The 72,089-nt window shown below is 42.6% G+C and overlaps 1 protein-coding gene across 1 annotated transcript; it reads right to left on the reverse strand.

The window, feature by feature from the left end:
• Positions 1–4,350: 4,350 nt before the first annotated feature.
• Positions 4,351–54,867, reverse strand: zfat.L (zinc finger and AT-hook domain containing L homeolog). Its single transcript, XM_018268279.2, has 16 exons — positions 54,640–54,867; positions 54,048–54,209; positions 51,462–51,710; positions 49,092–49,268; positions 47,051–47,204; positions 42,069–43,387; positions 41,742–41,974; positions 35,650–35,737; positions 33,486–33,635; positions 32,058–32,231; positions 30,896–30,984; positions 27,065–27,203; positions 15,732–15,850; positions 11,441–11,564; positions 10,595–10,725; positions 4,351–4,954 (listed from the first exon to the last, which is right to left on the reverse strand). The coding sequence occupies exons 1-16, from the start codon at positions 54,662–54,664 to the stop codon at positions 4,715–4,717; spliced, it is 3,573 nt and encodes a 1,190-aa protein (XP_018123768.1). The 5' UTR covers positions 54,665–54,867; the 3' UTR covers positions 4,351–4,714.
• Between the last annotated feature and the right edge of the window lie 17,222 nt (positions 54,868–72,089).

The following is a 72,089-nucleotide window of genomic DNA, read 5'->3' on the forward strand; positions in this document are numbered from 1 at the left end:
GAAATCTGTTTCAAAAGTGCAAACTGAATTTTTTATATTTAATTTTAAAACTGGATATAGGGCTAGACATGTTGTTAGTTTCCCAGGTGCCCCCAGTCATGTGACTTGTGCTCTGATAAACTCCAGTCACTCTTTACAGCAAGTCGGAATGATATCACCCCCCACCTTCCCCCAGCAGCCTATCAACAGAACAATGGGAAGGTAACCAGTTAGCAGCCTATGAGTAAGTGCCCACACAGGCACTAAATGCTTTATTCCTATGCATGTCCTAATAAAGCCTTTATAAATTTATCAAGACTTGAGCTACTGCTTTACATGGAAATGGGCCTCACTCTTCCTGGATTTTTTGCATATTGGACAAATTGATCGGCAACCTTTGGACGTTGTCTTGGTGAGAAACCATTTCATTAGTTCTACTATTTTTTCAGTTTATTTATCTTTGGACTATTTATTTATTGATTTTGCTTCTAGATAAAGCCACACACAGTCTTTGTGTGTTCAACCCTGACATCTGCAATGCTAAAAATATTCTCCACCTAGTGGTAGATATGAGAACAACACTCATTAGCAAAAATCCAAGTCCGACTAAGCCAAGTCTCAACTTCTACAGTTACATTGAGTGGGAGAAACAATAGCTTATCTGAGAGTATTTCCATTGTGAAGTTCTGGCTCTTTCTGAAAGCACAAGATCAGGCACAATGACCTGAGACAACTGCCTACACACCAATTATTTGGTTTAAAAACAAAATTTAGAATGAATAACTTGCAATGTACATTAGGGATTCATTATCTGGAAAATGTCAGGTCCCAAGCATTCTGGATACCTTGTAGCGTTCCTTTATTCCAACATTTCTATAGTCTTCTTCTACATTCCTTAGGTCATATAATAGATAAAATTGTGCTGAGCTTTCACAGGCAGAACACACAAGCCCATGTAATGTAGGTTTCTATAGAAATGGTGGAGGAAAGGAATGCTGTACAAGGTAAAAAAGCAGCAACACTTTAATGGTGTTCAAAGCACAACTATCTAGTAGCCCCCCTTGATTCCATGCCCAAGAAAATCTATTTTTTCCCCCAAGTTCACACTAATTATATTTTATACCGTTGAGTGCTGCAAAACCATACGGCACTTACGTGACTGCTGGGCAATTGCTTGAGCGATCAGTAAGAATTGCAAAGGGAGATATGTAATAAAATGCAGTCATGCCTCAAATTACTGTAGGAATGTACGACATTGATCTATGAGACTTCAGCCTTTAACCATGTCTTCCATAGGACGGGATTCAATTCAGTGGTTGGGTGGTTGCAGGAACAGTGAAGGAGTTCAGCTCTAAACTGTCATCAATATACTCGGCTGTGGCTCCCAAGTGGGTACGGCACATCACTTTAGTTATTATTATTATATTATTATATAACAACAGCGGAGATTAGTGACTGGGCTTAAAAGAATAAGAAATGGTTTGATGTTAAAGGGGTGGTTCACATTTAAAGGAGAACTAAACTCTAAAGGTAAAAACCCCCTATCCCCATACCGTAGATAGACCCCCCTCCCTCCTGCCTAAGGGTTACCCGGGGCAAATGCACCTAAAGTTTTACTTACCCATCGGTGCAGATTCAGGTATCGGAGTTCGAGGGCACCAGCTTCAGTCGCTTTGGTGATCTCCATAATCAGACCAGCGATTCAGCAATTTTCGTGAGTTTCGGTGCATGCGCAGTTGTTGCAAGACAGAAAATTGCTCCTCCTGTTCAAATCAGTGCATGTTGCTAGGTTAATTAGGACCCTAGCAACCAGACTGCTGAAATTGCAAACTGGAGAGCTGCTGAATAAAAAGCTAAATAACTCAAAAACCACAAATAATAACCAATTGCACATTGTTGAACATCAAACGAATGGGTTATTTAACAAAGGTCGAATGTTAGAGTCTTTCATACCTCGAATGAACTCAAATGAACTCACAACTCAAATGGTTTCCTAAGAAAAACTTAAATGGAAAAAACTTTATTCTGTGAGTTCGAGTTGCGGAATCAATTAAACTCAAGTAAAGGGAAAAACTTGTATTGCTTAAATTATTCACGTTTTCAGGCAAACCCCACCAAAAACCGATCATGAAGGCTATTAACATCTTCAAATGGTTCAAGGGACCTCTGTCATTGACTCCTACATGACCTCGACAGGTTTTAGATGGTGTATTTTAGGGTTCAAGCTATTTCTAGGGTCGAGGTATAAAACCTTGAAAAATGTACGTTTTTTTAAAAAAAAAAAAAATTGAGTTTTGACCCAAAAAATTAACTCAAAAACTCACATTTTAGTGGAAAACACAACTGGAACCTTAATAAATATGCCCCTAAAAGTGAACTCAAAGGTGAATAATCCCTTTTATGATCATCTAAATATAACTGGTGTTATCGATCAAGGCTTGGGAGTAGTTGAAGCAAGGAATTACACTATCCTAGTTTATTAAACATCCTTCATAGCAAATTTCTACTCAATTTTTTATTACATTTTTCTTTGATTTTGAATCCATTTTTTCATAAAATGTTTAATTCATTTTGTATAATTTAATTTTAATTTTTAAATATAAACTTAACATTTAAAAAAATTGAATTAGATTAAATTTAACACATTTCTACATAATCTATGCTCAAGGTACAAAAAGCAGAATTAAAAACGGCAGTTCACCTTCATGAAACTCGAATACTGTAGAAATCGTGAATTTTATTTGTTTGCATTTTATAGGATGACCAATTCAAAAAAAAAAAAGTTTCGATTGATCTCAAAAAGTCTGATCAATTTTGTTGCAATTTAATACATTAGTTGATACATTTCCAGTAATGAAAGTCCGTCACTGCTACAGTTGATTCATTAGCTGCCGACAAGTCTCTGATACTGAGAAATGTATCAATAAAAATAATATCATGGAGAAAGATGGCAACCTTACTGAGGTGACTTGAGAGGGAGGAAAATGAAACAAATTCATTTTTAGAACCCGAACGGCAGAAAATACAAAGGAGAAAGCAATGGAAAAATTCATTATGTGCCGTATACTGTTTGATAATGATGTATTTTTGTTAAAGCGAAGTGTTCCTTTAAGTGGCCATTGCATCATCAAAGTCAGTGAATGTCACCGACTGTATCTGGCACCTGCTATTGACATAGACACAATGTCTACCTTAAAGGGGTGGTTTACCTTTAAGCTAAATTTAATATGTTATAAAATGGTCCATTCTAAGCAACTTTTTAATTGACTTTAATTTTTTTCTTTTTTATAATTTTTAAATTATTTGCCTTCTTCTTCTGACTTTTTCCAGCGTTCAAACAGGGGTCACTGACCTCATCTAACAAACAAATGCTTTGTAAGGCTATACATATTGTAATTGTTGCTTTTTATTACTCATGTTTCTATTAAGGCCCTACCCTATTCACATTCCTGTCTCTTATTGAACCTATGCATGGTTGCTAGGGTTATTAGGACCCTAGCAAACAGATGGCTGCAATTGCAAACTGGAGAGCTACTGAATAAAAGACTAAATAACTCAAAAAACACAAATAATAAAAGAAGAAAACCAATTGCACATTGTCTCAGAATATCCCTCTCTACATCATACTAAAAGTTGATCAAAAGGTGAGCAACCCCTTTAAGTCTTCTGTCAATCAGTGGGGGCGGGCTTAAACGCCCAAGAGTGGTCAATGAACCTGCCAGCTTTGCATTCAGTCATGGGGCCTTTCTTGAGACCAGTCAATTTCTTTCTTATATAATAAGTGTTGAGGTAGTATTTTTCCTTATTACATTGCTCAATGCTAATTCTAAAGTCCATTTTTTTAATAATCTAATTTATGTAGAGGTTTTTTTCTACATCAAATAAACTCACCATTTAAAAACACACAAATGTGATCTAATTTATTAAAAAAATCAGAATATAAAAAAATTTCAAACAAAATTCTTGAAAAAATCTTGAATACCCGAGTTTGTGCTCAAGAAAAAAAACCCTTCAAAAACTCAAATGTAATAGTTTACATTTTGCCCCCATTGACTTTTACATGACCTTGCAAGCTTTTAAATGCTAAAAGTGTTAGATTTGAGAATTTTTAGCTCAATAAATACTTGATTTGAAGTTATAATTTGAGTTTTTAACTGGTTGTCTCCAATCAGTACAATGATTTATGTGCTCTATAGACTGAAGTAAGTCATCATCTACTTGTTGCTCTCCTGTGGCTTCAGAACATCATACGGCACACTGTGGTTGGTGCTGTGGCTGCTGGAAGATGTTATTACACAACAGTTGCTGAACCCCAAGTAGCCTATCCCCAAGTCCCTAGTGATGAACCAGGACAGTGACTCCTAGCCTTACTCACATCAAAGCTGAGCTGTTTTTATTGTAATGTTATTATGAGAACAAAGTCACATGACCTGGTGATGAGTGATTGATTGGCTGGACGCAGTGGGGAGACAGGTGGAGGTTTGAACAGTTTTGTGTGAATTAAGAATAAAATGATGTTCTGCATTTATTGCTGGAAATAAGGACATTTTATATGAAAAAAAGAGTCCTTCAAGGGCAGGTATATAATATGTGGCAAATTCTTCTTGGGAAAAAAAAAGTTTTTTGTTTTTTTTTTTCTTAAGAAAAAAAAAAAAAAAAGGTGGGGAGGGACTTTACAAGTAAGTATACAAAATTTGTAACAAATGTAGCATCATTCAGTGTTAGGGTAAGTCCTTCAGATCTCTTGCAAGATGTGTTCCATGGTCCCGTCTCCCACTGGCTGCATAGCCTCCTGGACATACACAATGAACTCCGAGGCCTCTTCCCCTTGAGTATAGACTGTAACAGTCTCGATCCCTTCAACGTCATCTGCTGAAACCACCAAGTGATGCTGTTCACTTAAGCCCACAGACGCTTGCTGCAAGGCCTCCTGGATCATTACTGTGTGATTGGTCGTGCGCTCCTCCTCCGTCACCTAAAACAAATATGTAGGAAGGGATTATACAAGGTAACCCGTCTGTTCTGCTAAACAATCCAAGGCAAAAGAAAATTCTTGACCTGGGTATCAGTCTTGGAAGGGAATATCTGTGACTTCTCATTATAGATAAACCATTTACCATAACTCTGTCTACAGGGTAGATGTGTAGTAACAACTACAAATACAACTCAACTCCATCTTTGTCTGCCTCATTCTGTATGTACCACACACCCCTCTAGCCCTCTTTTTGGGCAGGTACATATTTTATTCATCATTCTGCATGTACCACTTACTGAGCCCTCACAGAATATCTGTGGTTCCTCATTCTGTACAGGGCTGATTCTCTGCCACTGCCCAGCTCCCTTGATGCCGCCCCCCAGCTCACTTACCGTTCTTGCACAATTGCACTCCCGGCACTAGAAGAACTGAATTTCCATTTTAATAACCTGGAAATTCAGCTCTTATAGTTGCCAGGAACAGGTTTTTGCCGCGACTTGGGGGCTGCTGCCGTCTGAGGCAAATTTCCCAACTCTCCTCATGGGAGTAGAACCCCTGATTCTGTACATTCAGATGTTGTGGTACTGTGCTTCTGCTCATTCAACACACCTTGCCCTCTATACGTTTAGGATGATTGTGTAGTTAACCATTCTATATTATTTATTGACTGCAATGGTAGCAATCCCAGGGTTTAAAGTAAAGACCACCATAGTATAAGACCAGGTCGGCAGCAGAAGCCAATTCAACAGGAGGTGCGACAAGGCGATACTGTGTGTCAAAATCAAGCCCAGACTAGCCATCAGTAGACTTTAGCCATAGGTATTAAGTAAATGTTGGCCTTACGGGGCCTGTTTGGGCCTTTGTCCAGCAGAAATGTCATGTCCTATTTTGAATCTCAGTCTGGACCTGGTTATAGCCCAAAGAGCAGAAAACAAACTGATTTTCTTCAAACCAAGACTGACCAGCACTAGATAAATGTTAAGGAACAAAGAGCGCTTGATCATAGAATTGCATGAAGAGTAGACCAACAAGCGCTGTGCTTCACACTAGGCATGTCCAAAACTGATATACCCACATTTTTGAATGCCCAAAATAGTTAAGTGGGCACATGGACACATTTCCTTGTTATTGGAAAACCTAGTGTCCAACTGACTTTTACACACTTTTGGTAATTACTACCAAGGGATGACAAAGAATTTTTCATGATTAATGACTCAACCAAAGGATGACTGAAGGAATCCTGCATGATCAACGACCCAACCAAGGGATGACTAAAGGAATCCTGCATGTTCAATGACCCAACCAAGAGATGACTGAAGGAATCCTGCATGATCAATGACCCAACCAAGAGATGACTGAAGGAATCCTGCATGTTCAATGACCCAACCAAGAGATGACTGAAGGAATCCTGCATGATCAATGACCCAACCAAAGGATGACTGAAGGGATCCTGCATGATCAATGACCCAACCAAGGGATGACTGAAGGAATCCTGCATGTTCAATGACCCAACCAAGGGATGACTGAAGGAATCCTGCATGATCAATGATCCCCAAAACAGACTGACCCTCTTGGAGTATGTGTTCTCTCTTTACAATCATTTGCAAATAATGTTATTCCTTTTTTGTTTTATTTAAAAAAAAAAGCCACTTATTAATCCTTCAGCTCTTGTTGTTTTCTTCTGCCCTTTCATGGAAATATAAATGATTAACACAATTTCCTATGAGAATTATGTTTCCAAATGTCAGCTTTGAGACAGTTATCTTTATTCCTTTGCTTTTCTTGTCAGATAAATGACAGTTATGTATGAGCATTTGCATTTCAAAAGTTGACGTTTACACGACGATGCCTCAGAAAAATTTCCATTTCCGTTCTTATATAAAAGCCTCTGGCACAGTCCCCTCTGCTGGAGAATAGAAAGGGGAAAGGCTCCACTCAGCTTCCATTCGACTATTTGGCATCTCCATTCAGCTTAATACAAGGAATATGTTTAAAAGAAAAGAAAGCCACAGCTCAAGTTCATACTCGGGGGGGGGGGGGAATGAAACAAGTTTGACATTTTATTGAAACATCACTCGGCAAAATCAAACACTCACATTTCTTTCAACTACTGAAGCTGCGGATCTGCTTGTGTTGGAACGAGTACACTGAATTATTGCCCTTAGCCATGCACTGCTGTCACAATAACAGTTTGTAAACAAACAGAATGACTAATTTTCATGCACATAGACATTTGCCAAGTTTTAAGCCAATAAATAATGTATAATGAGATCTTTTTCTACAGGGCTTGATTAATAAAACACCACTATACTGTAGTACAAAAGCCAGAGCATTCATAAAAGTATCCCAGATATCCAGGCCGGAATTTGAAGACTGAAAGTAGTTCCTTCCATCCTGCTAGGCTCTGTTTTTAACGATGATTCTAGAGTTGTTCAAACTTTTGCCAAAGAATATCCCAATATATATAAAACAATTTTTATAAATGACGTTTCTTCAGGAAGCCATCAAGCTATTGAGTGGTGACCAGTGATCTGAAGACCAGGGACATCAGCCTGTTTTGCTTGAAGGTCTCCAAGAATGAGTAATCAGCATTTAGAGTTGCCCACACTACTGGGCACTGATGTTAAAGGGATACTGTCATGGGAAAAAAACATTTTTTCAAAATGAATCAGTTAACAGTGCTGCTCCAGCAGAATTCTGCACTGGAATCCATTTTTCAAAAGAGCAAACAGATTTTTTTATATTCAATTTTGAAATTTGACATGGGGCTAGACATTTTGTCAATTTCCCAGCTGCCCCAAGTCATGTGACTTGTGTTCTGATAAACTTCAATCACTCTTTACTGCTGTACTGCAAGTTGGAGTGATATCACCCCCCTCCCTTTTCCCCCCAGCAGCCAAACAAAAGAACAATGGGAAGGTAACCAGGTAACAGCTCCCTAACACAAGATAACAGCTGCCTGGTAGATCTAAGAACAACACTCAATAGTAAAAACCCATGTCCCACTGAGACACATTCAGTTACATTGAGAAGGAAAAACAGCAGCATGCCAGAAAGCATTTCTCTCCTGAAGTGCAGGCACATGTCACATGACATAGGGCAGCTGGGTAATTGACAAAATGTCTAGCCCCATGTCAGATTTCAAAATTGAATATAAAAAAAACTGTTTGCTCTTTTGAGAAATGGATTTCAGTGCAGAATTCTGCTGGAGCAGCACTATTAACGGATTCATTTTGAAAAAATTTTTTTTTCCCATGACAGTATCCCTTTAAGGATCACGCTTGGCTTATAGTCTGCATTAAAATCCATCCCTGAGATGTTCAGTTGGGTTTGCCAAACTACGTTCTGGATTTTGTTATATTATGCTATATACTGCCAAAAGTATGCAAAGGCTTGCCTGTCCAACATTTCATTACAAATACAAGAGTATGAATATGAAGTTGGACATCTCATTGCTGCTTTAACAGCCTTTACCTTCTACATTTCTGTAGGTGTTAGCTCCGGCCCGTCTGTACTTTCCTAGGCAATCGGATAGTGAGCCATCGTGATCCATGGCCCCTTGAATCCAGCTCTATTCAACTATTTCAGAAATCCCTGGGTCAGCTGACCAATAACATTAATACCCCACCTGACAGGGGCGGGCATGAGGGCAATTAAGTGTATGGGGATGTGCCTAGGTTGCTAGCATCATTTGGTTCAGCAATGCTCTTCTGAGAAACCTTCTAAAAGATGGTGGATGTGGTTTGCCTCAATTTGGCACTGATGTTGGGTCAGACCTGGTTTGCACCAGCCTTTCAATATATCCTACTCAGTTGGGCTGAGGTCAGGGCACTGTGCAGGCCAATCAAGTTCTTCCACTCCTTGCTTAGAAACCCCATTCAAGACCTTGTTTTGTACTTATGAACATTATAGTGCTAAAACATGAAAAACTCTTCCCCAAACTCTTGCCACAAATTAGAAAGCACAGCATTGAGTGACGCAGTTGCACCTATGTTTGCAAAGATGTATGTGGCTAAAAGCCCTCATTCACCACCCTCCACTGCTCCACTATTATTAGAAAAAGTGATCCGGGCAGCCATTCTGACCTATATACGCAGAGTAGTGCAGCGGAGCTTAGGGGCGCCATGTTCGGTAGCTTCAGATTTCCTCGTGATATGAGCACCAATACTTAAGCTTTTGGTGCATGCACAGTTGGAGCCAGAAAGCTCCGTAAATTACCAAACAGAAAGAAGAGGAATCCTCTGCCTCGCCATTCTGTCAATCCCTGCACTGCCTTCCGCTACCTATCAGAATCAAATTAATGACCCTGACATTCAAAGCACTTCATAACTCTGCCCCACCCTACATCTCGCATCTCCAAATACTCACCCAAACGCTTACTATGCTCCTCTACTGACCTGCTACTCAACTCTTCTCTCATTACCTCCTCACATTCAAGACTTTGCAAGAGCTGCCTCCCTCCTCTGGAACTCTCTCCCACGGTCTGTCTGACTTTCTCCCAACCTTTCTGCTTTCAAGAAATCTCTTAAAACGCACTTCTTCTGAGAAGCCTACCCTCACTCTGCTTAACTACCACATTCAGTACCACATTTCTCACCCACTTAATTCGATCTTGCCCACTCCCACACCTTGTGTATTACTCCCTTCCCTTTAGAGTGGAAGCTCTTTCTGCATAGGGCCTTGCTCACCTTTTGTACCGGTATTGATTGTGATGTATGTAACTCCATATGTTCTATGTATATACTGTAATTCATGTGATTTAGTTGTATAATCACAGTTACTTTACAGTGCTACGCAATATGTTGGCGATATATAAATACATGTTAATAATAATAATAATAAGATACTGAAGCTAACGAACATGGTGCCCCTGAATCCGCTACTAGGTCAGTTACATAGTTACATAGGGTTGAAAAAAGACAAAGTCCATCAAGTTCAACCCCTCCAAATGAAAACCCAGCCCCATACACACACCCCTCCCTACTTTTAATTAAATTCTATATACCTATACCTATACAAACTATAGAGCTTAGTATCACAATAGCCTTTGATATTATGTCTGTCCAATAAATAATCCAAGCCATTCTTAAAGGCAGTGTTGCTGCCCGGGTCACTTTTCCTAATAGAACACTATGTGGGAGGAAACAGGGAGTGGGGCCAGTGGAGGGTGGCAAATGGGGGCTTTTAGCAGTGGGGGGGGGGGGTTTACTTTTCTATTATCAATTCCAATGAGTTGAAGAGGCGTCAACATACTTTTGGCCACGTAATGTATTTCTGTACAATAGTTAGAAGGCTACAAGTTGGGCATCCTTGGGCTATATCCACATTTAAAAATGGTTGTAGAAATAAAAATGTGGGTGATAGCTAAAAGAAGATGAGAACTTATTTGTATATGAGGAATAAAAGTAGATCATGTAAAAAGTAGAACGTTCGATATGAAAGAAGACCATGAAACCTTGTCGGATGTGACACTGAGCATGAAGGTGGTGGGAAAGTAGAGTTAAACTGGCAGAAGGTAAATAAAACTGTTTTCCAATTCTGAATAAGAAATAACCCTGGAGTGCACACACACACGTCAGAGAACCTTTATTAGGCAATAACGCACAATGTTCCCAGGAGCCGGCACTGTAATGATCTCACCTGTTCAACCACTGTAACGGTTCCGGGTGCCATGGCAACTACGGAGGCGACAGCTGCTGCGTCGTGGGTCTCCGCGCCCAGCTCGATGATTTGCTGGAGTATGTTTACAGCCGCGGGGTCAAGTTTTTCACCTACCCAGGAAAAACAATAAAAAATATTCAGGCAACGTCAGCAAAAGCCGCGTCTAATTGCCCTCGTGGATTTCGTACAGTCATTATATTTTTTTTTAAGGGAGGACGTAAAGGGAAATGACTGCTTCTTTTATGAGTTTATTAGCAACTTCATAATTAATGAAAATAAAATTAAAAAGAAAAGTTTTTTTTGCTAGGACTGTGCTAGTAAGTTTATAATGCCACTCTCCCCCCCCTACTATTCTCCATAGTCGCCATCTGCGATGCCATCTGCGGCTCTACCGACATGCAAAACAACTGTTTTTTGACAGCAGTTTGCTAACGGGGAAAACAAATAACATTCAGAATTCGGGCTTGATCTCTCTTTATCTTTTAATTCCGGAAATTGTAACGGACTCGTAGGATACGACTTTATTTGTTCTGCTTCGTATTATGATTTGGCAGATTCGTTATTGAAGAGGTGCATTGGCATATGAGGGAGGCCATACTGATTATAAGGGGCAGAAGAAACTTTGATAGAGCAACTTGTACGTTTGGTGGTGCTGGTTCTTCTAGAAGCTCTGCTGCCTGTGCACTCAAACAAAACATTCGCCAAAAATGGCCATTTTTTTCTGCTAAAAAATGTTTTCTAAACTGCTGAACAAAGCAGTAAGCATTGCTTTTTTTACTTGTTATCTCTTCAGTACTAATTAAGGAGGCAGGACTCGTCACTTACTGGTATCTGAGGTATATCGGAGGTCTTGGAGAGCTGCCACCGCCGCTTCTGTACCTTGAACATCGGCTTCTGTATCCGTGATATGAAGGTACTGGGTGCAGGTCTCCTCTGTCATTTCAAGGGACTGTAATATTAAACACACTCGGCAAATAAAATATTCCATTGACTTTGACTATTCATATTAGGGATGCACCGAATCCAGGATTCTGTTCGTGATTTTGCCTTTTTTAGCACAATTTGGATTCGCTGAATCTTTGTGCCCGGCCAAACGAAATACTAATCGCGCAACTTTTTGTCACAAAACAAGGAAGTAAAAAAATGTGTTGCCCCTTTTTCTTTTCCTGGCCCTAATTTGCATATGCAAATTAGGATGTGGTTCGCTGTTCAACCAAATCTTTCATGAAGGGTTCAGGGATTCGGCTGAATCTAAAAGTGGATTTGGTGCATCCTGAATTCATATAACAAGGGCATATTACTTTTCAATTTCCTAAGACAAGAGCAAGCCAACTGTAACAGTTCTGGAGTAAATACAGAACAAGGAGGGAAAGAATATGCCGATCAATATTCATTGCTATGGTCGCGCAGATGTTCTTTTATTCCAACCAAGAGCTTGGGCCCTCTGCCAGGTGCATTAATGCCTCCGTCTGTACATAGAAAGATTGGTGGGTGCAGCTTCATGAATTGCTATAGGCACGTTTGCACCTTGATGGATAATTGATTTTTTGGGGGAATTTCAGACTGCTATGTTGAAATCTTTTTAAAGCTCCCGTTGCCTTTTCCTCCTCCAAGTGAGGGAATACAGGGATATGGAAGATAACTCATAGTACAAGTTGATCCAGGGACTGGTCCCATTGCATCTTGGAGTCAGGAAGGAATTTTTCCCCCTCTGAGGCAAATTGGAGAGGCTTTAAATGGGGTTTGCCTTCCTCTGGATCAACTGGCAGTTAGGCAGGTTATATATAGACTTAAAAAGGTTGAACTTGATGGACGGGTGTCTTTTTTCAACCTAATTTACTATGTTACTATGTAGTTCCCTTTGGGTGCAGTCTGCTGTCTCCCCAGTGTCCCAGTTATGGGGTGGCCCAGTAAAGCTTGGGCAGTGTCGGACTGGAATGCCAGGGAGCCACCAGAAAACTTTAGATGAGGGTCCCACTGGTAAACTGTGACCATGGGCCCATTTTCCAAACTATTATTCCTCCTCTATGAAGTCAACCTCTTTATTCTCCTAGTCTTTTAGATCTACTTACTATAATTTATTATTATTATTATTATACTATCCTTCCATTATTGAGCCATTTTACCATAAAGAAATATGGAAAGACCATGATATTTGCCAAATGTTTAGATGCAAGGGGGCCCACTGACACCTGGGCCCACCGGGAGTTTTCTTGGTATTCCGGTGGGCCAGTCCGACACTGGTCTTGGGATTCACTTTTTGAGAGAAGGTTGACTGTACAAAAGGAAAAAATATAGGACAGTTGCCATAGACTAATTCCTAGCTCTGAATGAATACAAATAACTTTATATTACTCCTCGGACACAAACTCTTGCTGACGTCCAATGTAGAGCCAAGATAATTCTCCTATTAATCTTTGTTATTTCATTCTGCCTACTACAGGAGCTTCCGCATCTCATGCGACAAGAACGTGACAGCACACACATTTATCAAACCTCTCTGGTCATTTGGCTGCGCCCCCACCAGCTTTATCTGTCAAATTCCGAGACTGCATTGGAGGCTGCCTCTCAAAGTGGGTAAGTTAAGGAACCTGACAAAGGAATCCTAATGAATTTAGAATACGCCACTTAAACTGCCAAATGACTTCTCTCCGTTTGTGCAGCACAACAGTGGCACATAGCTGAATATTCAAGAAATACAACGGCTGAAAACAGAAATGATATTATTACAATATAAAAGCTGGTGCCATTATTAAATGAATATTTAGAAATTATAAGGCAACAAGTAAGAATATTCTAGAGAATGTCTCTATGCCCCATATTAGTAAAGAAAAAGAGACTCGGCCACTATAGGCTGCTAGTTTAGGGCAAAAGTCTTCATGGGAAATTTTAATTATCCAGATATTAACTGGAACAGCAGTTCTGCCAGCACATACAATGGGAACAAAATAATTACAAATTAAAAAGCCAAGATGCGTCTTTTAGAAATATTAAGGGGCAGAATTATCAAGGGTCGAATAGTCAATTTGGATTTAAAAATTCACACATTCAAATTTTAATCCCGCTATTTGAATGTAAATTGTAATGTGAGATTTATCACACCTCGACCATGGAAACAGTCCTAATTCGAATATTCGCCACCGAAAACCTGACGAGTTTGTTACAAATCAATGGTCCGTTGAGCCATTTGAAGATGTTAATAGCCTTCCTGACCTTCAAGTTTTTTTGGGGGAGAAAAATTTGATTTGAAACAAATCAAATACGATTCAAATTTTCGGGTCGGAACCATTTGATCGAATATTAGCCGTTCGAATTTTTTCTTAAATAACCTCCCGATGGAATTGTGCATATATTCGAATTTCAAAAAATTCACATGAATTCGAAATTCGACCTTTGATAAATGGGCCTCCCTGTGTTGTAACGAAGGAATAAAGAAGAAAAAAAAAATTAAAATGAGGAACAGATTGCTTCACGTGCAAAATATAATAACCACAGTATATCTCTAAAAAAGGTGAGTGTGTTTTGTCATTTAAAAATTCTGATATTTTGTTTACAGGGGAACAAGGTGTTTAATTGGTCCTTTTCTTCGGTGTATAGAACAGAGGAGTCGGATTTTATGACCCACTTGGTAGAACCCAAATAGCTAGAACAAGTCAGGGGCAGACACTGGATATGGTACTTGAATGTTTAAGCAAAGCTATGTGAGCAAAACCACAGGCCCTGATGAAATACATTCTAGTGCACTTAAAGGGCAACTGTTGGGCAAAACATTTTATCCCCAAATATTTAACTACTGTTACCCCCAACCAAGAAAGATTAGCTTAATGTTAGCCAGGCCTCTTTTTTCACTAATTAACTAGAGGAAAATATTGAATATTGCAAAATTATGATCTCAACATGGCAATTATAGACCCAATATGGTGGGCAAATTATTTGGGGACCACATCAAAGATTATGTTCTGGAACATGGCATTTCAAGTAGGAATTAGCATGGCTTTATGAAGGACAGATCATTATTAAACTGACTTGATTTTTATGATGAATTAAGTAGGCAGTTGGACAGTGGGGCTGAAACTACTGATTCACTTTGATTTTGCCAAAGCTTGTAATATAGTGCCACATAAATTACTGCTTTCTAAACAAAGGTCTGTTGGTCTTGGTTATGTTGCTTGTACATGGATAGGAAACTTGCTAATGGAGTCCCCAACCTATTTTACTCATGAGCCACATTTAAGTAGCAAAAGAGTTGGGGAGCAACACAAGCATTAACAGGGTTCCTGGAGGTACCCAATAAAAGCTCTGATTGGCTGTTTTATAGCTCCTATGTGGACTGGCAGCCGATTTGGCAGTACAACCAAAACTTACCTCCAAGCCTGGAATTCAAAAATAATCATCTGCTTTTAGGCCACTGGGAGCAACATCCAACGGGTTAGTGAGGAACATGTTGCTCATGAGCCACTGGTTGGGGATGACTGAGCTAAAGAATCCTGTAATGAGGGTGATTGCCAATGGCACATTCTCTGTTTGTAGAAGAGTTGGGTTCTATACTGGGTCTACTTCTACTTCTTATTTGTTCATTAATGATTGGAGAAGGTTATTGTAAGCAATGTATATTTGCTGACAGATGACACGAAACTATGCAGGCAATTAACTCCATCCAAGAAGTGTCATCATTGAGAAGGGAATGGGACAAGATGGCCAATCTGGGTGGCTCAGAGGGAGATCAAACAAATGGAAAACTGTGCTCACCACTAATTTTTAAAACTTTAAGCAGGGGTGCAATGAGGCGGTGACCAAAAAATGTATACAGACAAATAGAAGAGTCCTCTGCACACATTATCAATATATTTAGGAAATTGAGACATTTTGTGCATTAAGCTACTAAAATATGACAGGGATTGTTTGTCCATATATTGCAATATAATTAAGCTGGACAACTACGTCAAAGTCATCCCATATCTGACCAGTCCTATGCTCAACTTTCAATAAGAATCCTGCTACTTCTACTAAAAGCAAGCTGCAGGTAAACCTTAGTCCTGTGTAAAATGTCTAATAAAGCAGTGTTCAAGACTACACGCCAGATGAAACTGCAATAAAAATAAGAAAATCTCAGTACCTCCCATTTGGAGTCTCCTTCATTTTCCACCAGCTTAAGGCCATGTTTGTTCTTCAGATGTCTGTTGAACTCCCACTTGGTTCCATACACAAAACTACAAACTGGACACTTCATGCCCCCTAAAATAAAGTAGGAAAGATGTATTATCCTGATTTATTAATTTGTGGGTGTGAGGATTAAATCGGAAAGTCGATGGATAGAGAACCAGGAAGAGAGTAATTTGAACAGATGGATGTCAGGGTGCAATAAATGTATATGAAGCAAAATAATGGGTAAGAAGAAAGGGATGCCAGTGAGAATTAAATGACTACAAAAAGTAATAAGTAAAGAATCAGTGAAAATAGGGGGTATGGGAAAACGAGGGTGGGATTGCAGCTACAGGAATGACAGTGGAAGAGGTTGCACAGGAGGAAATAATTTGGAAAGCAAATTAGAATGTACACAAGATTGTGCAGTAATACTCTAACCACCTTCAATATACTAATTGTACATTCAACGTGATGTCACAATGGGTCTGAATCTCTCGGTCCTCTTTCTTGTCGATGTCTTTGATCAGCTTACAAGGATGTTCATTTTCAGCTACACAACACGCACATACAGTTAGGCCCATGAATCTTTGGACAGAGACGTTTTTCTAATTTTGGTTCTGTACATGACCACAATGCATTTTAAATGAAACAACTCAGATGCAGTTCAACTGCAGACTTTCAGCTTTAATTCAGTGGGTTGAACAAAACAATTGCATAAAAATGTGAGGAACTAAAGCCTTTTTTTTAACACAATCACTTCATTTCAGGAGCTCAAAAGTAATTGGACAATTGACTCAAAGGCTATTTCATGGGCAGGTGGGGCAATTCCTTTGTTATGTCATTATCAATGAAGCAGATAAAAACCCAGGAGTTGATTTGAGTGGAGGGGTTCTTGTATGTGGAACAGACAACATCAAAGCAGCTCTCCATGCAGGTGAAACAAGTCATCCTTAAGCTGCAAAAACAGAAAAAAAACCAATCCGAGAAATTGCTACAATATTCGAGTGGCAAAATCTCCAGTTTGGTACATCGCGAGAAAGAAAAAAATCACTGGTGAACTCAGCAACGCAAAAAGACCTGGACGTCCACGGAAGACAACAGTGGTGGATGATCTCAGAATCATTTCCATGGTGAAGAGAAACCCCTTCACAACAGCCAAACAAGTGAACAACACTCTCCAGGAGGTAGAGTCTCCATATCCAAGTCTACCATAAAGAGAAGACTGCATGAAAGTAAATACAGAGGGGGCACTGCAAGGTACAAGCCACTCATGAGCATCAAGAATAGAAAGGCTACATTGGAATTTGCTAAAAAAACATCTAAAAAAGGCAGCACAGTTCTGGAAAAACATTCTTTGGACAGATGAAACCAAGATCAACATCTACTACAATGATGGCAAGAAAAAAGTCTGGTGAAGATGTGGAAGAGCTGAAGATCCAAAGCATTGCACATGATGTATAAAAGATTTGGGAGGCAGTGTGATGGCTTGGGTGTGCATGGCTGCCAGTGGGACACTAGTGTTTATCCATCATGTGACTCAGGACAGAAGCACAAGAATGAATTCTGAGCTGTTCAGAGACACTGTCTGCTCAAATCCAGCTAAATGCAGTCACATTGATTGGGAGGTGTTTCATAATGACCCAAAACATAGAGCCAAAGCAACCCAGGAGTTTATTAAAGCAAAGAAGTGGAATATTGTTGAATGGCCAAGTCAGTCACCTGATCTCAACCCAATTGAACTGCATTTCATTTGTTGAAGACTAAAGGCCACAAACAAACAGCAAGTGAAAGTCTGCAGTAAAGGCCTGGCAGAGCATTAAACAGGAGCAAACCCAGACTCTGGTGATGTCCGTGAGTTCAACACTTCAGCCTGTCATTGCCAGCAAAGGGGTTTTAACCAAGTATTAGAAATGAACATTTTATTTTCAGTTTTTTCATTTGTCCAATTACTTTTGAGCCCCTGAAATGAAGTGATTGTGTTAAAAAAAGGCTTTAGTTCCTCACATTTTGATGCAATCTTTTTGTTCAACCCACTGGATTAAAGCTGAAAGTCTGCAGTTCAACTGCATCTGAGTTGTTTCATTTAAAATACATTGTGGTCATGTACAGAACCAAAATTAGAAAAAGTTGTCTCTGTCCAAAGATTAATGGACCTAACTGTACATTTTATGGCTGTTTTGCATTATGGGGGTTGATTCAGATGACCAAGATTTTTTTTCTAATCAAACAAAAAACTGTGTTTCCAGTCATCACATCGCGACGTCAACACATTTTCCGCCATCACTTTGGATATTGCTTTTGAATTGAAATGATGGAAACAATGCAGCCCGTTAATTACAGATCCAACCTTTGTAAGGAGGGTTTTAATTAAGGAGCAAACAAATGGCCGCACGCCATCAGGCCTGAGATATAACTGTGCGCCGTTTAATTGAAATTAAAGTCCAGGGGAAATTCATTTCCTTGTAGCTCATACGGTTGGAAGGTAACGCGCAGAGAGGAGGTTATTGAAGATGCCGTCAGCAGTCGCCGCACTTCTATTCTGCTTAAACAGGGATCCATTAGTGAATTGAAGTAGTTGGGCATAAAACCAAACTAAACATCAGCACGACTAACCAGCATTACACACACATCCAATTAGCAGGCCCATTTTGAGGCCAATTTTAAGTTTGCCGACCCTGCATTCAGTCAAAACAAATGACAAATATATTGGAACTGTTGGGAGCCTCTTTATAATTTGTTCCATTGGGTAATCACATCTAATTAGATGATTGAGTGATGGCTACTTCCAGTAAAGATGACACGAGCAGCTCTAAGTGATGTCATATGGCAGATGTTCTTTGAAGCTCAATTTAAGTCTTTGAAATCTACAGAACTTGTACTGAGCAGCTCAGGAGAGCCAAGCTATGGAGCAATGTCCCAACAATGAAAGGCTAGGGATCAGGGCCACCATAAGGGGGGCACTGGGGGTTACAATTATCCCGGGCCAGATGGCTTCTATGTGTTAAGGGTGGCCTGTCCGTTCTGCGTTTCCTGGATTAGCCGGGCCCCACTTGAACTGCCGAAGTAGGAGCCGAGTTGGGAGGGAGGGGTCTGTTCGCTGATGTTTTTTTTTTAAACTTGGGGGCCCTGACCGCTGGTTTTTTATCCACTTTGGGTTCCCTGACCATTTTTTTGTTTTTTTTTTAACTCGGGGGTCCCTGGCCGCTGATGTTTTTATTAAACTTGGGGGGCCCCTGGCCACAACTGATTTTTTTTTTTTAACTTGGTAGGGTGGCTGCCAATGATTTTTTCTTTTTTTTTTTTTTACTTGGTAGGGGGGCCCATAAAAATCGCGGCCCCGCGAATTCTGACGGCAGCCCTGCTAGGGATAGGTGCCTACAATTAAACTACCAAGAGAAATGGTGCACCCAGCCCATATAAGCAGTACTGAAATGCAGAGAATGCAAAAAATAGAATATAAACAGGAGGGCATACTCACAGTTCACCCCCAGTCCAAGGGTGCATATACATAGGAGCAAAACTAAAAATGCGAGTTCCTCCAAAAAATAAAGCAACAAGTAAAAAAAATACAAAAAGTTTATTAGGACATATTAGGACATGGTCTTATATGTCCTAATAAACTTGGTACAACGAATGGAAGCAAAACTATTACGGTTGGGTTCTCTGGAGAGAAAAAAAAAAAAGCTTCTCGAAGAACAATCATTAACGGCATTATCCTTTGGTGGACAATTTAGGGGACGGGTAATAGCTCAAGGCTCATCAGTTGTGTAATGAACTTGCACGTCTTTTTGTCCCTTTGTAACTCATCACTAGAGGCATCATGCTGAGGAGGATGGAGGCTCCACACAAAATGCTGTTCCCACAAAAGATTATAATGAAACTAAAACAATTCTAGAAATCGTGCCATTACTTTTTTTAGAAGTGAGAATGGCCTTTTTTGCCTCCAAATTGTGTCATACTCATCTTCTCGGTCCAAAGACTGTGCTTTGAACTTGATTGGGTGGAGGCTCCAGGGAGGCTGAAGATACAGTTAACATTAGTACTCCAGCCTAAGAAAGTCTTGCACTGGTGTCCACTATAGAGGAATACTGGCCAATGGCACCACAAGGATAAGATTGGCTTGAGGGTGTGAATATAAATGTGTAGAGAATCCTGATAATTCCTCTACAACTCACAAAGATTTTATTTTTATACATTTAAAACAACTGATTTTAATTCTTTTTTTGTATACATGATTCCGGTACATTCTTTCAAAACAGATTTAAGTTTGTATATTTTAGTGTGCGATTAAACCATCAAACTCTGCACAAGTAAAGCAAATGAAGGAGTCATCAGCGAAGAACTGTGATGACCGACTAATCAGAAACTCATCATTATCTGTGGGGACAATGGAGAGAAGGTCATATGAGAAGTGTCCACCCTAGAGTGAGGTGTCTGGAATGTCGACATGTATAATGAGCTTGAAGAATCCCAGACATAAATAAAATAAAGAGACTGTTGCCTAATGAAACTCAGAGGAAACAAGTATCTCACTGCATTCGGTTTAGGTCAAAGGGCTTTGATTAATATTGCATAAATTAATCCTCTACAAACCCCATTACATTCGATTGGGCAGTGTTGAAAAAAATAAAAGTTAAAGGAGAAGGAAAGGCTAAAAGTAAGTAAGCTTTATCAGAAAGGTCTATATAAATACACCAGTAAACCCTCAAAGTAATGCTGAGTCCTCTGTCAAAAGAAACAGCACATTTCTTTCCTTCTATTGTGTACTCATGGGCTTCTGTATCAGACTTCCTGTTTTCAGCTTAAACCTCCAGGGCTTGGGCTTGAGCATGCTCAGTTTGCTCCTCTCTCCCCCTCCCTCCTCCCCGCCCTGATGTAATCTGAGCCCAGAGCTAGGGGAGAACAGAAAAGACTCAGGCAGGAAGTGATGTCACAACAAGCTAATATGGCAGCTGCTATCATAAACAAACAGAGAGCTTCTAGAGCTGTTTACTCAGGTATGGTAAAGCATTCTGCAGAATAAATATAGTCTTATAGCTTGTACTAATGTGGCTATTTTATTGGCAATAAACTGCCTTGGTAGCTTTCCTTCTCCTTTAAAGGACAAGATCATCATAGCAAAAAATTTAGTTTTGTGTGATTTAGGGGTCTATTTATTAAACCTCTATTTTTTTTCTCGTCGAGTGTTTCCAAAAAGTAGTTTGTAGAATATAGTAGAATTCACTGCAAACCTGTCATTTATCTTTATACTGCACTGGTGGGGCACGGTGTCCAAGGTCAGGAATTTGTAGTGAAGTACAAGACAGAGGGAGGGCTGTATGCCCCCGAAACTTTGATACCTTGGAGACTCAATAAATGGGGTAAGCTCCCCAACTGCAAATTATTGTGAGCGTGTGTCTCCATCATAGTACTCCAAAAAGCTCTAATACCACTAAAATTCAACCTTTAATAAATGGGCCTCCCCATCTCAATTTCTGCTGCTGTTTCCAGGTCCATTGTTCCCGATTCCTGCTTCCCTTTTCCTGTCCTTGTGTTGATTCCTGGTTTTTGAACGGCCTGTTCCTGTTCACAAGTTTGCCTCACTATTGTAAGGGTTGGTTCTGACCCTGCCTGTCTTACTACCTGTCTTTACTACCTTCTTACAACCTGTCTTTACTACCCGTCTTTACTACCCGTCTTTACTACCCGTCTTTACTACCCGTCTTTACTACCCGTCTTTACTACCCGTCTTTACTACCCGTCTTTACTACCCGTCTTTACTACCCGTCTTTACTACCCGTCTTTACTACCCGTCTTTACTACCCGTCTTTACTACCCGTCTTTACTACCCTCTTACTAACTGTCTTTACTACCTTCTTACTACCCGTCTTTACTACCTTTCTTACTATCTTCTTACTACCCGTCTTTACTACCCGTCTTTACTACCCTTCTTACTATCTTCTTACTACCCGTCTTTACTACCTTTCTTACTATCTTCTTACTACCCGTCTTGACTACCCGTCTTTACTACCTTTCTTACTATCTTCTTACTACCCGTCTTTACTACCCGACTTTACTACCTTTCTTACTATCTTCTTACTACCTGTCTTTACTGCCTTCATCTCTGTCCTTACCAGATGGGGATTGGTAAATCCAGTTAGTCTACACAGCAAAGCAGTAAGGTTATTTATAGTTCAGTAAAAGATTTGCATGGCCAGTACCATTTGTGACAAAGTTTGGCACTTGCCTATCTAGCCATGATTTATAGGACAATGCAGGGGGAGCAGTGGAATGATGAAGGAGGCAGATATTAGGTAGTAATCACTTGGGGCCCATTTATTACACCTCAAATTTATCTGGTCGAGATTTTAAAGGGAAGAAAAAAAAAAAGAGATTTTAGAGATTTATTGTACCCCAACGCTGCTAAAAATCTGATTCCAAAAACACTCATGTAGAAGTCAATGGCAATTGTCCCTTTTACAATTTAAGGATGTTTCTTGATATTGTGATCTGCACAGGTTTTTGCACAACAATCGGAAAAAGTCGAGGTTTTCGTGCACCGTCTCGAAAAAGTTGTACGTTAAGAGCATCAGACTCGGAAAAGTCGTACGATTCAAATTCTTGCACAATTTTGTTGAGACTTTTCTTGCACTGACTTTTTCGACCTGATCTTTTGATAAATGAGTGGATTGGAATTTGGATAGACTTGGTTTTCATAAATTTCTAGTAAATATCCTCCTTAATGGTGACTAGGGTTTACTTTGACTTAGAAACTCTTGGGTCACTTAAAGTGCCCATAGATGTAGAGATACGCTCGTTTGGAGACCTCTCCCAGATCAGGAACATAATGCATCCGATAATGGCGGGATGGCACTCAGAGCTCTTTGTTTTTCTAAGTCGCCCAAAGTTTCCTCGTGAGGCAACTTCGGAAAACGAAATGTTACTAGTACCATCCCGCTGATTGGTTACGACTGGGGCAAAAACTTTGAGGGTGGAGGTTTACAAAACTGGTTCAGTTTTTAGGGATGCACCAAATCCAGGGATTCAGCCTTTTTCAGCAGGATTCGGCCGAAACCTTCTGCCAGGCTGAACCGAATCCTGATTTGCATATGCAAATTAGGGACAGGGAAGGGAAATCTTTTTGTCACAAAACAAGGAAGTAAAAAATGTTTCCCCCTTCCCACCCCTTACTTGCATATGCAAATTAGTATTCGGATTCTGTTCGGGATTTGGCAGAATCTTTCACAAAGGTTTCAGAGGTTCGGCCGAATGCAAAGTAGTGGATTGGGGGCATCCCTATCGGTTTTACTGCAGAGCTAGAACACTAGTTAGAAATGGACCAAAGGAGCACAGTAAAATTCTGTAAAGCATTGAAATGCAGAAAGCACCGAATTCACCATTTGGGATTCAGCCGAATCCTGTGAGAAAGATTCTGAATGCTGAACCGAATCCGAATCATAATTTCCATAAGTAAATTAGGGGAGGGAAAGGAAAAAGTGGGAAAAACATTTCTACTACCTTGTTTTGTGACGAAAAGTCAAGCGATTTCCCTTCCCTCCCCCTAATTTACATATGCAAATTAGGATGTTTTGATCGTATGAGTTCATTATGGAGGGGCAATATAATTATCTACCTCGAGAAAGCTCAAGGAATAACAAAACTCATAATAGAATAGGCAAGAACTATGCTTAGGACAATCTCTACTCATTGCCCTCATGTTAAACTCGGGGGCAAGCTGCCCCTTTAAAGGAAACTCTCACACTGATTTGGTTCCGCGCGGAGTCGGAGGGACGGAAAGCGACAAAAGTTTAGCAAACTAAGATTTTATTTGCCGTGTTCCTTTTGTGGAAAACAAGTCAGGCCTTCGTACAGAGCTGCCACTAAAAAAAAAAGCGAACACAAAGTACAAGAACGTACTGTGGCAGGTCAGCACTAAATACCAAATATACACAATTCATTGGGATGTGCACAGTCAGCTCTTTGCCGCGTCGCTTTAAGAAAGTAGCGGCAGCAATTTTACAATGCATTGGTATTGGCATTTAACTTAACTTTTCGCTTACTTCAGATTTTGCTGAAGGAATTCTATACAGATTGCAGACACTGAATAATAGATGCACTATAGTGCCAACACAAAGCTCTGTATAAACACTCACACAAACGCTACTGACTTCTTTCTACATGAGGGATGGGACCTACTAAAGGGCAACTACATTATTTTTTTTTTTCTTTTATTATTTCTTATTATTTGCTTTACTTTCCCTTGGTTTCTTGTAACAGTACTGGCGGCAGATTATGAAGTGCACACAATAGGGGTCATTTACAAATGCACAAGCCCTTGGACACAATTGCACAATAATGGAAAAGGTATTTGCTAACCATCACACTCTGAGCCATTCTTATATATAGGCACCCGGGGGCCTGGGCCTAGGGCGTTGGCTTTTGGGGGTGGTCCTTGGGTGCCTATATAATTGAAGAATATACTCACTGCTTAAATCCAGTGTCGGAGCTGGGCGAGTGAGGCGTACACGGCCCATTTTCGTGAAATCCAGACGTTGTGGAAGTGATGTCATGGACACTATGCACGTGACATCATTCCAAAGATTGGGGGCAATATAAGATCCTATGCCTGGGGTTGACTCCGGACCTACATACAGCACTGAACACCCTACGGAATGTTTGACAGTGATTTAATCCTTGATAAACGGCGCAAAACTGCACCTACTGACACTGGGGAACCTTGGAGCTGCCGCCATCTTGGACCTGGAGTTAATCCCAGGGTTCCAACAGCAAACGCATCAACAGGTGCACCAGGCTCGCGCCTAGTGAATCTAATACATTTGGTGCTTTAAAGGAGAGCTTCAGAATTTAGACAACTGCATTCCTGCTGGATGAAACTTGAACACAATTTGTATCCTTAGGCAAACCCAACTGTGTTTGGAGACATTGGACACAACTGCGATGGACATTGGAATTATGGAGAGAAATGCTGCATTTTGGGTAAAAAAAAAAAAAATCACACACTGCACTTGCCTTTTGTAAATAATCCTTAATGTGTCAACTGGATAAACCCAAATCAATAAAGGGCAACAAGAAGCAGAAAGCAGGGTGGGTGGAAGAAATAATGTTTAGCACCAAAGAATAGAGGGGTGCAAGGCATGTGCCGGGGGGGGAGGAGAAGTGGTGAGGGCAGTTGGTAAAGGGGGATTGGAGGAAGGCACCGGAGCAGAGGGTGAGACAATGGTGTTTGTAGCGATGGAGGTATTTGTACAGATTTATGGTAAGAGTTTGGAACCACTGCAAATAATACGGCTTGGAAGCAGAGAGAGGCAGATACATGTACCAAATGAGCAAGCTTGGCATGGCATTGGTAGTGACTGGTTGTATGGTCAATAGGTATGTTTGGATAGGAGAAGTACTGAATGGCCTTCCATAGGATGGGGGACATAAGATTAACAGCCGTTTCCTCTCAGTACAATGACATGGAGAGTAGTGATGTGCGGGCAAGCCCGATAGCCGCGGGTCGGGCAGGTTTGGGCAGACCTCGCACCCCCATTTGCGGGTGACCGGTGGGTTCGAGTTGAGCTCTTCTTCCTGCTCTCCCCACCCCCCACTGCCGGCTTCCGACTTATACTATACTTACTATAGACATACACCAGCTTGCCCCACCCCTTTTGTGACATCATCGGCAGCGCGGGTCTATAAAAGGAACCGGAAGTCGGGCGCGGTGAAGGAAGGGCGGCTTGCGTTTTACCCAACCCACAAATCACTAATGGAGTAGTTTTCAGACTCTTGAGTTCAAACCCCACTCTGCGGCTCAAGATTATCATCCTAAACCTCACCTTAAATGACCTTCAGGCCAAGATGGTATTATGCATCTTTTTGGACTAAATAATAGCCGAGCTTTAAGTATGAGAAACCCACATTAACTTAGTATAAGAAAAGAGAGTTTGGGTAAATAAAGGACGATAGAGAGTTTTGCATGATGAGTAGAGGCGGCTGGAGATGCAGTCGACTACATCTAATAACTTGTCACAGGGATGGGCCAAATTTTTACACGGATGAACGAATCAGAAGACAGAATCGGAGGCGCGGCACATAAACCAGTTCATCACAATTAATGGTCGACATTAGGATCTGCTGAACAATGTGCTTTATTGGCAGAGGGGAGGAAAACACTTCTCTCTATGTGACATGTTCCCAACAGTATATTATTTGTACGTCACTTACTCCATGTTCCGGCCAAAATAAAGTCAAGATCGTCAGGTTCCTACTCATTTTCAGATCGTTGCCTCAAAACGACTATGTTAAGTTTTAATAATAAGCCATCAGTGTTTAAAGGGCATGTAAAGTCTAAAATAGAATAAGGCTAGAAATGCTGTATTTTGTATAATAAACAAACATGAACTTACTGCACCACAAGCCTAATCAAACAAATGATTTATGCTTTCAAAGTTGGCCACAGGGGGTCACCATCTTGTAACTTTGTTATACATCTTTGCAAGACCAAAAATCTGGCTAAATCTGGCTCCATGATCTCTGTCCCTGCAGCTGGAGTAGGACACAGTAAAGGGGATGTAAAGGCAAAAATAAAATCCAATACAAATCTCTACACAGTCGCCGACTGCTCTACAGGGAAACAAACAAAGCTGCTTGAGTTCTGCATGGCTGGGAAGTAAGGTTGGGGCTCCCCCTGCTGTTCATAAGTATGATTGTTTCCCTGCAGAGCAGTAAGGGACTGTCTGACAATTCCTATCCACAGAAGTAAATGAAGGGAGAATTTCACTGAATACAGTCAGGTTTCTTATAAATACAGTACACATTTTTTAATTCAAGTATATTGGAGATAGGTTTCTTTTTCATTAAAGAAAGTAAAAATGGGATTTTATTTTTTTGCCTTTACATGCCCTTTAAGAGAAGGGTTTTTTTTCTAGTTTTCCAAATCTAAAAAAAAAATCTTCTCGGATCATTTAGATTTTGTGTCTACAATGATTTATCTGATCTGCTTGGACTGGGCTTGGAAGGAGATCAATCTCAATCATGGTGCTCTGGATATGCCTGGAACTAGAGCTCAGCGACTGTCTCATTTGGAAGTACATATAAGATAATGGAGAGCTGGTACAAATGTATACGGATGATGTGCACAAAAGAATATATAATCGGCTGTGGGCTGCAAAATGTGCAATAATTGTCTTGTGTAAGAACTGTGCCGCTACAAACCCTCCTTGTTATGCTGGAAGGGGTCACAGCAGAGTCAAAACCCCACAATTAAGGGAGAAATACAACGGTTTTCATATAAATAGTTAAACAATGAAAAGGGGGCGTTACCTTGGAGGAGCAGGGCTTCGTGGGAAACATCGCCGGTCCCAACATTTACACATTGCTTATCCGGATGTTTTTTGTTGTAATGTCTTTTTAAGGATCCAGGGATGTTGCAGGAATAGTGACATAAGGCACAACCAAACGGCTACAGGAGGGGGAATAACACACACATTAGGATTTTATTTTCAGTCATAGGAACATTCAAAAGGAAATACTACTTTTGGAATTGCCAACTCCTAGGAATACCCCAAAATGATTCTTAAAGGGATATTGGCATCGGAGAACATTTTTTTTTCAAAATGAATCAGTTAATAGTGCTGCTCCAGCAGAATTCTGCACTTAAATCCATTTCTCAAAAGAGCAAACAGATTTTTTTATATTCAATTTTGAAATCTGACATGGGGCTAGACATATTGTCAGTTGCACTTTAGGATGGAACTGCTTTCTGGCAGGCTGTTGTTTCTCCTACTTAATGTAACTGAATGTGTCTCAGTGGGACCTGGATTTTACTATTAAGTGCTGTTCTTAGATCTACCAGGCAGCTGTTATCTTGTGTTAGGGAGCTGTTATCTGGTTACCTTCCCATTGTTCTGTTGTTTGGCTGCTGGGGGGGGGGGGAGGGGGTGATATCACTCCAACTTGCAGTACAGCAGTAACTGAAGTTTATCAAAACACAAGTCACATGACTGGGGGCAGCTGGGAAACTGACAATATGTCTAGCCCCATGTCAGATTTCAAAATTGAATATAAAAAAATCTGTTTGCTCTTTTGAAAAATTGATTTTCAGTGCAGAATTCTGCTGGAGCAGCACTATTAACTGATGCATTTAAAAAAAACAACAAAAAAAACAACATGTTTTCCCATGACAGTATCCCTTTAAGCGGGATAACAACAGAACAATAGGAAGGTAACCAGATTACCGCTCCAAAACACAAGATAACAGCTGCCTGGTAGATCTAAGAACAGCACTCAATAGTAAAATCCAGGTCCCACTGAGACACATTCAGTTACATTGAGTAGGAGAAACAACAGCCTGCCAGAAAGCAGTTCCATCCTAAAGTGCTGGCTCTTTCTGAAATCACATGACCAGGCAAAATGACCTGAGATGCACCTACACACCAATATTACAACTAAACACACTTGCTGGTTCGGGAATGAAATTTTATATTGTAGAGTGAATTATTTGCTGTGCAAAAAGTGTAACTTAGAAATAAAAACTACATCATGCAAATCATGACAGAATCCCTGTTAATAAGCCCCTGCTAACAAAACAGTCACAACAAAGGGTAACAGGATAAGGTTATATATTGGATATCTTTTGTTGCTCTATTTCACTCTCAAAATAACAAAAAAAAAATATATTTTTAGTGATCCAAACAGTGTGTTCAAGACAAGTCCTACTCAATGCACAATTGACTGAACAAGGTGGTATACTCAATTAAATGGGGGTTTTCCCACCCAAATAACAATGTTTCTCCATCTTGATAGTAAATGTTATTACAAGCAACATTACAATACACATTCATTACAAAACATCCAATTATTTTAAAGGACAAAGTTAAACAAAAAATGATTCCCACAGTGTAGCCCTCCTCTATAAATGAGGGTTATAACTGAGGGGGTATAACTGAGGGGTACAGCTGAGGGGTACAACTGAGGGGTACAACTGAGGGATACAACTGAGGGGTATAACTGAGGGGTATAACTGAGGGGTATAACTGAGGGGTATAAATGAGGGGTATAACTGAGGGGTATAACTGAGGGGTATAACTGAGGGGTATAACTGAGGGGTATAACTGAGGGGTATAACTGAGGGGTATAACTGAGGGGTATAACTGAGGGGTATAACTGAGGGGTATAACTGAGGGGTACCCATGTAGAGTGAGATGGAGAAGGGGCAGGGGCAGGAGGGAGAGATGTGAGAGAAGAGCACAGGAGAGGAAAACTGGACTCCTTAAAGGAGAACTAAACCTTAACTAAAGAAGTAGCTAGAAATATTGTACATGATGTTTTGTGCTTCTGTACCAGCCCAAGGCCCTTTAGCAGTAAAGATCTGTGTCTCCAAAGATGCCCCAGTAGCTCCCCATCTTCTTTTCTGCTGATTCACTGCACATGCTCTGTGCTGCTGTCACTTTATTTCATGAACTGTAGTTTGGTGATTCTATAAGGTTATTAATGTTGCCATTAAATTGATAAATTAATTAATTGATTAGAATCTGATTTAAATCACTAATTTAATTTTAAATCCTTGTATTTAATTATGACGTACCTGTAGTATAAAATAGACGGTTACCCGGGTGGGGTCTTAATTAATCATTACCAATCGCACTATTAGAAAAATTTAGAAGGTAAGAGGAAACTTAGATCTAGTTTTGTGACCAACGGTTTAGTAATTATCTTATGCGGGTACTTTCTTCTTTCTATGAGGATCTCATACTTGTACTTGATCCCAACTAAGATATAATTAATCCTTTTTGGAGGCAAAACCAGCCTATTGGGTTTATTTAATGTTTACATGATTTTCTAGTAGACTTAAGGTATGAAGATCCAAAATAAGGAACGATCCATTACTGGAAAACCTCAGCATTCTGGATAGCAGGTCCCATACTTGTTCTTACTCAGTTACTTAGAGAGTGCAATATATTTACTGGGATGGAGGCATTAGTATACTCGGCAGGCAGGTGCTCCACCTTTTCGGCTGGGAAGTGATTTAGGGACTTGCTTCGGAACTTGCTGGTTTCCATGGCAACGCTGCAAATTGGGCCGACGTGCCAATGGAAACTTAAGCGGCGAGTGAAATTGTAAAATTCCTTTTAAACAAAATAAAAACGTGATTTCTATAAACGGGAGGGCAACGCTTGACTGTTCAAAAACACTGACTGACAAGCGGCGGGCGAGGGGCGAGGAATTACGGCGAGAGTTAATATTAGAGAGTAAACATTAAATAAACCCAATAGGCTGGTTTTGCCTCCAATAAGGATTAATTATATCTTAGTTGGGATCAAGTACAAGTTACTGTTTTATTATTACAGGTATGGATCTGTTATCTGGAAACCCGTTTTCTAGAAAGCTCCAAATACAGAAAGACGTCTCCCATAGACTCCATTTTATCCAAATAATCCAAATGTTAAAAAATTATTTCCTTTTTCTGTGTAATTATAAAACAGTAGCTTGTACTTGATCCCAACTTAGATATAATTAATCCTTACTGGAGGGAAACCGTACATTATATTGTAATTTCTTTAAAACACTTTCCTTTTTTGGGGTTTCTGTTCCTTTAAAGGGGTTGTTCACCTTTAAATAAACTCTTGTGTACAATGTAGAGATCAATATTCTGAGACAATTTGCATTCTATATTTTTGTGGTTATTTAGCTTTTTATTCAGCAGTTTTCCAGTTTTAAGCAGTCTGGTTGCTAGGGTCCAAATTCCCCTAGCAACAGGCATTGATTTGAATAAGAGACTGGAATATGAATAGGAGAGGCCTGAATAGAAAGATGAGGAATAAAAAGTAGCAATAACAATACATTTGTAGCCTTACAGAGCATTTGTTTTTAGATGGGGAAAGAGTCAGAGAAGTCAAATAATTAAAAAAACTATAAAAATAAATAAATAAAAATAAATACCAAGTGGAAAGTAGCTTTGAACTGGCCATTCTGTAGTATGTAGTAAAAGTTAACTTGAAGGTGAACTAGCCCTTTAAACGAATGCCTAATTTCTGCAGTCCGTGTCATGGCCAGATGGACAATGAACAGCAAAGGGGGAAGGACTGTATTTAAAGCAACAGAACATGTGACAGTTGTGGAATATTGTCAGTCGATTGCCTTTAGGAGTCTTACCTTAAAGGAGGTATGTTGTTCCATGTGACGTACAAGGTGTCGCTTCTGAACGGCAGTGAACTCACACACTGTGCACTTGAATTGCTTTCCTAAAATAAAACTGACAGTTAGTTTGTTTTCTCCATTCCTTGCAGAGTGTAGAGAACAATGAGGCCCAGGGACACTGCACATACGTCAGTCTGCAACTGCTGCAAAATAACCGACTCCTGATGTGCTACCTGGTCCATTAGTCATAAAAGGGGTAGTTCCCCTTTAAATTAACTTTTAGGGGTAGATTTATCACAGAGTGAAGTTAGAGATTAGGGATGGATGAATTCGACCCGTTTCGTTAAAATTTTTTTGAAGCACAGTTTTTTTTTTTGACGTACACCGCCATACAAGTCTATGGGCGTCATTTCCACCACAGTCCGCAGAGTGAAATTCCGCCTCTCTCCATTTATTTCTATGGGATTTTTAAAGACGTATTTAACAAATGGTGAACTTTCACTATCACCCTTTGATTAAAAATCCCATAGAAATAAAAGAGAGAGAGGCGGAATTTCACTCTGCGGACTGTGGAGAGATCTCTAACTTCACTCTGTGATAAATCTACCCCTTAGTAGGATGTAGAGAGGGATATTCTGAGACAATTTGCATTTGGTTTTCATTTTTTATTATTTGTGGTTTTTGAGTTATTTAGCTTTTTATTCAGCAGCTCTCCAGTTTGCAATTTCAGTAATATGGTTGCTAGGGTCCAAATTCCCCTAGCAACCATGCAATGATTTGAATAAGAGACTGGAATATGAATAGGAGAGGCCTGAATAGAAAGATGAGGAATAAAAAGTAACAATAACAATATATGTGTAGCCTTACAGAGCATTTGTTTTTAGATGGGGTCAGTGACCCCCATTTGAATGCTGGAAAGAGTCAGAAGAAAAAGGCAAATAATTATTAAAAATGAAGACCAATTGAAAATTTGCATAGAACTGGCCAGTCTATAACATATTAAAAAGGTAACATAAAGGTGAACCACCCCTTTAACTATTCCACCATGAGCCTACATGGAGGGAGAGGTTGGTACTCACAGGTTGGTACTCACAGGTTGGTACTCACAGGTTGGTACTCACAGGTTGGTACTCACAGGTTGGTACTCACAGGTTGGTACTCACAGGTTGGTACTCACCATCAGACGTGTGAAGGAGTTTGTGGCTCTTTAGTGTTCCTTTTGATTTGAACTTCTTTCCGCACATATCGCACAAATGTGTTTTCTCGGTGCTGTGTCGGTTCATATGAGCCTTCAGGTTACTCTTACTGCGAGTTGCGTATTCACACACGGAACACTTAAACGGTTTCAGCCCTAAAAAGGAAAGGGGCAACAAGTACGTTCCAACCTCAGTATAGACTAACCCTGAGCATCTGCCGGATAAAAGATTCCAAGAATGTGGGAAAAGATTGCACAGGAAAACTGGACTCCTTAAAGGAGAACTAAAGTCTAACTAAAGAAGTAGGTAGAAATATTGTATATGTTGTTTTGTGCTTCTGTACCAGCCCAAGGCAACCACAGCCCTTTAGCAGTAAAGATCTGTGTCTCCAAAGATGCCCCAGTAGCTCCCCATCTTCTTTTCTGCTGATTCACTGCACATGCTCTGTGCTGCTGTCACTTACTGAGCTTAGGGACCCACTCACAATATACAGTACACATAGAATAGAAATGTCACAATATAAGGCTGATTAGTAATTAATACACATAAATACTACATGGCAGCACAGAAACCAGTGCAATTAGCATCAGAATTGAATAATCAGCAAACCTGTAGCATCAGCTTATATTACAGCCAGGGAAGCTCATTTTCTGCTGGATAATTAGTGACGAGCCCTAAGCTTAGCTTCTCAACAGCCAATCAGAGCCCACTGAGCATGTGAGTGTCACAGACACTTTCCAAGATGGTGACCCCCTGTGAAAGTTTGAAGTCCTGGATCATTGCTGCTATTGACAAACTTTAGCCTCATGCAATAAGTTCATTATATAATATATGGCATTTTTATCCACATTCATTTTTGGGTTTAGTTCTCCTTTAAGGAATAAGGATGGAAGGAGGGAGGGAGGGGTAAAAGCTATGGTGGCGGTGAGAAGAAAAGAGATAAAAATAGGGGAGAGGAGAGACAGGAGAGGACATGGAAAAGGGGAGAAAAAAGTGGTATGAGGATTTATAGAGGCAACAGAGGAGATTGGGATTGGGGGGTAAAATGAGGGTGTATAGAGGTAGCCAATGAGAGTGAGCCAGGGTGAAACTCGAGAGTTTGGGGGGCATCTCCCCATTTAATCTGTTAACACTCTCCTTCTCCACCAACATTAATGCTTTGGCCACAGGCACATGGGACAGTTTGAGAGGTGGCAGTTTAGACAAAGGAATCGTTTCAGCAGGTGGAGAAGGTCGGATAGAGATTACGATGGAGAAAGGTGAAATTCACATAAATATTTTATATTTGCACTAGTCCTTTAATGTATTTGTCATTAATAATGAGCCATTCACGAACCATCAGACTTTCTAAACCAACAGCAGTGACAGTTGCAGGAAAATGAGACACCAGTGAAATGGGGGTGCGTTACCTTCGTGAGCCCATATGTGGCGCTGCAGGTCGGAGCCGTTCTTCATGAAATACGAGTCGCAAAAGGGACATTTAACCGCCCGCTTTCCTATCAGCCCTTTCACTTGCACCTTGCGCCCCAGAACCTCGGAAATCAGGCTCGACGGAAGCTCTGCAACGAGGGGAAGGGAAAACAAATAAATGGAATTTGAGAGTCGGCCATATCTATATCTGATCAATGAACAGTACTGCAGTGTTAGGGGCACGGCCTTGTCTGATCTTATACACGGGAGGGAGTGGAGATGGAGCCTCTGTAAGGTCCCAAAAATGACTCCTCCTGCTTAAAATAAAATTAATTCCCTAATATTTTGCAGAGAGAGAGAGAGAGAGAGAGAGAATGAGAAAATGCCGCACGCAGGCCGTGACGAAGAAACTCTCAAAGTAATGCTGCTCTGAGTCCTCTGTCAAAAGAAACAGACCCTTTCTTTCCTTCTATTGTGTACTCATGGGCTTCTGTATCAGACTTCTGTTTTCAGCTTAAACCTCCGGGGCTTGGGCTTGAGCATGCTCAGTTTGTTCCTCTGCCTCTCCTCCCCTCCCCTCCCTGCTGTAAGCTGAGCCCAGAGCTATGAGTGAGCAGGGACAGACTCAGGAAGGAAGTGATGTCACACCAAGCTAATATGGCAGCTGCTATCCTAAACAAACAGAGAGAGTTCCTAGAGCTGTTTACTCAGGTATGGTAAAGCATTCTGCAGAATAAATATAGTCTTCTAGCTTGCACTATTGTGGTTAATCTATTAGCAATAAACTGCTTCAGTAACTTTCCTTCTTCTTTAAAGGAGATTAGTACAGGGAGATCTTGAGCACCCGTAATGATGTGCAAGATAAGGGGTGTCCATGTCTCACCCTGTGCAACACGGCATATATTCAGGGGTGTCCCCCTTCTCTTTTGCTGGAATACAAAAAACAGGTATGGGATCTGTTATCCGGAAACCTATTATGCAGAAAGCTCTGAATGACCTAAAGGCCGTCTCCCACCGGAACTTTTCAAAATGATTTCCTCTTTCTTTGTAATAATAAAACTGTACAGGTATGGGATCTGTTATCCAGAAACACATTATGCAGAAAGCTCCGAATTACGGAAAGGCCATTTCCCATGGACTCCACTATGTCCAAAAAAAATCCAAATTTGTAAAAATGTACTTGTACTTGATCCCAACTCAGATATAATTAATCCTTAAAAAAACTCTGAATTATGGAAAGACTGTTTCACATTGATTCCCTTTTAGCTAAATAATTAAACTTTTTAAAAATCAATTTCCCTTTTCTGTGTAATAATAAAACAGTCACTTGTACTTGATCCCAAATAAGATAAAATTAATTATTTAATGTTTATATGATTTTCTAGTTGGAATCAAGTACAACGTAAAGGCATGGGACCTGTTATGCAGAATGTTCGGGACCTGGGGTTTTACGGATAACGGAACTTTCCGTACTTTGGATCTTCATACCTTAAGTCTACTAGAAAATTATATAAACACTTAATAAACCCAATAGGCTGGTTTTGCTTCCAATAAGGATTAATTATATCTTAGTTGGGATCAAGTACAAGCGAGTGTTTTATTATTACAGGTATGGATCCGTTTTCCGGAAACCCATTATCCATAAAGCTCTGAATTACGGAAAGGCCGTCTCCCATAGACTCCATTTTATCCAAATAATCCACATTTTTAAAAATGATTTCCTTTTTCTGTGTAATAATAAAACAGTAGCTTGTACTTGGTCCCAACTAAGATATAATTAATCCTTATTGGAAGCAAAACCAGCCTATTGGGTTTATTTAATGTTTATATGATTTTCTAGTAGACAAAGTATGAAGATCCAAATTATGGAAAGATCTTTTATCTGGAAACTCCGGGTCCCAGTCATTCTGGATAACAGGTCCTGTACCTGTACTTGATTCCAACTAAGATAAATAAATCACCTTTATAAGAGGCAAAATGGGCTTATTGGGGTTAATTAATGTTTAAATTATGTTTTAATAGCCTTAAGGCACGGAGATCAAAATAACATAAAGATCCCTCATCCGGAAAACCCAGGAGCCGAGTATTCTGGATAACAGGTGCCAGACCTGTAGCCGCATTTTGCTATTAGCGATAGAATATATACGGTCGCTTGGTTCTCACCGGGGTGGTTGGTTTTAATATGAGATTTAATAAGGCGATCGTCTGAAAAGGATTTCTCACATGAGGGACAAGAATACGTTTTCTTCTCCTATAAGAAAAAAAAAACACAGGCGTTAAATTATTTTCAGTTATTATATGTCAGTGAATAATTGCGGACGGGTCCTTTCTAATTGTGTTGGCCTGAGAAATGAAGGCCTAATACATGTGACATTTGGCCAATCAGGTGCTAGGAAAGTGGTGATGATTTGGTGGAGACTTGAGAATATCATGGAGGTGCCGGAAAACAAACAAAGTTCCTTTAACTGATCAAGCCTGATTTTATACTTAAAGGGATTGTTCACCTTTAAATTAACTGTTAGTAGGATGTAGAGAGGGATATTCTGAGACAATTTGCAATTGGTTTTCATTTTTTATTATTTGTGGTTTTTGAGTTATTTAGTTTAGTTTTTATTCAGCAGCTCTTCAGTTTGCCATTTCAGCCGTCTGATTGCTAGGGTCCAAATTCCCCTAGCAACCATGCACTGATTTGAATAACAGACTGGAATATGAATAGGAGAGGCCTGAATAGAAAGATGAGTAATAAAAAGTAACAATAACAACACATTGCCTTAGGGCAAGGCCAGACGTGGCGTTTTTAAAAAAAGCTCCGTCAGGCGTAAATACACAAACTGCAACTAATGGAAAACGCACTATGGCAATTCTCACAGGGCGCTTGCAAGAAATCCGCCACGGGACGCCGGTATTGCCGTTTTTCAGCAGAAACGCCAATGCGTCAAGAAACTACCAGATCAATAGACTCTATGGGATCTGCAAGTTCGAAAATAAAATTTGCGCAAATATGCAGCGTATTTGAAATATGGCGTCCAAATTCTGGAGAGATAAATGATGCATATACGTTTTAAACCGGTGACGTAATTACGTTGTGTATTGATGATTATTCCTTCTCCATTTTGCATGTACATAGTTTTTTTTAACTTCCAACCAGCGGAATGATGGGAAACGAGAACAATGAGAAGTGCATGCTGGGAAAAGAAACCTACGTGCTGAAAAACCCATGTTGACGGTCGTTTGTGGTATCGGTGGCGTATTTACGCCCGACAGTTTTTTTAAAAACGTAAAAACGCCATGTCTGGCCTTGCCCTTACAGAGCATTAGATGGGGTCAGTGACCCCCATTGGAAAGCTGGAATGAGTCAGAAGAAGGCGGCAAATTATTCAGAAATTATATAAAAAAAAAATAATGACCAATTGAAAAGTTACTTAGAATTGGCCATTCTATAAAATACTAAAAGTGAAGCATCCCTTTAAATAATAAAAAAAACAGAATGGATCTGCAATACACAATACACACAATATACACAACATACACAATATACACAAAACGCACACATTACACACAATATCCACAATATGCACAACATACACAACATAAACAATACACAATACACAATACATGTTTACAGAATATACACAATATGCACAACATAAACATACACAATATATACAATACACATAATATATATAATGCACACAATATATACATAATATACACCATAAACACAATACACATAATATACACAATATAAACAATATAAACAATATACACAATAAAGAATATCCCAGCAGTAAGGAATGAGGTTGAGCAGTCGGCACTCGAGTTACAAGTCTATAAATGAGGTGATTGATTACGACATTGATGTGGCGCTGGAGAGAAAAGAATCAACAAGTGATGCGGAGGGAAGAAATGAAAATATCACGGCCTTGTAGCACTTCCATCTGTGTAATACGGACCCCGGCTCACGCGCCAATCACACGCGCCAATCACACGCGCCAATCACACCGGCCAATCACAGGGGCCAATCACACGGGCACCGGTTCATTCGTCGGAGTCTTTCACAAGTTGTGATCGTGTTCCCTGGATGTAATTACCAACAATCAGAACACGGCAAATAACACACGTCTCACCCGACGCTGATCCAACGACGAGTGAAAAGGTGAAAATCTGCCCGAAGAACAAGCGATATATGTTCCCTGAACATGAGACACAGAATAAAGTTCTCCATCTTGTACCAGCAATATTTCTATATTCCCAACACAGGGAATGACACTGAACCATATCCACAATCCATCCCTAAGACAATACAATTCCTAATCCTCTCTCTCTCCTTCATCCACACATTAACAACCACTTGTATAATCAGTCAATTCAGTATCCAATGACTGTGAAAAGAAGGCCACTTAGGGGACTGTTCCTGCTGAATTGTGCTTAGTACAGGGGATAATTATGTTGCCATAGTTTTATGGGATCTCTCTGTACAGACTATGAGCAAACTTAGGGGGCTGTTCCTGCTGAATTGTGCTTAGTACAGGGGAATACCTATGCTGCTATAGTTTTATGGTATCTCTCTGTACAGACTATGAGCAAACTTAGGGACTGTTCCTGCTGAATTGTGCTTAGTACAGGGAATACCTATGCTGCCATAGTTTTATGGGATCTCTCTGTACAGACTATGAGCAAACTTAGGGGGCTGTTCCTGCTGAATTGTGCTTAGTACAGGGAATACCTATGCTGCCATAGTTTTATGGGATCTCTCTGTACAGACCATGAGCAAACTTAGGGGACTGTTCCTGCTGAATTGTGCTTAGTACAGGGAATACCTATGCTGCCATAGTTTTATGGGATCTCTCTGTACAGACTATGAGCAAACTTAGGGACTGTTCCTGCTGAATTGTGCTTAGTACAGGGAATACCTATGCTGCCATAGTTTTATGGGATCTCTCTGTACAGACTATGAGCAAACTTAGGGGACTGTTCCTGCTGAATTGTGCTTAATACAGGGGAATACCTATGCTGCCATAGTTTTATGGGATCTCTCTGTACAGACTATGAGCAAACTTAGGGGACTGTTCCTGCTGAATTGTGCTTAGTACAGGGAATACCTATGCTGCCATAGTTTTATGGGATCTCTCTGTACAGACTATGAGCAAACTTAGGGACTGTTCCTGCTGAATTGTGCTTAGTACAGGGGAATACCTATGCTGCCATAGTTTTATGGGATCTCTATGGGTCGAAAAAGCTTGACCTGTACCTGGCTTCTCTCTTCCTTTTATAGACCAGCGCAAAAGGGGTGGGACGGGCAGGCGCACATCTTTAAAACAGGACAGTCTAAGGTTGTGGGCGGGGAGAGCAGGCAGAAGAGCTCAACCCGAAACTGCCTACAACTGGCGCAGTGATGTCGGCCAAAATCTGCCCGACCCACGGGCAAATACATTATATATATATATATATATATATATATATATATATATATATATATATATATATATATATATATATATATATATATATATATATCTGGAAACAGGCGAGCACACACAGGTCTTAATTGAAAAACAAAAGGTGTTTATTAAACAAAAAACTGACGTTTCGGCTAGCACTTGAGAAAGTGCACTTCACTTTGAGAAAGGCTAGAGTGCTAGCCGAAACGTCAGTTTTTTGTTTAATAAACACCTTTTGTTTTTCAATTAAGACCTGTGTGTGCTCGCCTGTTTCCAGATATACATTACTATTTTGCTGTTAGCACCCAGGCAACAAGACTTTTTAAACGAGCTGTGCTGGCTTTTTTTGCTCTTTATATATATATATATATATATATATATATATAGTCAAATACATATATATATATATATATATATATATATATATATATATATATATATATATATATATATATATATATATGTATATATTGTTGCCTTTACCCGTAACCGTTATAACTAGACCCCCAGTAAAAATTTCTCGACAGAATTAAAGAACCCCCTCCTCTATGAAAAGGTAAAAAAAAAGGCCAGTCTATTAGAAGGAAGATCTCCTTGGGTGCATGGATAATACACGGGGGTAGCGGCTGCTCCAAATCTTCAAAGCACATCGGCCACGGATGAGATTGCTTCCAGGTGAGCAATTTAACTTCAAACGCTTCCCAATACACATTGCTGGAATAGGTAAAAACCTATGTGGGCTCAGCCTCCCTGTGTGTGATCTTTAAACGCGCCGCTATCTGTGGGCCTCCAACAAATTAAACTTATCAGCATGAGGCACAGTTTCACATGTATCCATCAAGGGAGAGAACATGCAGAGCTGAGCCCGCTGAGTCGGAAACCTTTGAAAATCCCATCTGGGTCAGCACTGCAGGGTTTCTGAGCCCCGGTCCTGATGAGCTCCTGTCACACTGCCTAAATAAATATATTTTAGCTGCCGCAGGTTAAAAGGAAAATCCTGTCAAACGAATAAATAAAACCTCGGGTTCTCACTTGCAGTCAAAAGTAACTGGTTACTCAGTGTAGGTCACTACAGAGGTCCTGGAAATATGCCAAATATTAATATCCCAAGAGTATCTCAGCCCTAAGCAATAGCGCAGACAATAGGAAGATCTTGGAAAGCAGCAACAACCTGGTAATTATTCTGCCAAAATCCAGCTTTAAAGACATAGCTCCAAAAATAAATCCCAGTTTAAAGAGCAACTATACCAGTACTGAATTATCCAAAGTGCAGAAGAATACGTATGTTGTCACTTGCTTTTTATCAACCTCTGGGGCCAGGGGCCAAACAAAAGGGTCATTCAATTGCTCCCCAAATTGTGCAAAGATCCGATGCATTCTGCCGAGTCTTTTGTGTCTGATTTACAGCTGTACGCTAACCCTGAGCATTTACAGTATATGTAAAGATCTGATGACACGGAAGTATTCCGCTGAGTCCTGTGTGTCGGATTTCAGGCTATTAAAGCTGAGCATGTATGTAAAGATCCAATGTGATGGAAGCATTTCACCGATATTGAGAGCCAGCTTTATAGGTGTAAGCTAATGCGGAGCATACATAAAGAACATATAAAATGGAAGCGTTCCACTGAGCCTTGAGAGTCAGATTATAGATGTAAATTAAAGCTAAGCAGACATGTAAAGATCTGAAGACATGAAAGCGTTCCACTGTGCCTTGTGGTTCAGATTTTTGGTCGTTCGTTAAAGCTGAACATACACTTTAAAGATCCAACGTGATGGGAGCATTCCATCTATATTGTGTGTCAGATTTAATGGTGTAAACGAAAGCTGAGCATACACAGTGAACTGATGAGATGGAAGTGCTCCACTGAGCCTTATGAGTCAGATTATAGATGGAAATGAAAGCTAGGCATACACGTAAAGATTCGATCAGATGGAAGTGTTCCACTAAGACTTGTGAGTCAGATTATAGATGGAAATGAAAGCTAGGCATACACGTAAAGATTAGATCAGATGGACGTGTTCCACTGAGCCTTGTGAATCAGATTATAGATGGAAATGAAAGCTAGTCATACACATAAAGATTAGATCAGATGGAAGTGTTCCACTGAGCCTTGTGAATCAGATTATAGATGGAAATGAAAGCTAGTCATACACGTAAAGATTCGATCAGATGGAAGTGTTCCACTAAGCCTTGTGAGTCAGATTATAGATGGAAATTAAAGCTAGTCATACACGTAAAGATTCAATCAGATAGAAGTGTTCCAATGAGTCTATTGAGATTAAAGGCTGTTAACTAAAGATGAGCATACACATAAGATCTTATTAGATGAAAGCTTTCCGCCGATTTATGGTTGTACATTAACCTAAATATACATGTAAAGATCTGATGAGATGGTATTTATATTTATACTATAAATAGCCATATCTATACTAACTATAGATTTCAGTATCGCAATAGACTTCGATATTATGTCTGTCCAAGAAATCATCCAAGTCCCTTTTAAAGGCCTGAACAGAAACACCATCACAACATCACCCGGCAGTGCATTCCATAAGCCAAGCTGAGTATATGCAAAGGATGGAAGCTTACCGCTGAATTTATGGCTGTTAAATAAAGCTGAGCATGTGTAAAGATCTTTATGTGCATGACAAGCTTGAGTTGACAGCTATGAATCTGATACACAGGGCTCAGTGTAACACTTCCATTACACACACTGTTCTCCTTGAATAGGCAATAAGCACACATAGGGGATTGTAAATTGTTTGTAGCACAGGACATACTTATATAGAGGCCACATCGAATACACAACTTACCAAATCTGTATGTATTTTGATGTGCGTTTGTAGCTTGTATTTATCTGGACTGGCGTAATTGCAGCCTTCTGATGGACATTTCAGCAACAAGCTGCTGTGTTTCTGTATCACGTGCCTTTTCAGGCAGTTTTTAGTAATGGAAGAGTAAGCGCACTGTGAGCAGTAGTACAAATGCTCTCGTGTGTGAGTCCGTACGTGCATGTCGTAGTGAACTTGGTACCAGAAAAGCTTGCCTGGAATAAAGGGGGAAAAAGTCAGTGTATTGTTTTGTTATAGAGGGGTCTACAACCCAAATATCATGGCAACAAAGTTCCATAGATTACTTACCGCAGTATTCACACTCCAGTTCGCCATATATCCGTCTTATCTTCTGCAATAAGGCAGTGCTCAACTGTCTCTTATGTAAGCCATTCAATATGGACATAAAGGCGGCAGTTTCCCTTGGACTTTCTGCCGGTGGATTCGAGGCAACATGATCATTAGAAGGCTCTGTTGGGTGGTTTGGGCCTTCTTGTGTCTGCTCAGTTCTGGAAGATACATTTTTAGCCCCTTCCTCCAATACAGCAGAATCCACTTTATTATCTGCAATTTGATTTGTTGCTTGCGCAGAATGATGATCCTCATCTCGCCCATGATCACTCGCTACAGACCCAAGAGTGGAGAGCGGCCTTGTGTTAGGGTCAATGTCATTTTCTAAAGCAGGTAAACCGGTTCCTGGCTCTTTTTCTGCTACTTTTAAATCATGCATGGACTCATGTTGCCCTTCTGATGTTAGCCCCAGTGCATGCTGGTTATCAAGCTGTATGGTGCTCTCTTGCCCACTGCTGTGCAACTCTGGAACCAATGAGAAGTTACCATTAAATGAAGCTGTTTTAGATGAGGTTTCTATATCTCCAAGGGCTTCAGGCTGGATATCACTGCCTGGTTCCAGAAGACAAAAGCTTTGACTGATGGAGTCCTGATATATCAAGGCCTCCTGGGCATCAGAGTGGGAATCTTTGATATGAGCTGTAAGTCTCACCGTGCTAACAAATTTCTTACAACAAAACGAGCAGACGTACACAAACGGGTGCTTGCGGATGTGCAGTTCGAGGGACTGGTATTTGGTGGCTCCATGATCACACAGCTCGCAAGCGAACGGCCTCTCATCACCATGGACGAGCATGTGTCTGTCCCTTTCCAGTTCATTTTTGAACTTGCGCTCACAGATCTGACAGTCGTACAGCAGCTGCCGCTTCCCTTCCCTGGTGAGTAACCTCAGTTCGTCAAAGGTCTCCTGGACCTTTTTATCCAGCAGGTCATGGGTTTCTTTGATGTGCTTGATAAGATTTTTGATGTCGGAGTACTTTTTCTTGCAGAAGCGGCAGTGCTGTTTTATTTTCTTGTGGACTCGCTCAATGTGGACCTTGAGGTGACCTTTACTCAGGCAGCTAAAGGTGCAGTAGTCGCAGCTGAATTTCTCCCCCGTGTGTTTCCTCATGTGGACGCTCAGGTTGGCTTTGATTGCGCTGGCGTAGGTGCAAAGCGAGCATTTGTACGGTTTCTCCTTCGTGTGGATCCTCAAGTGAGCTTGTAAGGAGTGCTTGAACTTGAAGACTTTATTGCAGTACTCACAGGTGAAAATTTTCAGGTGGGTGGGTCCAACCCTTGGAGAGAATACAGAAGAGAAATGAAAGAGTGTTTGTGTATGGACACATTTATGTTGATGCAAAAAGGAAAGAAACATATATGATGCCTTTGAATGTTGGAACTCCATGGGAGAGCGATGAAATGGTTATTACATTCTGCAGTCATGGATAAGACGACCTCTTTAATGATGCAGGACTTCGAATTTGCCATTCTCAATATTCTCTCAACATCACTTGATGGGAAGCCCAGGAGAATTTCAGAACAAGATTTACAGGAACACAAAGAAAGAAAGAACGAATGTTTCAACAGTAAACATTATAACCAGGAGGACAAAAATGGTGAGAAGCTAAAAGAAGCCTGGGCAGGAGATTCCAACGGAGCACACCTATAGGGTTTTTATTAAGGGACAGAATATTTTCCAATAGCTATACTTGTCCGAGGATCTCTACCGGCTCCACTTGATATTTTAACCTTGCCTGAGCTGCCATTGTCTCACTGGAAGCCAAAGGTCCTTCACACCATCAACAGGGCTTCTGTTTTTTGGTACAGGTATGGGACCTGTTATCCAGAATGCCGGGGACCTGGGGTTTTTCGGATAACACTCCGTAATTTCTGAACTTCATACCTTAAGTCTACTAGAAAATCCTGTAAACATCAAATAACCCCAATAGGCTGGTTTTGCCTCCAATAAAGATTAATTATATCTTAGTTGGGATCAAGTACAAGTTACCGTTTTATTATTACACAGAAAAAGGATATAATTTTTTAAAATTTTCATTATTTGGATAAAATGGAGTCTATGGTAGACAGCCTTTCCATACTTCGGAACTTTCTGGATAATGGGTTTCCGGATAATGGATCCAATACCTGTAATCTCATTATGGAAATCCTTAGAGTAACGTGGCCTAGAATTCAGCAGAATAGGCATGAAGTCACTGGGCTCATGACTGTTAGGGGTTTTTAAAGGGGGAAAACAAATTTTAAAGGAAAAAAAGATGTTTTATTATTATTGCCCAAAGCTGCTAAAAATAAGAAAATACTCGATCTCAAACCTGTCGAGATCATTGAGAAGTCAATGGCAGATGTGCCTTTTCATATTGTGGTATGCGTTGGGTTTCGTGATATAATCTGAAAAAGTCCTACGTTTTCGGGAGATAACTCGAAAAAAAAATCTAGCAATTCGGGAGCCAAATCTGAAAAATTAGTATGATTAGAGAAAGCTGCGAATAAGGAAATGTCTCCCATAGACTCCATTTTATTCAAATTATCCAGATTTTTTAAAAACAATTTCCTTTTTCTGTGTAATAATAAAACGGTCGCTTGTACTTGATCCCAACTAAGATATAATTAATCCTTATTGGAAGCAAAACCAGCCTAGTGGGTTTATTTAATGTTTATATGATTTTCTAGTAGACTTAAGGTATGAAGATTCAAATTACAGAAAGATTCGTTATCTGAAAACCCCCAGGTCCCGAGCATTGTGCATAACAGGTCCCATACTTGTATAACAATACAGAATACAGTTCTGTTGAGCTGAAATACATGATAAAATGAAAACAAATTAAAACATTTGCAGAACATCAGACAATTTCGGGAGGTTATTATCTGGCTGTCTGACCAGGATCATATCTCAGTTCATCGTCCCGCTGCCCTGGGTTTCATGGGCTCCTCGGAGTGACAGGGTCATGATGTGGATCCTTCGGTGGGAAGAGTTGACAGAGGCAGGAGATGTGTATCAGCCCGAGACAAGTGTTTGGAGGGAAGGAAGCCAAGCTTGAGACAAGTTGACGGCTGGAAAGCATTACAGCAAATTCTTTTTCAGCTTTCAGTCTATTATTTAGTTTTATTTCCCTGGTGTTTTTAACACGACAGCTCAGCGGGACTTGGTGTTTAACCGGCCAACAGCACAGATCCATTCTAGAGACTGGAGCGTCCAACATATACATCCAGGCAGCTGCCATCAACAATCACTTGCCCCAAAAACATTTTCACTTGCAGGCAAATATCAAATCCAGCTTAGAATAATCATGAGCATGGTCACAGCCATAAACATACATTATAGTTACAGATAGATACAGGCCTTCAGCTCATGATTCCTGGTCTCTAAAAACATTTCTCCTTCTCGCTTCTTTTTCAAGTGCACCATGGGATTGGGCTACAACCCAAGGAAAAGATGACAGAAACTATAAAGGGGCAACCACAGAGACTGCTGACCCTGACATGTTCCATACTGCAAGTCACCATGTTGCTTCTCCTGTATTTCCTAACTATGACTTAACCTTGGGGCCAAAAGTCCCACTAACCCCCTCACTGGGACCTGCTCTGTCCTTCCTGGTTAAACCTTTGAGTTGAGATATTAACAGAGACGTCAATCTCTTGAGAACCAAAATTGGGTGCCATACACACTTTTTTCATGTTTACCAATGTGTTATAAAGGTCTGAATTACAGGAGTCTAACCTGCCCCTAGATCACTGATCCCCAACCAGTGGCAACATGTTGCTCCCCAACACCTTGGATGTTGCTCCCAGTGGCCTCAAAGCAGGTGCTTATTTTTGGATTCCAGGCTTGGAGGCAAGTTTTGGTTGTATAAAAACCAGGTGTACTGCCAAACAGAGTCTCCTGTAGGCTGTCAGTCCCCATAGGGGCTACCAATAGCCAATCAGAGCCCATATTTGGAACTTTTTGCATGCTTATGTTGCTCCCCAAACCCTTGGATGTTGCTCCCAGTGGACTCAAAGCAGGTGCTTATTTCTGAATCCCAGGCTTGGAGGCAAGTTTTGGTTGTATAAAAACCAGATGTATTTCCAAATAGAGTCTCTTGTAGGCTGCCAGTTCCGATAAGGGTTACCAATAGCCAATCACAGCCACCTTTTTTTTTAATGTGTATGTTGTTTTCAAACTCTTTTTAGATTTTTGTAAGAAAAGGTTGGGGGACCCCGCCCTAGTTAGTCTAAGCTAGAAACAGCCAACTGCATCTGTGTGAGACACGAGGTAAAGCTACTCAGATATTTAGAGGTTTTTTTTTTAACAGGGCCTCGGACCACCACCATGCTGGAAACTTCCCAGGGAATTCAGGAGAGATCCGTTGGCTGAATCTACTTTCCCAACTGTAAGTCACACAGATAAATACCTACAAAACACATTTCAACGCCTTACGCTCACTTTTCCAACTTGAACAGCCGATACAATTCTGGACAAACGGGCAGTTTGGAGCTATTAGTTTAGAAGAAACAAGGCGTCTGGCCTGCTGAGGATTCTGGGAGTTCTGGGCAAAGTTCTTTATCGGATGTTCAAATAAAAGTGACTGCTTTAGAAGTATTGGTTCAGTCTCTGGCTCCAATCACAGCCCTTATTTGGTTCCCCCAGGAGCTTTTTTGTGTTGCTCCTCAACTCTTCTTACAATTGATTGTGGCTCCCGGGTATAAAAGGTAGTGGATCCCAGGCACCAGGTAATAACAAGTATTAGTGTATCCACAGCAAATAAATGGCCGCCCCAGATCTAACTGTATATGACAGTCAAGCTTGGTTTTCAGTTGTAAGACCAGCATTCCCCTAAAATCTTGTCCTAACTGGCGCACCTCATCCCCAAAGTACAGCAACCGCCAACTGAGACAGAAAATACAGTGATGTTTTAGATCGGCTCCATTTACGCGAGTGGGAAGAAACGAGATTTACGTACCTGTTTGCTTTGGTCGCTTGCTCGGTCGGGATTTGCTGGATGGCATATTCCTGGTAACCCTTGCGCTGGGCCTGCTCTTGCTCGCAGGTCTGACGATTGATTTCCGGTTCAGCTTCGGGAGTTTCCGCTTCAATCGGGATAATTTTTGTTGCTCCTGTGTTTAGATTAATAAATATGATCATTATCTGGCAGTTTTACCGTTGCTGGTAGCTGTGATTTTAAGCAAGAACGGGGTGGTTCAATTTTAAATCAACTTTTTCTATGTTGCACAATGGCTTTTCAATTGGCCTTCATTTTTTATTTTGTAAAGTTCTTCAATTATTTGCCTTCTTCTTCTTCTTCTTCTGACTCTTTCCAGCTTTCAAATGGGGGTCATTGACCCCTTGTAAAAAAAAAACAAATGCTCTGTAAGGCTACAAATGTATTGTTATTGCTGCTTTTTATTACTCATCTTTCTATTCAGTCCTCTCCTATTCATATTCCAGTCTCTTAATCAAATCATTGCATGGTTGCTATGGTAATATGGACCCTAGCAACCAGATTTTTGACATTGGACAAGCTATCGGTGCGCAGTGATCGACTGAGAACCCATGGGCGCACAGAAAGATGGGACCTCCAGGGTCCTGCTGCCACTGACCTCCCCTTCTACCCCTGCCTTCTCTGCAACACCATTTTAATCAAATAATTCAAATTTTTAAAAATTATTTCCTTTTTCTCTGTAATAATAAAACAGTAGCTTGTACTTGATCCCAACTAAGATATAATTAATCCTTATTGGAAGCAAAACCAGCCTATTGGGTTTATTTAATGTTTATATGATTTTCTAATACAGGTAACGAGACCTGTTATCCAGAATGCTCTGGACCTGGAGTTTTCCGGCTAAGAGATCTTTCCGTAATTTGGATCTTCATACCTTAAGTCTACTAGAAAATCATATAAACATGAAATAAACCCAATAGGCTGGTTTTGCTTCCAATAAGGATTAATTATATCTTAGTTGGGATCAAGTACAAGGGACTGTTTTATTATTACACAGAAAAAGGAAATCACTTAAAAAATGTTTCTTCTCATAACTTGGATCTTTCTGGATAATGGGTTTCAGGATGAGGGATCCCATTTAAATTACTGTATGATCCCTTATCAGGAAAACCCCCAGGTCAAGCACATTCTGGATAACAGGTTCCATATCTATATACAGTTAGACAAACCAATTAGGGGTGCACCAAATCCACTATTTTGGATTCGGCCGTACCCCCTGAATCCTTCTTGAAAGATTCGGCCGAATACCGAACCAAACTCGAATCCTAATTTGCATATGTATATTAGGGGTGGGAAGGGGAAAACATTTTCTACTTCCTTGTTTTGTGACAAAAAAAGTCACACAATTTCCCTCCCCGCCCCTAATTTGCTTATGCAAATTACGATTCAGTTCGGCTGGGCAGAAGGATTCGGCCGAATCCCAAACTGAATCCTGGATTCGGCGCATCCCTATTGCCAATTAAAACTTTTAGATTGCAAGCTATTGAGCGAACCCTGCTTGTATTTGCCGTGTGTGACAGTTTCGGGTTTGTTAGTAAAGGCCACGTCATACCTCATTTCTGCCATACAGAATCCTATTATTGTAAAGAATAAGAATTAAATTTATTGCATTCATTTTTCAGCCTAGAAACCCACTAAATGACTTGTAACCTTCACGGCTTAATAACGACCGCTTTCCTTTAATAACGAGCAGAAACCCCCGATATCCTGTGAATTCTTTCGCATTCTGCACGGCGGGGATCTGCATGCGGCTTATCTCTGAGCGGCCACACGGGGAGGTGGAATTCATCAGCCGGCGGATCGCGGACACTTTAGGAACTGACAGTTTCAAAGATGAGGATTTAACAAGTGCAGCCGTGAGCTGCTACCAGTCAGATATGATATTGCTACCGACACGGGAATAATATTCCAGACTCAGCGCAGAGCCAATGCTTTATCTGTGGCCACAGCCGTCTGTAGGAGGGGCCAGATATGAGCGACGGAACAGAAACGCACCACATACCTGGGATTGCCTCATGCGCAGTCAGAAGGACCCGCACAATCGGGTGAACGCCTTGTGCTTTCTCTGAATCCTTGGCGTGGCTCGATTTGTCCGTTTTCTGGATGCGGGACCTCTTCGGTTGTCTTTCCCTGTCTTTGTCGGACTCCAGCTGGATGAATTTCCCTTCAAAATCGTTGCCTAAGGGAAATCAAAACAACCGTGAGGAATTTTATAGGATAAGTAAACCTTTAAAATAAGTGAATATAAAATTGACGAGGGGGCTATTCTAAGCACTTCTGCAATGTACATTCATTATTTATTTTCTTTTAATTCCAAGATATTAAGGGATACATGTGCTGTTAATATGAATGAATTTTGTTACAACAGCGCCACCTGCTGGTCATTTTTCTCACCAGTCAGTAGTCAAGGAATTTGTCAGGAGAGAGAAAGAGGCTGCTCTAATGTTCTTCTGCTTAGGAAAACAATTAGAAACCTTTCTCACATCTTTCAACCCACAACCGACCCTAATCTGCTGCTCTTCCACCCGCACCCGACCTTAACCTGCTGCTCCTCCACCGGCATTCGACCCACTGCTCCTCCAGCCGCAACCGACCTTAACCCGCTGCTCCTCCACCCGCAACTGACCCTAAACCGCTGCTCCTCCACCCGCACCCTAATCTGCTGCTCTTCCACCGGCACCCGACCTTAACCCGCTGCTTCTCCACCCGCACCCAATCTTAACCCACTGCTCCTCCACCCGCACCCGACCCTAATCTGCTGCTCCTCCACCCGCACCTAATCTGCTGCTCTTCTACCGGCACCAGACCATAACCCGCTGCTCTTCCACCCGCACCCGACCTTAACCTGCTGCTCCTCCACCCGCATTCGACCCTAAACCGCTGCTCTTCCACCTGCACCCGACCCCACTGCTTCTCCAGCCGCAACCGACCCTAACAGGCTTCTCCTCCACCCGCACCGACCCTAATCTGCTGCTCCTCCATCCACACCCGACCTTAACCTGCTGCTCCTCCACTCGCACCGACCCTAATCTGCTGCTCCTCCATCCACACCCGACCTTAACCTGCTGCTCCTCCACCCGCACCCGACCCTAACCTGCTGCTCCTCCACCCGCACCCAACCCTAACCTGCTGCTCCTCCACCCGCACCCAACCCTAACCCGCTGCTCCTCCACCCGCACCCAACCCTAACTCGCTGCTCCTCCACCCGCATCTGACCCTAACCCGCACCCGACCCTAATATGCTGCTCTTCCACCCGCACCCGACCATAACCCGCTGCTCCTCCACCCGCATCTTACCCTAGCCTGTTGCTCCTTCGCCCGCAACCGACCCTAACCCTCTGCTCCTCCACCCGCACCCAACCCTAAACTTCTGCTCTTCCACCCGCACCCGACCCTAACCCGCTGCTCCTCCAACCGCAACTAAACCGCTGCTCTTCTGCCCACACCCGACTCCACTGCTCCTACACCCGAACTAGACCTTAACTTGCTGCTCCTCCACCCGACCCTAATCTGCTGCTCTTCCACCCGCACCCGACCTTAACCTGCTCCTCCTACACCCGCATTCAACCCTAATATGATGCTCTTCCTCCCGCTGCTCCTCCACCTGCACCTGACACTAACACGGCGACTTCCCCTATTTATATAACAACGCCAGCCGTGCAGTGACATCACAAAAGGGGGCAGCCCAGCGCGAGTATATAAATTGAAGCAAGTAAAGGTAGAAAAAGGCAACGGGCAGGGTGAACTGAGGTTAAGGTTCAGCCCAAACCCGCTTGTGGCTCAAAGATGTCATGTGGAAGCCAGCCCGAATCTGCCCAACCCAGCCTATTGGGTTTATTTAATGTTTATATGATTTTCTAGTACAGGTAACGGGACCTGTTATCCAGAATGAATTAGGATGAATTATATCTTAGTTGGGATCAAGTACAAAATACTGTTTTATTATTACACAGAAAAAGAAAATCACTTAAAAAATGTTTCTTCTCATAACTTGGATCTTTCTGGATAATGGGTTTCAGGATGAGGGATCCCATTTAAATTACTGTATGATCCCTTATCAGGAAAACCCACAGGTCAAGCACATTCTGGATAACAGGTTCCATACCTATATACAGTTAGACATACCAATTAAGGGTGCACCAAATCAACGATTTCGGATTCGGCCTAACCCCCTGAACCCTTCTCGAAAGGAAAAACTGAGTATTCTGGATAACAGGTCCCATACCTGTACCCAACTACATGTGAAGCTCACTGAGTGAACATAAAATTTGGCATTTTTAACTCATTTTCTTTCATACAAAGCCACCAAATAAACCTGCCTCTCATGTAGACCCAGAAGGTGTCCCATGGCCTGTCCCACCAGCAGCCTCACCTGAAGTCACATCTTCATCGTCGTTTAACACAATGATACAAATGTGCTTTTTCAGCTGTCGGACATTGGAGAAGGTTCGGCTGCACTTGCGACATTCCAAGTTTTCCGGCACGGGGTCCAGTTTCTCATCCGTTTCCAGGGGGAGGTCGCCGGATGCATTGCTGCTCTGTTCTGTGCTCTCCTCCTCTGCAATGGACTTCTTGGTGGAACCTTTGGGCCTCCCTCTTTTCCTTTTTACAGCTGATAAATCTGCAGAGAAAGGGCAGTTGCTAAATGTTAAGGAAATAAATGCATTGAGAACAACCTTCATTTACCCAACTTCTTCCTTCACAAGGAGCAGAGCATGTCAGTATTCTCTCTGTATCTAAAGGAGCCAATCACAGGCCAACTTGCAGACCAAGGGCCCAGGTAACATACAGGCCATACACTTGTAGATGAGCTGTGGCCCTCTTCATTGATGAATGTATTAGTAACAAACAAGGAGGAGAACTTGCAATCTTAATATTAATTAGCTGAGTTAGCTCTTATACTGAGCTCTGTATAAACAACCTCCTCTTTACCCCACCCCACTTTGTCACTGTGTTGTATTATAGGTAAGGAGAAGTCCATTATACAGGGGGATGATCGGAATTCTGGTAATCTACTTATCTGCCTCGCAAGGTGCTAACATGGACTAGCTTCAATTTCCAGGTTTGCCCTGTTTAGCTCATGAAGTGACAAACCAATAGATATATCATTACTAAAACAATAGGCAGAACTGGTGAACTTGCCCTTTAACCCAGTGCCTGGCAAAAAAGATGCTTCATCAACTTCACTAGACTTTTCTATTCTCATAATCGTTTTATGAGGAGCCACCAGAGGACGTGAGGTTTCCAATTATGGTGGTGCCAATTATACCGGCATTGTATTGTCACCAACATAACACAACATTTGTTCAAAGCCTGTACTAAGCACAATTCAGAAGGAACAGTCCCCTAAGTTTGCTCATAGTCTGTACAGAGAAATCCCATAAAACTATGGCAGCATAGGTATTCCCTGTACTAAGCACAATTCAGCAGGAACAGTCCCCTACGTTTGCTCATAGTCTGTACAGAGAGATCCCATAAAACTATGGCAGCATAGGTATTCCCCTGTACTAAGCACAATTCAGCAGGAACAGTCCCCTACGTTTGCTCATAGTCTGTACAGAGAGATCCCATAAAACTATGGCAGCATAGGTATTCCCCTGTACTAAGCACAATTCAGCAGGAACAGTCCCTAAGTTTGCTCATAGTCTGTACAGAGAGATCCCATAAAACTATGGCAGCATAGGTATCCCCTGTACTAAACACAATTCAGCAGGAACAGTCCCCTAAATTTGCTCATAATCTGTACAGAGAGATCCCATAAAACTATGGCAGCATAGGTATTCCCTGTACTAAGCACAATTCAGCAGGAACAGTCCCTAAATTTGCTCATAGTCTGTACAGAGAGATCCAATAAAACTATGGCAGCATAGGTATCCCCTGTACTAAACACAATTCAGCAGGAACAGTCCCCTAAATTTGCTCATAATCTGTACAGAGAGATCCCATAAAACTATGGCAGCATAGGTATTCCCTGTACTAAGCACAATTCAGCAGGAACAGTCCCTAAATTTGCTCATAGTCTGTACAGAAATATCCCATAAAACTATGGCAGCATAGGTATTCCTCTGTACTAAGCACAATTCAGCAGGAACAGTCCCTAAGTTTGCTCATAGTCTGTACAGAGAGATCCCATAAAACTATGGCAGCATAGGTATCCCCTGTACTAAACACAATTCAGCAGGAACAGTCCCCTAAATTTGCTCATAATCTGTACAGAGAGATCCCATAAAACTATGGCAGCATAGGTATTCCCTGTACTAAGCACAATTCAGCAGGAACAGTCCCTAAATTTGCTCATAGTCTGTACAGAAATATCCCATAAAACTATGGCAGCATAGGTATTCCTCTGTACTAAGCACAATTCAGCAGGAACAGTCCCCTAAATTTGCTCATAGTCTGTACAGAGAGATCCTATAAAACTATGGCAGCATAGGTATTCCCTGTACTAAGCACAATTCAGCAGGAACAGTCCCCTAAATTTGCTCATAATCTGTACAGAGAGATCCCATAAAACTATGTCAGCATAGGTATTCCCTGTACTAAGCACAATTCAGCAGGAACAGTCCCCTAAATTTGCTCATAATCTGTACAGAGAGATCCCATAAAACTATCACAGCATAGGTATTCCCTGTACTAAGCACAATTCAGCAGGAACAGTCCCTAAATTTGCTCATAGTCTGTACAGAGAGATCCCATAAAACTATGGCAGCATAGGTATTCCTCTGTACTAAGCACAATTCAGCAGGAACAGTCCCTAAATTTGCTCATAGTCTGTACAGAGAGATCCCATAAAACTATGGCAGCATAGGTATTCCCCTGTACTAAGCACAATTCAGCAGGAACAGCCCCTAAGTTTGCTCATAGTCTGTACAGAGAGATCCCATAAAACTATGGCAGCATAGGTATTCCTCTGTACTAAGCACAATTCAGCAGGAACAGTCCCTAAATTTGCACTCACCGTCACTACTCCGGTTGGAAGCTGTGAGGGGTCGCAGTGGGATGATGATGTCATCAGTGGTTAGTTCCTCGTTGGAATGATTTTGGGACACGTGCAGAACTAGTTCGGAGTAGTTGGGGGAAAACAAGTTGCAGAGTTTGCACATGAAGATGGAGCTGGTTGCTGCACAAGAAGAAAAGATCAGAGAAATAACAGGGATTAATTATTGGTGAGGGGGAGCTGGAGTAGACGCAAGGGATGGGGGTACAGGGATTGGAGGGAGATCTAGTAACCCATAGCAACCAGACATACACATGTATAATGAGTAGAGCTGGTATAACCTGTTACTTTCTTACATCAACCCCATGATGACTATTGAGCTGACACTACAGTCAGCCTCCAGCTACAGACAAACTACAGCTCACAGCAACCCCAATGGGATTTCAGTTCTCTGCTACTTGTATATAAATAATATCAGTCATGTTCATGTAACACCGAGAAACCCCTTCCCCGGGGCACTTCTGTGCATGACACACCTCCACAACACCCCCTTATTCACAATGTGCCATTCCAGGCTGAAGCTTAAACCAACGAGGCTGCTCAAGGAACCTACCATCCAACAGGGGGGCACATAACATGGTAGGCGGCCGCGGGTGCTGCAGAAGCCTTTACAGCGTCCCCTCCCCGCAGCTTGAACCTGACGCACGTCCCGCTTACACCCGACTCCAGACTCCCCCAGCAACCCGGAAGTGAGCAGAACGGGAGCGCGCACATGGACCAGACGGTGTCACGTGACCAGAGCGCGTCAGGTGATTGCGGCGAACACGTGGTACAGCTTGCAACCTAGAGAGGCGATTGTAGGGAGAAGAACATGCAGAGAAACTCTACTCACAGCAGCCAATCAGCAGTCAGCTCAGTCGACTACTGCAGGACTGAGCAGCAAATCGTTTTATCGGTTTTATATTATTTTCCTTCTTCTTCTGACTCTTTCCAGCTTTCAAATGGGGGTCACTGACCCCTATCTAATAAAACAAATGCTCTGTAAGGCTACAAATGTTTTGTTATTGCTACTTTTTATGACTCATCTTTCTATTCAGGCCTCTCCTATTCATATTCCAGTCTCTTATTCACATCAATGCATGGTTGCTAGGGGAATTTGGCCCCTAGCAACCAGACGGCTGAAATTACAAACTGGAGAGCTGCTGAATAAAAAGCTAAATAAGTCAAAAACCACAAATAATAAAAAATTACAAATTGTCTCAGAATATCCCTCTCATCATACTGACAGCAAATTGTTTCCGTTTAAATCCTCTTAGACATTTCCATGTGATGGTTAAATAACAGACTGCCGGACATAGTGTGTACAGTAAACTAATTATTTCTATTTACTTGCCCTTTATTTCTCAGATGGGAACCAAATGGCTCCTGTTGCAACTGTCGCTTCATACACAACTGACTGTCATTTAGGGCTTTGTCGGTGTATTTCTGCCAGCGTGGGTTATTACTAGTGATGGGCGAATTTCTCCTGAAAAAATCTCGAATTTCCCTCAAAATTTGCAAAACGGTGGAAAATTAGCAAAAATCGTGAAATCGGAAAGTTCACGAAAAAATCATGAAATTCGTAAGTTTTCATGACAAAATCGAGCAATTCGACCGTTTTCTCAAAAAAATCAAGCAATTTGAACGTTCTCACTATAAAATCGTGCAATTCTAACATTTTAACTGGAAATTGAGCAATTTGAACGTTTTCACTATAAAATCGTGCAATTCGAACGTTTTTATGGGAAAATCTAGCAATTTGAACATTTTTACGGGAGAATTGAACAGTTCGAACGTTTTCACTTAAAAAATCGAGCAATTCAAGCGATTTCATTTAAAAAAAAAAAAAAAAAACGCTTTCGGGCACTTCGCCAATTTACTAACGGGCGCAGTCTGTACAGAGAGATCCCATAAAACTATGGCAGCATAGGTATTCCCTGTACTAAGCACAATTCAGCAGGAACAGTCCCTAAGTTTGCTCATAGTCTGTACAGAGAGATCCCATAAAACTATGGCAGCATAGGTATTCCCTGTACTAAGCACAATTCAGCAGGAACAGTCCCTAAGTTTGCTCATAGTCTGTACAGAGAGATCACATAAAACTATGGCAGCATAGGTATTCCCTGTACTAAGCACAATTCAGCAGGAACAGTCCCCTAAGTTTGTTCATAGTCTGTACAGAGAGATCCCATAAAACTATGGCAGCATAGGTATTCCCTGTACTAAGCACAATTCAGCAGGAACAGTCCCTAAGTTTGCTCATAGTCTGTACAGAGAGATCCCATAAAACTATGGCAGCATAGGTATTCCCCTGTACTAAGCACAATTCAGCAGGAACAGTCCCCTAAGTTTGCTCATAGTCTGTACAGAGAGATCCCATAAAACTATGGCAGCATAGGTATTCCCTGTACTAAGCACAATTCAGCAGGAACAGTCCCCTAAGTTTGCTCATAGTCTGTACAGAGAGATCCCATAAAACTATGGCAGCATAGGTATTCCCTGTACTAAGCACAATTCAGCAGGAACAGTCCCCTAAGTTTGCTTATAGTCTGTACAGAGAAATCTTTTTCTTTGCAATGAGGATACATATAAAGAATAATATAGTGAATAAAGTACCCCCTCTTGTAAAATATAAGGATATTATTAGTTACCGAGGAGTTTCATGACCATATAAAAACACGAGGCCGAAGGCCGAGTGTTTTTATACAGGTCATGGAACTCCGAGGTAACTTCTAATATCCTCATATTTTACAACTGGGGGTACTTTATTTATTATAATACACAAATTTTAGTGAGTCATGTGACAGAAATGACATCACTACTCACCGTTTATAACTGATGACATCACTACTCACCGTTTATAAGGATATAATTTACAGGATATTCATGGCTTTTGTGTATTATATAAGTATAATAACAGGATCCCCTAATGTGCGGCACAGGCATTGCCATTCAGCAACACAGTCCATTGTAGGAAGAGAATCGTCGCTCCATCTCCAGTAGATTTATACTTACAATTTTCTCAATCCATTAGCAAATAAATTTCTTTGTAGTGAGAAGCTCAGGACGGGGTAATTCAGTATAAATGAGCGCGCGTCGCGGCACCGGGGAGAACTTTCATTTGAATTAAATTGACTGCAAAGTGAAGCAGAATTCCATCATACGTTCTTGCAAATAACTAGGTTTTCCGAGCGGCCGGATATCAATACTGTGTGACAAGAAGCCGGGCCGTCAAATCCATGTCAATTACCAGGAAATGTAATGTGCCGGGGATCCGGCGTTCTCGTTGGCGACTTTTCTGCAGTCGTATTTATAGATGACTTACAAGAAGCCTCGTCTGAAGGAATTACTGACTGCTGCCTTTATAGTTCTGATGTAGTGATGTGCAGTTCAAGTAAAACCCGACCCGGACCCGCCCTCCTACAACCTGCACCCGTCTGTTTTCAAATTCCGAGTTCCATTTATAGACCCGCGTCGCCCCGCTGATGATGTCAAAAAGGGGCGGGGTGAGCAGGTGCGCGGCTGTAAAGTCGGAATTTGAAGGTGGCCACTTGCAAAGAGGAGAGTGAGGTCGGCCAGACCTGTTGGTCCCTGCGGGTATCGGGTCGGCCCACACATCACTAGTCTGATGCTAAAATAATATATAAAAAATATCAGATATATAAAGCAAATATAGTGGGGGAGGGGCTTAAAGGGATACGCCCCCTTTTTTGCACTTTGCACCCTGCGTTTCTTATTGGAGAGCAGAGAGAGCAGAGAGAGCAGTGGCTGCCCCATAAATACAGCGCTGGACTCGTAAGTAGCTGCCATTTTTTTTATGGTTCTTCTGTATTATTATTCTCCAGTACTATAAAATATACGCTTGTGCCTATGGAGTCCCTTGCAGTGATGGGCAAATTTCTCCCGTTTCGATTTGCAGAAAAATTCGCGAATTTCCCGCAAAATCCGCAAAACTGCAAAAAATTCGCCGGAAAATCGGCGAAATCGGAAAATTTCACAAAAAAATCATGAAAATCGGTCGTTATCACGAAAAATCTTGAAAACCGGGAAAATGACACCCGCGTCCAAGCTGACGCTGACGGGTCGTCCGAATAGTCTTGACACGCACAGATTTTGATGCAAGCGACTTTTCAGACGCGCATCCAAAAAATTTTCGCCGGCTGCAAAATGCCGAAATTCCCCGCAAATTCGTGCCAGGTGGATTTATTCGCCCATCACTAGTCTAGTTATTTCTAATATGCCATAGGGTTGCAGTAGGGTGCAGAATTATTCATGGGTGATTTCCATAATAGGGATCTCAATCTGACCCATCCCTGGAGGTCCTTCTTACCTTTCTTTGGGGGAAATTCACTAACCTCTGAAAATTCGCCAGCAACGGCTTTGATCACAACACTTCACCAGGCGTAGATTCGCCAGGACAACTCATATTCACTAAAATCCTAAGTTGCATCCAGGGCTCCGAACATTGGCGAAGTTGTACTAGCGATAATACGATAAGCAGTTCGAAGTTACGCTAGCGATGCCTAATTAGCATGCGGCGGGAAGTTAAAGTACAATGGACGTTTATGTTGCCGCCAATACATTACACAGTGTATAGTTTAGGAGCCATATGTTAGGAAATGTAGGGGGGAAGCCGGGTACCCCAAAAAAAATGTACTCACTTTGAAAAAAGGAAAAGTCGCCAGCGTTTTTTGGGAACTCCTATCTACTCTATTGCACTTCGCCTGATCTGAGGTGGCGAAGGCAAGTCTGGCGCAAGAGGTAACGTTCAGTAAAATCCGCATCTTAGTGAATTTGCGTAGTTACGTCCATTCGCCAAAGCGAAAATTCTCCAGGCGTTAGGGAGCGAAGTACCCACTGCTGATGTCACGGCGTTTCATGTTGCTGCTCAGTGAGTGATGGATGTGACTGTCACATCTTCTGTCCCTTCTGCTAATCACTGACCTTCATGTCTCTGAATCACGCGGTGCCCAGAGCTGAACATGTAGGATTTTATCTGAAGAAAAGAAACTAGGGAACTAGGGAGTCTTCTCACTCTTTCCATCTTTCCAGCTTTCAAATGGGGGTCACTGACCCCATCTAAAAACAAATTCCCTGTAAGGATGCACATTTATTGTTATTGCTACTTCTTATTACTCATCAGGGATGGGCGAATTGGACCCGTTTTGTTAAAAATTTGCCACCGGCGAAATGTCGCCATAAAAGTCTATAGGCATTATTCACGCGCGACAACATGCAAGTCTGGGGGAGTGAAACAAGGTAAAAAAATTCGCCCATCCCTGTTACTCATCCTATTCATATTCCAGTCTGTTATTCAAATCATGGTTGCTAGGGTAAATTGGACCCTAGCAACCAGATTGCTGAAACTGCAAACTGCTGAATAAAAAGCTAAATAACTCAAAAACCAAGAATAATAAAAAATGAGAACCAATGCCAAATTGTCTCAGAATATCACTCTCTAATTTAAAGGTAGATTATAGCAACTTTGTGTTTTAGGGTTTCAAAAGGGAAATATGGAGAGTCTTTTAGGCAAGAGGGATCACAAGTCCAGGGGATAAATTAGGAATAGAATGGGCAAGGAACGGACAAAGCAAATTGGGTCAATAATTGGAGAGCCAGGAACAAATCACTGCTACAGGAGAGGGAGGGTATAGGCCTGGCCAGACAGAACTAAGCTGGACACAATGTAAGGGGCGGAGGTCTAGGAAAATAGGAATAGAGTTAAGTAGGACAGACTGGCTAATAAGAGACTGGAATATGAATAGGAGAGGCCTGAATAGAAAGATGAAGAATAAAAAGTAACAATAACTATACATTTGTAGACTTACAGAGCATTTGTTTTTAGATGGGGTCAGCGACCCCCCATTTGAAAGCTAGAGACAGAAGAAAAAGGCAAATAATTCAAAAACTACAAAAAAAAGGAGATGTGAAGACCAATTGAAAGGTTGCTTAGAATTAGCCATTCTAACGTAAAGGTGGACCACCCCTTTAAGACGACCAACTTTTCCTTTAGGTCAGAAGAGATAAATAATAAAAACTGATTGGATAATGGGACAAGCGAGCTTTCCCTTTGATTTCTGCATTGATGCTTTAATTCACTGTGATGAAAATCTCCCTCCTCCTTCTCTGCATTTGTTTTGTTTTCCCTGTAACGTATCCTATAAAGTTGTGTAATTCAGCTGTGGAGTAACTTGTATATCAATAACACCGGCCTGTATTGTTTCCTTATTCGCTGTACTCGTATCCGTCTGTCCTACGTCGTCAATCACAAGTAATTATCTCCTTGGATCCACAGCCATATGATGTACTGAAAGAGCACCTAGTTCAGCAACATCCCAAACCAATGCAACGCTGGGAAATCATTTCCCAAATATCTAACTAACTGAGATACAACATTGTACATTTACACGGAAACTGCCCTGACTCGACTGACTAATGACCTTTTAACCGCTAAAGCCAACAATCACTTCTCACTACTAATACTGCTTGATCTCTCAGCCGCATTTGACACTGTAGATCACCCTCTCCTCCTCCAGTCCCTCCAGTCACTTGGCCTTCGTGACACAGCCCTGTCCTGGTTCTCTTCTTACATCACCAATCGTTCCTTCAGTGTCTCCTACAATGGAGTAGCATCTTCTCCCCTACCTCTTTCTGTTGGAGTTCCTCAAGGCTCTGTCCTGGGACCATTACTATTCTCCCTCTATACTTCCTCCCTTGGCAAATTAATAAATTCTTATGGTTTCCACTACCACCTCTATGCTGACGATACTCAGATCTATCTCTCATCTCCTGATCTCAACCCAGAACTCCTAACTCGCGTCTCCTCCTGCCTGTCCGCTATCTCTACCTGGATGTCACAACGCTACCTTAAATTAAACCTCTCTAAAACTGAAATGGTTCTCTTTCCTCCAACTAACACCAGTAGCATCCCCGAAGTATCCATCATAGTTAACAATTCCACTATCACCCCCTCTCCCCAGGCCCGGTGCCTTGGGGTTATCCTAGATTCTGCCCTTTCATTCACTCCTCATATCCAGTCACTTATTAAATCTTGTCACTTCCACCTAAAGAACATATCCAAAATACGATCATTTATCACCCAAGACGCTGCCAAAATTCTTATTCACTCTCTCATCATATCGCGTCTAGACTACTGTAACTCTCTTTTAATTGGCCTCCCCCTCCAGAGACTGTCACCTCTCCAGTCCATAATGAACACTGCTGCGAGGCTCATACACCTCAGCAACCGCTCCTCCTCTGCCTCGCCATTCTGTCAATCCCTGCACTGGCTTCCGTTACCTTTCAGAATCAAATTCAAATTAATGACACTGACTTTCAAAGCACTTCATAACTCTGCCCCACCCTACATCTCTGAACTCATCTCTATATACTCACCCACTCGCTTACTACGCTCCTCTACTGACCTGCTACTCAACTCTTCTCTCATTACCTCCTCACATGCTCGCATTCAAGACTTTGCAAGGGCTGCACCCCTCCTCTGGAACGCTCTCCCACGGTCTGTCTGACTTTCTCCCAACCTTTCTACTTTCAAGAAATCTCTGAAAACGCACTTCTTTCGAGAAGCCTACCCTCACTCTGCTTAACTACCAAACGCAATACCACATTTCTCACCCACTCAATTCGATCTTGCCCACTCCCACACCTTGTGTATTACTCCCTTCCCTTTAGACTGTATGCCTATGCATAGGGCCTTCCTCACCTTTTTGTACCTGTATTGATTGTGATGTTTGTTACTCCATATATTCTATGTATGTAATTCATGTGATGTAGTTGTATAATCACATTTACTTTACAGTGCTACGCAATATGTTGGCGCTATATAAATACATGTTAATAATAATACATTTATACTTGCCTCTGTATATTTCATTATTCTTATGGGTACCCCTGGAACTATAGCAGGGTGACACCCCAATGTTTCTATATATCTGTAACCTTGTTATGAGCTAAGGGGGCCCAGTCTGAAGGCCAGTTAGGGGGAGATTTGGGGTGAGTGCTTATTTGTACCCTGGGTACCCCTGGAACTATAGCAGGGTGACACCCCAATGTTTCTATATATCTGTAACCTTGTTATGAGCTAAGGGGGCCCAGCCTGAAGGCCAGTTAGAGTAAGACGTGGGTACCTCTGTACTAAGCAAATGCTGCAGAAGCAGCTCTGAAGTTCTTCCCCTTTATTACAGCCCTGTGTAGGGTAAAATGTAAAAAAAGCAAATTCATTGTTAAAACAAGAGACCTGTAGACCAAGATGCTATGAATGGGTGAGATTAAAATATGATTGGATAATCTTATGCAGATACAGGATTTATTTGGCCTATTGTCCCAGGTAAATATTTATCAAACAGAGCTTCTGTGGAGCCATCCTGGACATAAGTTAGTGTTAAACCCCTTTGTGCATGTTGTGTTGAACGTATTCCCAAAACCTGCAGGAAAGTGCAAAGTAGAGTGAATTTTTAATAGCAGTGAAAGGGCTGAGGGGACCGTTGTCAGGTATTGCTGGGAGTCGAGCCGGGAACCTTTGGGTTTCTGGCTCGATACCCTAACCATTTGGCCAGGTGAGCAGCCTGTAGGGTTACTCACTGTGTGTAACCTGGCCTCTGCAGTCCCAGCCCAGCTGCCGCCTGATTGGCCTCTCCAGCCCCAGCTCAGCTGCTGCCTATCTTAATCAACCAATCAGGGCTGCCTCTTCCCTATTTAAGGGCAGCTCTCAGACCACTCCTTGCCAGAGCATTGCATGGTTTTCTAGTACTGCGGCATCGCCCCTAACTAGGTTTCTAGCTCTTGCCCCTTCTCCCTTGTTAGTCTGCCTTGTCTTGTCCTGCTTACCTTTCCTATCTTGTACCTTTCTAGCCTCGACCTTGTTCCAACCCTACCTTGTACTCCTCTCTTGCTATCCTGCTCCAGTCTCCCTCTCTTGCTATCCTGCTCCAGTCTCCCTCTCTTGCTATCCTGCTCCAGTCTCCCTCTCTTGCTATCCTGCTCCAGTCTCCCTCTCTTGCTATCCTGCTCCAGTCTCCCTCTCTTGCTATCCTGCTCCAGTCTCCCTCTCTTGCTATCCTGCTCCAGTCTCCCTCTCTTGCTATCCTGCTCCAGTCTCCCTCTCTTGCTATCCTGCTCCAGTCTCCCTCTCTTGCTATCGTCCTCTCTTGCTATCTTGCTCCAGTCCTCTCTTGCTATCTTGCTCCAGTCCTCTCTTGCTATCCGCTCCTGTCTCCCTCTGCACTCTATCCCCCAGTTTGATCTACGCCCGCACCGTCCTGTCCCATCCAAGCCGTTCCACTCCTGCCACGTCCAGTCCTTTCCTGTTGAGTCGTCGCCCTCTTCTTCCTGTCTTGTCCAGTCCTGATCGTCGTCCTATCCGTCCTGTTCCAGTCTGACTCTTCGCCCTCATCTACCTGTTCCTGCTTCCCTTCAAGTTTCCCCTTGGCACATACAGCCCCTGCCTCAAGGACTCGCCCTTTCCCTTCAGACTCTACAGCGCCCCCTACCTAATCCCTGACAGAATGCTCTGGCCACAAGAGTCTACAAGGGCTGTTCCTGTGCCTTCTGACCGGATTCCCAAAAAGACTGAATATTCTATTTTGACCCGCAGATACTGTGATGGCTCCCCAAGTAAAATTCCTATCTTTCTAGAGGAAGTCCTGCTCCTTTCAGAGAAAAAACACTTTCTAAGTGCTCCTCCAGTCGAGCAAGTTTCGGAAATCATTTTCTTCCTGCTAGAAGGTGAAGCTCGTTACTGGGCCGAGAACTTACTGTGCAGTAAATCCCCTATAATCTACGATACTGCTCAGTTTCTGTTGGCATTCCTAGATGCAGTCTGCTCCAGTTCCAGGGCCGGCTATCCCTCCGCAGTCTGCTCCAGTTCCAGGGCCGGCTATCCCTCCGCAGTCTGCTCCAGTTCCAGGGCCGGCTATCCCTCCGCAGTCTGCTCCGGTTCCCGGGCCTGCCACCCCTCAGCAACTGCTTCCCCTGCAGCCTCGGCTGCCCACAGCTCCAGAGGGGCCTACCCAGCAGCATCGGCTGCCCACAGCTCCAGAGGGGTCTACCCAGCAGCATCGGCTGCCCACAGCTCCAGAGGGGTCTACCCAGCAGCATCGGCTGCCCACAGCTCCAGAGGGGCCTACCCAGCAGCATCGGCTGGCCACAGCTCCAGAGGGGCCTACCCAGCAGCATCGGCTGGCCACAGCTCCAGAGGGGCCTACCCAGCAGCATCGGCTGGCCACAGCTCCAGAGGGGCCTACCCAGCAGCATCGGCTGGCCACAGCTCCAGAGGGGCCTACCCAGCAGCATCGGCTGGCCACAGCTCCAGAGGGGCCTACCCAGCAGCATCGGCTGGCCACAGCTCCAGAGGGGCCTACCCAGCAGCATCGGCTGGCCACAAGCTCCAGAGGGGCCTACCCAGCAGCATCGGCTGGCCACAGCTCCAGAGGGGCCTACCCAGCAGCATCGGCTGGCCACAGCTCCAGAGGGGCCTACCCAGCAGCATCGGCTGGCCACAGCTCCAGAGGGGCCTACCCAGCAGCATCGGCTGGCCACAGCTCCAGAGGGGCCTACCCAGCAGCATCGGCTGGCCACAGCTCCAGAGGGGCCTACCCAGCAGCATCGGCTGGCCACAGCTCCAGAGGGGCCTACCCAGCAGCATCGGCTGGCCACAGCTCCAGAGGGGCCTACCCAGCAGCATCGGCTGGCCACAGCTCCAGAGGGGCCTACCCAGCAGCATCGGCTGGCCACAGCTCCAGAGGGGCCTACCCAGCAGCATCGGCTGGCCACAGCTCCAGAGGGGCCTACCCAGCAGCATCGGCTGGCCACAGCTCCAGAGGGGCCTACCCAGCAGCATCGGCTGGCCACAGCTCCAGAGGGGCCTACCCAGCAGCATCGGCTGGCCACAGCTCCAGAGGGGCCTACCCAGCAGCATCGGCTGGCCACAGCTCCAGAGGGGCCTACCCAGCAGCATCGGCTGGCCACAGCTCCAGAGGGGCCTACCCAGCAGCATCGGCTGGCCACAGCTCCAGAGGGGTCTACCCAGCAGCATCGGCTGCCTACAGTTCCAGTGGGGCCTTCCCTGCAACCGCCATTGCCTTCAGCTCCAGAGCCGGTTCCCCAGCAGCCTCCGCTGCCCATGGCTTCAGCTAGGCTTCCCCGGCGACTGGCTCCCCACTGGCTACCTCCTGCACTTGTGCCGGCTCAACAGCAGCTGCCTCCTGTACCCATGCCTTGTCCTGTGCCCCCAGAAGTGGGGCTTCTGCCTGATCCTGTGCCCCCAGAAGTGGGGCTTCTGCCTGATCCTGTGCCCCCAGAAGTGGGGCTTCTGCCTGATCCTGTGCCCCGAGATGGGGGGCTTCTGCCTTGTCCTGTGCCCTCACAGGTGGGGCTTCTGCAGTGTCTTAACACAGTGACTGTACCAACCCTTAAAATAACATTCAAAACCCAGGCACTCATGTGGAGGGCACCCGCGAGGGTGGAGTTGCCTATACTGTTGCCAAGTCCCAGGGCACCCGCATGGTTGGCTCTGCCAAACACCTGGGCACCCGCCAGGGTGGCTCTTCTGAGTCCCAGAGCACCCGCCAGGGCGGCTCTTCTGAGTCCCAGAGCACCCGCCAGGGTGGCTCTACCGAGTATCAGAGCACCCGCCAGGGTGGCTCTACCGAGTATCAGAGCACCCGCCAGGGTGGCTCTACCGAGTATCAGAGCACCCGCCAGGGTGGCTCTTCCGAGTCCCAGAGCACCCACCAGGGTGGCTCTACCAAGTATCAGAGCACCCGTGAGGGTGGCTCCTCCAGGTCCCAGAGCACCCGCCAGGGTGGCTCTACCTAGTATCAGAGCACCCGTGAGGGTGGTTCTACCAAGTATCAGAGCACCCGCCAGGGTGGCTCTTCCGAGTCCCAGGGCACCCGTCAGGGTGGCTCTTCCGAGTCCCAGGGCACCCGCCAGGGTGGCTCTGCCGAGCATCAGGGCACCCGCCAGGGTGGCTCTGCCAAGTTCCAGGGTGGCTAATACAATAGCATTACCTTCTAGTTGGGCACCCATGTGGTTAGTTCTGCCCATAGCATTGCCAGTTCCCCAGGTGCACGAAAATGTTGGTCACTGTGGCGCCTGGGAGTCGCCTTGTGAGGGGGGGGGATACTGTCAGGTATTGCTGGGAGTCGAGCCGGGAACCTTTGGGTTTCTGGCTCGATACCCTAACCATTTGGCCAGGTGAGCAGCCTGTAGGGTTACTCACTGTGTGTAACCTGGCCTCTGCAGTCCCAGCCCAGCTGCCGCCTGATTGGCCTCTCCAGCCCCAGCTCAGCTGCTGCCTATCTTAATCAACCAATCAGGGCTGCCTCTTCCCTATTTAAGGGCAGCTCTCAGACCACTCCTTGCCAGAGCATTGCATGGTTTTCTAGTACTGCGGCATCGCCCCTAACTAGGTTTCTAGCTCTTGCCCCTTCTCCCTTGTTAGTCTGCCTTGTCTTGTCCTGCTTACCTTTCCTATCTTGTACCTTTCTAGCCTCGACCTTGTTCCAACCCTACCTTGTACCCCTCTCTTGCTATCCTGCTCCAGTCTCCCTCTCTTGCTATCCTGCTCCAGTCTCCCTCTCTTGCTATCCTGCTCCAGTCTCCCTCTCTTGCTATCCGCTCCTGTCTCCCTCTGCACTCTATCCCCCAGTTTGATCTACGCCCACACCGTCCTGTCCCATCCAAGCCGTTCCACTCCTGCCACGTCCAGTCCTTTCCTGTTGAGTCGTCGCCCTCTTCTTCCTGTCTTGTCCAGTCCTGATCGTCGTCCTATCTGTCCTGTTCCAGTCTGACTCTTCGCCCTCATCTACCTGTTCCTGCTTCCCTTCAAGTTTCCCCTTGGCACATACAGCCCCTGCCTCAAGGACTCGCCCTTTCCCTTCAGACTCTACAGCGCCCCCTACCTAATCCCTGACAACCGTATGCACTGACATTGCTGGACCAAGAAGAATACCACAGATCATTGTGTTTAAGAACATGGTGTATCTCCCCCTCTTTTTCTTCTCTTCATCCAGCTGTGTAAAACAATGTCATTTGGAAAAGTGTGATAGAAGGTATCGTAGGGCAATATGGCAAAAGTGGGGTAAGGACACGATGGAGACAGTAGGACAAGACGGAGACAGTAGGGCAAGATTGAGACAAAAGGATAACATGAAGACAATAGGGCAAGATGAAGACAGTAGAGCAAGATGTAGACAGTCAAGCAAGACTGAGACAGTCAAGCAAGATGGAGACAGTAGGGCAAGATGGAGACAGTAGGGCAAGATGGAGACAGTAGGATAACATGAAGACAATATGGCAATATGAAGACAGTAGGGAAAGATGAAGACAGTAGGGCAAGATGAAGACAGTAGAGCAAGATGGAGACAGTCAAGCAAGACGGAGACAGTAGGGCAAGATGGAGACAGTAGGGCAAGCCAGAGACAGTAGGGCACGATGGAGACAGTAGGACCATATGGAGACAGTAAGTCAAGATGGAGACAGTAGGACAAGATGAAGACAGTAGGGCAAGATGGAGACAGTAGGACCATATGGAGACAGTAGGTCAAGATGGAAACAGTAGGGCAAGAAGGAGACAGTAGGGCAAGATGGAGGCAGTAAGGCAAGACGGAGACAGTAGGGCACAATGGAGACAGTAGGACCATATGGAGACAGTAGGTCAAGATAGAGACAGTAGGGCAAGATGAAGACAGTATGACAAGACAGAGACAGTAGGGCAAGATGGAGACAGTAGGACGATATGGAGACAGTAGGTCAAGATGGTGACAGTAGGGCAAGATGGGGACAGTAGGACAAGATGGAGACAGTAGGGCAAGATGAAGACATTAGAGCAAGACGGAGACAGTAGGGCAAGACGGAGACAGTAGGGCAAGACGGAGACAGTAGGGCACGATGGAGACAGTAGGACCATATGGAGACAGTAGGTCAAGATAGAGACAGTAGGGCAAGATGAGACAGTAGGGCACGATGGAGACAGTAGGACCATATGGAGACAGTAAGTCAAGATGGAGACAGTAGGACAAGATGGAGACAGTAGGGCAAGATGAAGACACTAGGGCAAGATGGAGACAGTAGGACCATATGGAGACAGTAGGTCAAGATGGAGACAGAAGAATAAGATGAAGACAGTAGGACAAGATGAAGACAGTAGAGCAAGATCAATACAGTAGAGCAAGATGGAGACAGTAGAGCAAGACAGAGACAATAGGGCACGATGGAGACAGTAGGGCAAGACGGAGACAGCGTATAAGAAGAAGACAGTAGGGCAAGATGGAGACAGTGCAGTAATATGATGACAGGACAATATGGTGAGAAGATGGCAAGATGGAGACAGAACAATATGGTGACTGTAAGACAAAATCGAGTCAATAGGGAAAGGGGATGACAACAAGATGAAGACAGTAGAACAAAATGGTATCAATAAAGCAAAGAAAGACAAATATGACAGAATGGAGACAATATATGGACAGTAGGACAAGATAAAGGCAAAAGGACAGAAGGTGGCTACAATAATACTTAATGTGACTGGTGCCCAAGCTGTGGACCTTCACCTGATACAAAAGTATTACAGTTCAGCAGCTGAAGGAACATGATTGTGGGGGAACTATTTTATATAAATATTCAGGACCTGGTGGCTCTGCTTTCCCCGGGGCCCACCAGTTAGTGTAGGTGCTTGAATGCCAATATCCGCCGTCCCCCTGGCACAAGTAGCTCTGATATATCTATAATTTGTTCTATTTATACTGTTCCTCCTTCTACAGCCGCCAAGTGTTTTCTTTCCGTCAGCAAGAATCAGCTCAGCAGTGGAGCTCACTATTAATAGCAGCCCCCCGCTGTTCTGTCTATAGAACCTCTCCAAATCAGCTCCTCTCTCTGAGAAACCAACAAGCCTTCATGTTCCATATCATTAAGCCCCTCTGCTCACTTTATTCTGAACAGGATCATGTTCTTACTGTATCTGCAAGTTCTGAACAGCAGAATTAAAGGGGAACTCTGCCCCAAAATCTGCAGAATGAAAGAAAATGCTCTTCTTCTAAGCAACTTCCCATTATCCATTCTCTACATAATTGTTATGGGTTTTAAACTACGTAAATTGAACTGCAATTGAATTAAAATTTCCCCAGGTAGGGCAACTGCTGATCAGATCCCATCTACAGACCGGGTTTGTCTTTATTGGGGACTGGTCAGTGTAGAGCCAGGGAAGAGGCTTGACAATTTGATCAAACAAGAGAAACCTCTACCTTCAACTTCAAGAACCAAAATCTTACTCTTTATCTTGTTAATGGCAATAGGGCTGAGGGCAGCACTTAGGACCCACCCCACACCCTCCTTACCCCCTTCACTGGGGAATGGGGGATCATGGGACATGAACTAAGGGTAGGACAGAGGGTCATGGGTCCAGTCCCCATGCGTCTGCCACCACTCTTGGTAGGAAATCTCATAGTCAACCTGCCTTTAAAATGAAGAACCCATTCCTATGCTGATTGTGAAATCTTCTTTCCTCCAGTCTGATTAAATGATCTTTTGCCCCCATACCTGAATATACGCTCATCTCTAGTACCCCATATCAAGCCCCGACAATCCAAATAAATATATCGCTGTCAGCAAGCAGCAGTTCAACCCGTGCCTTTTCCAATCTACAAAAGGCAGACAATATAAAATTACCATGAAGCTGTCTGAAATAATAGACTACGCTGTCACCATAAAATAACAGCAATTTCACAGTTTACTGTATCATTACAGGCACAGAATAAGGATCTGATCAGTGCAGCATAATGCCAGCGAATAGCTGTTGTTAGAGCTCCCTCTTGTGTCCAGGGAAAGCCATTGCAACGCTGAACAACATCCAGGAGAAACTGAAAGTGCTGAGGCGGAAAAAAAAAGTTTTCACTGAGAAAATTGGGGAAGGCACTTATTAAGCACCTTTAATTAGCACAGCTGCTCATACATAATTAGCCTATAGGCCAACACTACGACCTATTAAGAAAAAACAGAAGCACCAAGTGCTCCATCTGCTGATTCACTTGCCTCGTGCGACTTCTAACCTCCTGACACTGTCAGACACGACTTTCAGTCTCATTTGGATCAATCACCTGTATAGTGTTGGGCCCATATTGATAAATCACTTCACTGATGCAGCTCTATAGACAAAGAATGAGCAACATGATTTTAGAAGTTCAGAGAGGCTGAAAGTGTTGGAAGGGTTACTGTCTACTCTCTCTCATTTCCCTACAGAAATAGGGATTGGTAGCACTAGATAGGTACCTAATATATAGAGACAAGAGGAAAGTGTTGGAAGGGTTACTGTCTGCTCTCTCTCATTTCCCTACAGAAATAGGGATTGGTAACACTAGATAGGTACCTAATATATAGAGACAAGAGGAAAGTGTTGGAAGGGTTACTGTCTGCTCTGCTCTCATTTCCCTACAGAAATAGGGATTGGTAGCACTAGATAGGTACCTAATATATAGAGACAAGAGGAAAGTGTTGGAAGGGTTACTGTCTGCTCTCTCTCATTTCCCTACAGAAATAGGGATTGGTAGCACTAGATAGGTACCTAATATATAGAGACAAGAGGAAAGTGTTGGAAGGGTTACTGTCTGCTCTCTCTCATTTCCCTACAGAAATAGGGATTGGTAACACTAGATAGGTACCTAATATATAGAGACAAGAGGAAAGTGTTGGAAGGGTTACTGTCTGCTCTCTCTCATTTCCCTACAGAAATAGGGATTGGTAGCACTAGATAGGTACCTAATATATAGAGACAAGAGGAAAGTGTTGGAAGGGTTACTGCCTGCTCTGTCTTATTTCCCTACAGAAATAGGGATTGGTAGCACTACATAGGTATCTAATATATAGAGACAAGAGGAAAGTGTTGGAAGGGTTACTGTCTGCTCTCTCTCATTTCCCTACAGAAATAGGGATTGGTAGCACTAGATAGGTACCTAATATATAGAGACAAGAGGAAAGTGTTGGAAGGGTTACTGTCTGTTCTCTCTCATTTCCCTACAGAAATAGGGATTGGTAACACTAGATAGGTACCTAATATATAGAGACAAGAGGAAAGTGTTGGAAGGGTTACTGTCTGCTCTCTCTCATTTCCCTACAGAAATAGGGATTGGTAGCACTAGATAGGTACCTAATATATAGAGACAAGAGGAAAGTGTTGGAAGGGTTACTGTCTGTTCTCTCTCATTTCCCTACAGAAATAGGGATTGGTAACACTAGATAGGTACCTAATATATAGAGACAAGAAGAAAGTGTTGGAAGGGTTACTGTCTGCTCTCTCTCATTTCCCTACAGAAATAGGGATTGGTAACACTAGATAGGTACCTAATATATAGAGACAAGAGGAAAGTGTTGGAAGGGTTACTGTCTGTTCTCTCTCATTTCCCTACAGAAATAGGGATTGGTAGCACTAGATAGGTACCTAATATATAGAGACAAGAGGAAAGTGTTGGAAGGGTTACTGTCTGTTCTCTCTCATTTCCCTACAGAAATAGGGATTGGTAGCACTAGATAGGTACCTAATATATAGAGACAAGAGGAAAGTGTTGGAAGGGTTACTGAGGCTCATTTATCAACACTGGGCAAATTAGCCTATGGGCAGTTACCTATAGCAACCAATCAGTGATCAGGTTTTTAAAGCCAGCTGCAAGTAGAACCATGAATGCAGCAATCTGATTGGTTGCCATGGGTAACTGCCCAGGGGCAAATTTGCCCAGTGTTGATAAATCACCCCCACTGTCTGCTCTGCTCTCATTTCCCTACAAAAATGGGGATTGGTATCTGCTGCTGTACATGATGTTGCCTTAATTAACCGCACTTTCAGTTGAACATGGTTGCTAGGGAATGTCAGGAGAAGGTCAGTGCTTTTGTCTGTACTTACAAGGAAGGGTGGAACATCAGACTTGGGACTATGAACAATATTTGGGGAGCCGTATCCGGTGCTGATGACAGATGGAGACTGGCTGGAGCCTATAAAGGAGATCTGCACCATGGAGCTAA

This window comes from Xenopus laevis, chromosome 6L, assembly GCF_017654675.1.
Source record: "Xenopus laevis strain J_2021 chromosome 6L, Xenopus_laevis_v10.1, whole genome shotgun sequence".
In the NCBI taxonomy this organism is placed as follows: Eukaryota; Metazoa; Chordata; class Amphibia; order Anura; family Pipidae; genus Xenopus; species Xenopus laevis.

Coding starts and splice junctions, on each gene's coding strand:
- zfat.L (XM_018268279.2), bottom strand. CDS start 54,664: ATGTTATGTGCCCCCCTGTTGGATG. Junction 43,388..47,050: donor CAAGCGACCAAAGCAAACAG/GTACGTAAATCT, acceptor ATTCTCTCCAAG/GGTTGGACCCACCCACCTGA. Junction 30,985..32,057: donor ACTCCTTCACACGTCTGATG/GTGAGTACCAAC, acceptor GTTTTATTTTAG/GAAAGCAATTCAAGTGCACA.